Source organism: Malus sylvestris, chromosome 10 (genome assembly GCF_916048215.2).
Source record: "Malus sylvestris chromosome 10, drMalSylv7.2, whole genome shotgun sequence".
NCBI classification, from domain to species: domain Eukaryota; kingdom Viridiplantae; phylum Streptophyta; class Magnoliopsida; order Rosales; family Rosaceae; genus Malus; species Malus sylvestris.
This window is the reverse complement of record NC_062269.1, coordinates 9603572-9675660: the sequence shown is the minus strand read 5'-3', so window position 1 is coordinate 9675660 and position 72089 is coordinate 9603572. Positions and strand designations below refer to the sequence as shown.

At 36.5% G+C, this 72089-nt stretch overlaps 2 protein-coding genes, 2 long non-coding RNA genes and 1 pseudogene across 5 annotated transcripts; 4 read left to right on the top strand and 1 right to left on the bottom strand.

Moving 5' to 3' along the window:
- Positions 1-121: 121 nt before the first annotated feature.
- On the bottom strand, positions 122-1286 carry LOC126584165 (uncharacterized). Its single transcript, XM_050248634.1, has one exon. The coding sequence runs from the start codon at positions 968-970 to the stop codon at positions 287-289; it is 684 nt and encodes a 227-aa protein (XP_050104591.1). The 5' UTR covers positions 971-1286; the 3' UTR covers positions 122-286.
- Positions 1287-6261: 4975 nt separating this feature from the next.
- Positions 6262-8157, top strand: LOC126584150 (uncharacterized). Of its 2 annotated transcripts, XR_007610003.1 has the most exons (4): positions 6262-6558; positions 6960-7126; positions 7547-7705; positions 7922-8157. It is a non-coding gene; the product is annotated as an uncharacterized LOC126584150 (long non-coding RNA). The 2 variants fall into 2 exon arrangements; XR_007610002.1 differs by lacking the exon at positions 7922-8157 and having other exon boundaries at positions 6263-6558; positions 7547-7822.
- A 10710-nt stretch (positions 8158-18867) lies between these two features.
- LOC126584199 (40S ribosomal protein S25-2-like) lies at positions 18868-20327 on the top strand (annotated as a pseudogene).
- Positions 20328-50285: 29958 nt separating this feature from the next.
- Positions 50286-58176, top strand: LOC126584149 (TMV resistance protein N-like). The gene is made up of 7 exons (XM_050248619.1): positions 50286-50817; positions 52298-53405; positions 53544-53825; positions 53992-54951; positions 55071-55689; positions 57039-57809; positions 57923-58176. The coding sequence occupies exons 1-6, from the start codon at positions 50327-50329 to the stop codon at positions 57419-57421; spliced, it is 3843 nt and encodes a 1280-aa protein (XP_050104576.1). The 5' UTR covers positions 50286-50326; the 3' UTR covers positions 57422-57809; positions 57923-58176.
- Positions 58177-62613: 4437 nt separating this feature from the next.
- LOC126584151 (uncharacterized) lies at positions 62614-63362 on the top strand. Its single transcript, XR_007610004.1, has 2 exons — positions 62614-62893; positions 63016-63362. It is a non-coding gene; the product is annotated as an uncharacterized LOC126584151 (long non-coding RNA).
- The last annotated feature ends 8727 nt before the right edge of the window (positions 63363-72089 follow it).

Sequence of the window (72089 nt, the reverse complement as noted above, 5' to 3'; positions counted from 1 at the left end):
CTTCCTTCAACATACATGAATGTAGTGAGTTGTCGAATCCAAATCCGAGCCACGAAACATGAGCAGAGAAAATTGTTGTTTTAAAAGTTTGACAAAATTACTAAATCAGTGGCATAATTGCTTCTGCTAAAAACGGAGAATAATTAGAGTGAAATATGAACAGAACTACAGTAGATTTACATTGCATGCTTTATATAGCAATGTCCTAATACATATAGAAACACCCCACAATCCCCCAAAGAGAAAAAAAAAAGAAACATAAACAGAGATTTCCCCATATTTCACCCTAGTTTACAGAGAAATCTTCTTGCAGTCGAAACTTCTGCTGCCTTGCAATGAACGACTCAACCTTGCTCCGAAACTCCTCGTTACTCATGCCGTCTTCAGGGTACACGCTCCCTGCCGGCTTCCCACCAGGCTGAACGTTTTTCTTGAACTTCTCCGTCTCTGATCGTTTCAATAAGCGCCGCGAGCTCTTGCAAATCTCATGTTCTAAATTCTCTGACTGACTCCTTGTGAAGTTCTTGACTTCCAAATTTTGAGGAGCTTTCTCAGAAAGTATGCTATCCTTAGGTGTGTTTTTTATGGCCTGGTACTCAATCACCTCGCCACGAAGTTTCTGATTTTTTTCGCTGTTCTGAACAAACTCTTCATAAAGATCATCGCCCGAGCTGCCTGTGCTCGAGTCTTTAGCTGAATATCTGCCCGACTTGGCGAAGAGAACGATAACTATTACATTTCCAATGACAAACACGAAGCGAGGACTTACCATGAAGCCGGATATGTCCTTGAAGTAAGAGCCAGAGTTCTTGACAGCATGAGGGAGTTGGACAGAAAACCTGGAAAGCAGGAGCAGAACAGCAAGCACCTCAATCAACCGAAACAAGTTTGCAAGTTTTCGAAGCTGGCGGTATTTCAAGATTGCGTTCGCCTTCTCAGTTTTGATGTCATAAAAATTGACTGAATCCATTTTTTGTTAGTGAGGTTGTGTGAGAGAAATCAATGAAAAATCCGGAAAAGGGTTTCGAAGATTTTGCGTTTCTCACTCGAAAAGGATTCGGGTTTTGATAGAGGATTCGTAACCCACCATGTCCCTGACGAGAGCCAGTAGGAGCACTACTATCAGAGTAGTAGATTTTATAAGGATTTTGATCACCGGAAGCATGAAAGCAGTGGATTCAGAGTTGTTTTAGAGAGAGAGAGAGAGAGAGAGAGAGAGAGAGAGGGAGGGGAAATATAGGGTTGTGTGAGATGGGATTTTTTGTTGTTGAACACTTTACATGGTGCAGGCTTTGTATTTATAAGGCCATGGGAAGATATAAGATTTTTTTTTTATGAATTCTTAGGAGACTAGCCTTTTCTTTTTCTTATATTCCCCCATTCATTCTTTTCTTTTTCTTATATTCCCATTCATTTTTGCTTTATTTTAAATCTGCAACTGCAAGTTGAGGGTTTATCCAAGGCTCCATTATACTAAGGCCATCATCCTGCTGCATGATTTTCCGGAATATGGTACACTTGACTAGGATTTAGATATAAAAGAGCATGGACAAAAACATTAGGAATAAATTAGACAAATATATGACAAGATTTTTCTTTCTTTTTCTCCAATTGATTTAACTGAATTGAACTCTCGACCTTGGCCCCTAAACCCTAAATTAAATTCTTTTTTGCTAAGGTAAATGTTAAGTTGTTCACAATTAACATAAAGTCACTTAGTACTATGATCTAGTGGTATTCCTCTTTACTTGTAAGTGAGAGTTCTAAAGACGAGTTTGAACAACATTATTGCTAGTCTATTGTGAGGCTAAGCCCTCCCCTCCCCTTTAGTGTATATAATATTATTTGTTAAAAAAAAAACATAAAAAAATAGCATGCAGCGGAATTGGAGTTTAGTTAGTTATGCACCCGACATTCTAAGTTTGATTCCTCCTTCCCCTCCTGTATCGCTTGCAATACAAACAAACATGAAAATACCAACTGCATATTGGCAAAATTCTTTCTAGTGGCGGAAGACGTTCCATGTTCGTTTCTTTCTTCTTATGACATTTTTCTTGTATATCTTTTGAGTAATCTTAATTGCAAAGACCTTGTTAGTATCATACTAGCACATTCTTGTGAACTCTGATTAGGTATTATTGTGCTTTGAACTAAAAGTTACTAAAAGAAAAAGTGAGAAAATAATTTAGAAAAAAAGTTTAGAAATTATTGGTTTCTTGACTTCCACAGTCCATCTAATGGAGTTCCCCAGGTGGCAAACTCAGATACAAATCCATATCCCTGTCATCTAGATTCCAGGCTCAATTTCTTACTCACTAAGAATGTGCCAAGTAAGACCTAACTTTCTCTTGCTTTAGTTCATTTCTTTTTTTCTTCAAATAACTTTTTTTAATTGCCACATTACCTTTTCTTCTTTTAGTTTGGCTTTCAGTTGCTTCCGTGACCTAATTGACCCACCAAAAATAATGGCCCTCTCTTTTACTTGTGGACCACGAGGCTGTGTGGCACGTTATGAATCACAATGTTGGTTGTTTTACACCTTCCTCCTCAATCGTGGTATTTGTCCAAAAAGATTATCTCTTTGTAAATCACATGATATGAAATAAGTTTAAGAGTAGTAAGGAAATTCTAATGAATGTGTTCTTCTGCTTAAGAAGGTGCAAAGGTGGTTTAGAGTTATACAAATAAGGAATATAGTCTTGGACTAGAAAGATCAACACACGCTAATGATAATTTTTGTTGTTGTCAAAATTAGCTCAAGCCAACTAGTATACAAACAAAGCTCGCAGTAAGTTGGTGAATAATAACGAGTCAATTAATACAGAAAGATTAATTCACGCTAATGATAATCTATAGTCGAGTGACGTAAGCACTACTACAAATTTGACGTGAGCACTACTACAAAATAAGGAATGTATCTTCGGGAGACGAACATTTTTGTTAGGGTTCTACCGCACCGCATGCCAATTTTTTTTTTGGTTTTTAATCAGTTTTTATTTTTTATAACTTGAAAAAAATAGTTATCAAATGGGGACTTAAGAATTGAAATTAATATAGAAAATAGGTTTTTATATTAATACCTTACAAAATGTTGAATGCACCACACATTAAAATTTAATATTAAATGACTTATTTACTCCACTATGCAATGACAATTTTGACCTTATTAGGTTTAAAAAAAAGTAAAGATTTATAAATACACCCCAAATCACTTTTAGCGTATTATTTATCTTCTCAACTATCAAACATGTTGATTAATAAAAATTGTTTTTGATGAATGGAACACGAAATCGATGTTTCAGGAGCTTCACATGAGGTAAGACTTCATAGTTTTCATTGTTTTAGTGATTTCGATGACATCGATAATTATTTAGCCCCAGTTTGGGGTTGAGGTGATTTTAAAAAAAGCTCCTATGAAAAAAAGCTTGGAGTGTTTTTGGTGTTTGGTAAACTTAAAAAAAAGGGCTTATTTTAAAAGCTGCTGTGAGAATAAGCTGAAATCAAAGGAAAAAGCTGAAGCTGCAATTTGTAGCTTTGGAAAACTGGCTTTTTTTCAAAGCACACAGACCTATAGTGCTCCTTTAATGAAAAAACCCACTATCAGACTGCTTTTTTTTTCCAAAAGCACTTTTACAAAAAAGTTTACCAAACACTCTGCTGATTTATTTCACAGCCGCTTATTCTCACAACACAGCCGCTTATTCTCACAGCAGCTTTTTTTCAAAGCATAGCAATACCAAACCAGCCCTTAATCTTGCGTTTGCTGCATTATTTAAACTTCTATATTCATATTTATCTTTTAGTGTTCATATGGTTAGATTCAACCCCTGAAAATTAAAAATGAGTGTTATAAGATTTGAGAAATGTGGGGTGTAAAGAAAATGTGGGGTGTATGTACAAAATATAAGATGTATATTGAAAATATGGGGTGTGGGGGTATTATGGGAAAGTAAGTGGGGTGTATTAAGATAATTTTTAAGTGAAAAAACAAATATGGGGTGTATTAAGTTTGTGGGGTTTATTCAACAATTTGTGGGGTGTTAATATAATTAGCCTAGAAAATTTCTCTTATAAAAATGTTATCATTTGTTGCAAAATATTGGTTAGAATTTAGATCAAACATAGGACATCTATTACGACCCGTCAAGTTGGATATCTATTACAGTTACTTTTCTTAAAACATAGGACATTTTCATTCGAAGCACAGTGCACATAGAACTATAGAACTATAGAAGCACAGTGCACATAGCCCATGAACGTTACGGAATTATACGTAATTAGAGATTTTGGTGGACAACGACCATATACCCCATGACTCGAAAGTAGTGTAAGCGACTTTTATTAGGCTTTAGCAAAATAGAACTCGCATTACTTAATGATACCAATAAATCTAGTTTGTTCAAACACTTAATTGATTTAATTATCAACAAAATGTACTTTTGTTTAAAGACCAACGTTTAAAAATTTTGTTTGTGTTTTTTTTTTGTTTGGAACAAAAATTTTGCAAGCAAACAACAGATTATAATTGTTAATACTTGATTTTATTACATGATATTCTACACTAAGGAGAGGGAAATTTGGAACTCATAATGTAGTTGGTTAAAGAGATGGATTCTAACCATTAAGACAATCCGCCACTTACTACTAGCACACAATTTTAAGAGCACAGAAACTCTAAAGAATAAAATATTATTTACAGGGGCTTAAGACAATTAAGGACGCAGTGTGTGTGTGTTTCGCTACTCAACGTTTAAAAAATAATCAGGGGGCGGTGAGATCTTTCCCTTGTGGTGTCATTGCGGGTTTAAGGGAATTCATAGGCGTGTTTGTTGTCGTTTGTCTTTGCATGTACTTAGGTGATAGTATTGTGTTTACCTTATGTGCGTGGAGGGTGTTGGTAAGGTTTAGGCCATGTAAGCTTATTTAAATTGTTGGTTAGGTATGGATATTTTGTGGCCGAAGAATTGTACTTCTGAGGAGTTTGTTATGTGCTAATTTGGTAAAGGACTATAGGGACCTTTTCCTGATGACTCAGAGCAGGGCTTCTTTGTCAAAGTACTGTCGTCCCTTGCAAGTTCATCAGAAGGTAAAGCACGCTTTTGTTCTTATGAGCATTATCTTTTATTAGGTTAGATGTGAGTGAAGTTTTGTATTATCTTTGTGTTGTGCATTTGTAATCTTGAAATTGTATTCCATGTTGATGATGTTCCTCGGTTTATTTATTAATGAAATTCTCATGTTTCAAAAAGACGTAGTCCATATGAATAAGACCAAATCGTTTGCAAATCATCATGTGCTAACCATTGGGTTGCTTTTAATCAGTTTTGTCCTTAGTTATTAAAAAGAAAAATGTTACAGAGATCATATTTTTGTACTGTACTATAATGGTGTATCATCTTATATTGCAAGGGGTGTTTACATGCCGTGTTAATCAATTAGTTTATTTGATCGGATGTTAATTGTTCATCATATGCCACATCCTATGGTATAAAAATGTAGCATTACTCTTTTAGAAAACTTGGTTACACGTTTTACGGGAAAAAATAGTATTGTTAGAGGCTATATAGTCAAACTCTTTTAGAAAATTTTTAGTCGTATACCCACATTAGTTAGAGCAAATATGTTAAAAATGTGTGTATATATAAATTTGATAAAAGATGTGGGTCTTTACGGGAGAATATTTTTGCTTATCACCCTCAAGTGATGGTGATACTCAATGATACATAAATTTTGAAATTTAAAATAAATACTGTACTGAGCATTACCATTGCTTGAGGGTAGTGAGAAAAAATTCACTCTAATACAACACAACATCATATTTACCACAACATTTCTATCATAGGCTTTAAGAGCTCGTGGTAGAAAGGAATCAATTATCACGGTCAAAGTCGGTCTGTGGTAGATATGATTAATTAATCACGATCATATTCGCGCCCGTTGTTAAAATTGAGTAAGTTACAATAGGTATGTAAAATGTAATGCCCATGATTGAAAACAAAAATCACCACGTGTGGTGCTTGCGGTGATTAACTAAAACCACCTCACCGCCCTTTTAAATTTCAGCACGTATTTGGCCCGTGGTTGATGTTTTTGATGTTTTATTTATTTATTTTTGTTAGCGCCTTGATAATATTTGGGGATATTAAAATTATTTACTTCCCCCGTGCACGCCACAGTTGAGTGGTTTAAAATTTTTCCCAATTGAGAGATAAGGTCGTGAAAATTGAAAACCGTAAATATCCATCGTTTCCTTATTCACTTTCAATCCTCTTGTTTCTCCATCTCCCGTCTCTTTTACTCAAAGCCCGTACCTTAATTAGAGCTGAGTGGTTTTTATTTTTTTATTTTTTTATTTTTTATTTTTTTTGCTGTTTGGAGTTTGAGCAATTATTTAAGTACATCATAATTTGACTTGCATTACTTGTTTTTATTGGAATTTTGATTGCAGGTTATGGTAGTTAATGGGAAGTTTTCAGGCCCTCTTATCAATGCTACTACAAACAACAATATTGTTGTTAATGTACATAATGAATTGAACGAGAATCTCCTAATAACTTGGTAAGGCTTTTGTATAAATATCATTATATTTCATGAATGAGACGTTTTGAGATGTTTATGCAGGTTGTGTGAAATTGATTCTTATCACATTTGTTGTTTGACTACTAAGAATTATTGTTGATACTTGCGTTCGGTTTAGTAAGCATTTCAGATTTTTAGTTGTTCGTAGAGCTCCAACCTTACCTGAATTAGACATATTTGTCACCGTGATTTGAGATAGTTGTGGTTGAAATCGTGTTGTGACATATCGGCAACTTATTGATTTTGATGTCTACACATTTCTGTTTCATAATTTGATCTTATGGGCATGGGGTTTCTTCCTATGCTTTGGTTTTACACAAAATTTTCTGGTTAAACTTGTTGTACATGGTTGGTGATTCTGCAAATTTTCTCTTTTGTAGTGCAAGTTTTGTGAGTGGGGTGCAATGATTATGATGCACCCAGATCGTGGTAATCCACTAACCCATGCAATAAGTAAAGCCAAGCAATTCGCCCCATTGATGATGTTCGAGTGCAGGGTTATTAGCCTGTGATCTTTGTATTTGATGGTGGCTGGAAAGCTAAGTATGTAAGTTTCTCTTCCTCACGTGCAACTTTTAATCATACAGCATTCGAATGAACATTTCTCATTGTACTTGACCCTAGAAAAGTCCTTTCGTTGGACCTATGAGCCGAATAACCTTAATAAATAATATATGTGTGAAATTTCCCAACTTCAGTGAGCATTAAGGATTCCTTTCCTGTTTTATATTCTGGTAGTTCGTTTGAAAGCTTATTTTGTTGTTGTGGTTTGTTTGTGTTTTGATCCTTATTAGATTCTAGTAGTGTTAGATATCATGTTATGAGAACAACACATTCGAGATGTGGGAACTGCAGATAATTGAGATACTTTTTTTTACCCCGTCTCTTGGAATAACATTTAACTGTCACCAAATTTAATTGTATTGCATTTTATGTAAACTTAAACTAGTGTTCATTTCGTTTGTAGTTGAATGGCGCAAACTTTGAGAACATTGACTTGTGTCTGAGGATTTTGCTGAATATGATGAGAAGGGAGAGTACCCGGTTATGATTTCTAATCTTTAGGCTGCTTTTGTGGTGAGGTCTTAGATTTTTTGCCACATGAAATGCACATGGGTATATAAAGGTTGGTATGAGAAGCTAATTGTTCGTTTGTGAATAAGATAGACTATTTCTTGTACTGTGAACAGAAAAACCTATGTAATTAATAGACGGTGGATGTTCTAGAAAAATTTAGAATTCATCTTTTGTACGTTATTCGATTTTGTATATCTATTCACTTTTCCTAGTTAGGAGCACAAGACTTTTTTTCCTTTTGATACATATGCTTATGCCTATACAGATATAGAAAGCCAAGAACTGTTGCGACTCAAGCATTAGGGTTAGTATTTAACTCTCAAAGTCCTTTCATTGGAGGTGTTTGAAGAAACGTGAAGTCTTCAACTAACAATGTTCTTGTTATTGGAAGCTTGGTTTTGTTGTTAGCTTTAGTGCTTGTAATATTTGAATTTGTGATTTTTTATGTAGTTGTTAGATTATGGTGAATCTGTAATTTTGTTGGTTATTCTGTTCTAAAATATATAAGTACATATATATATATTTGTTAAATAGTTTTTTTTTATTTTGGAAAATAATTTATAACTGGCATTCGTTGTGGTCAATTAGTAATCAACAACGGCCATAGCACATGGTGTTAGATACCAATCTACCACGGGTACAATCCGTGGTTATATTGCATTTGACAACTAGTATAACCCGTAGTAGAAACTGAAATTTTTTATCACATCCAAAATACTAACAGGCACAATATCTGTAATGGATTGCAATTGATCACGGGCATTCACCATGATAGATGTGCTCTTTTTCTAATAATGTGGTGGGCCTTTTTTTTTTTTTTGTCATATAATGTGGCGGGCTATGAGTGGTGTGAGAAGGAGTGAGACACAAAATGAGAACGGTGAACCTAACGAAATCAAGGGAATGGGATAGATGATGATTTTTGTGTTTTGACCCATAGGGACACGCGGTCCAGTCCGGACACAACAGAATTTCTCTTTTATCGGGTGCGGTTTTAACTTCAGACGGGCTAGGTCTTTGGGCTCCATTTTCTTTATAGGTTACATTATTCAATTCTCTGCGTGTTGAGTGTGTGTGTTTGTGTAATTGTGTGTGTGAAGAGAGAGAGAGAGAGAGAGAGAGAGAGAGATGCCTTTCGAATCTTAAAAATAATGTCGAGTCCTGTTGGAAAAATTGGTCCTCCTATCCAATCCATACCACAATATATAATGTTGGAATCAGTTGCTGATTCAATTAGAAGCTTTTGTTGTTAGTGGTAATGCCACTTTTCTTGCTGGTAAAGACTTTGGAGAAGAGATAAGGCTGCGACAAACAAAAGCCACCCAGTTTAACTAATTATTGTTAAATAAAAAACTAAGTCCCTTTATTAGTGTCGATGGAACGCCAAATCTTCTTTTCAAATTGTTAATTTCTTACATGTTTCTTTATCATTTTAATCAGCTGAGATCCGATTGCCTGGAGTTTAACTGATTGGCTAATTTTATAAATGCGGTGAAATAGTTGACTCAAAAAAGTACAGAACCGATGTTATTTTGTCGAAATTGTCTTGACATTTAATGTTATTAGACTATCAATTCACTCAAATATTTATACATAACTAGGAATCCATAATGACTCATAACATAACATTGAGAATAAAGTTATCCAAAATAGTCCATGAGATTGGCAAAATTCCACACTTTGGTCTCTAAGATATAAAATCGATATAAGCATTTTATGAGATTGTTTCTTCAATTTAATGGTGAAAAATGGAGATTTTTCACAAAATGACCAAAATGATTGACAGTAGACAATATCAGGAATCACTTATATCAATTTAAAATCTCATGAACAAAAATGAGGAGTTATGACAATCTCAAGAACCATCTTAATTGAAAATTAATCCATAATTTATGGAACAAAGCTACAGTTATTCGTAATTCAAAAACCAATGCGAATATATTTTCTAACATCAAAATCAGTTGGAAAGAAAAGGTTCTCTTGATTTTTTATTTGAAAAGCTAAAGACCACACAATTCTTCTCCGCCTTGATCGAGCATTTCATATTTGCTATCCATTATTTCCTATGCATACCACAAAACGCACACGTTGGATTTGAATTAGTCAACTTTATATTTATTTGTCATTTTGTGGGCAGAAATTAGATGAAGGCATGTTAAGTCTTGACATATCTTCGCATGAGAGGAAACACAATCGTTAACAACTATCCACTTTAAACATGTTCAGTGCAAAATCATCATGTCTTGGATCGACGGTTTGATAACCATTTTATTTTCAGTTTTTGTTTCGACCTTTTTTAAATCATTGAAACTTGTTTAGTAAGTACTTTCATTTAGAATATTGGGTCGTGTTCCTCATGACCTGATTACACATTCTGGAGAAGTTATTCCAAGATGATTCACGCATGGCCTGTTGGTAACTATCCATCTTCAAAGCTGAGCATACTCTCTGAAGCGTAGTTAGGGGTAAATGTGGGACCATGATTTTCTGGAACCATAGCACGTGGCAACTTGGGAGGCAAGGTTGACTGGAATGCATGTAGCCCATGAAGTGTAAGCCAACAACCTTACTCTGACAGGCTAGGCTTAAGCCCATTGAAGATACACTTGTCTCCCAAGTAAGAAAACTCTAATTCAAATCAAATTAGGATATCTTGAGGATTAGTCAACATAATCATAAATCCTAGAAGGATTGAATATCTTATCCGAGATTCTCTCCTAGATAGTCTCCCGATTTAATTGGGATTATTCTCTCCACAAGGATTCTCAAGATCTTTATAAATACTCTAGCTTGGGTATTTATCTGTAGACTTATCTTTTGATTCTGAGACGACTCTTCACCTTTTTGGACTCTTCATTCGTTCCAATGTACACATATTCTCCCTACGCTTAACATAGGCTCATCCTACATATTTGCCTTTGCTTGCGCTTAGACACATCCATAGATAACTCATCTCCTTGACACCCCACCATAGACTATTTGTGGATGCAAATTTCTTCCTCCTTCGTCTTGGACAAAATTGCACCTACAAAAGAATTAACACCTTAGGGTCAAGGCCAAGAGCCTCACGCGCCCACGATGAATGGGGGGGGCTTTGGCCGAAGAATCTCTGATGCCGAAGTTAGAATTTAGAGAGAAAAAATGTTTAGAGAATTTTTGGAATTTTGCAAGAGTGTGAGAGCTTCCCTTTGGAGAAAATGTGAGGCTTTTTATAGGAGCGTGGCCGGCCTCCTTGGGTGAGAGAGGACCGGCCACCTAGCTTTGTTTGTGGGCTCATTTGTTTCAAATTGGGAGTTATGAAATAATTAGCTAATTAATCAAAATAACTCCCTAATTAACTTAGCTAATTATTATCATAGAAAGGAAAGATGTGGTAGAAAATGTAGAAGGCATGGTTGATTTCTTTGGGGGTGAAGGATGACCGGCCTTATTGTACGTTTTGGGTAAAATGAATGACTTAATTGACAATTAAGGGATTAATTAGACAATTAACCCATTAATTAGCTAATTATCATGATTTTAGAAGGAACGTTTTAGGAGTTATGGAATGAATAAATTATTTAACTAATTGATTAGCTAAATAATGAAGTAGAAAATATATGGAATGAGATAGGTTTTGGGAATTACCTTGTGGATAGGATTTGATGAAATAGGTTTTAAATTGTTACCTATTTTGGGCACTTTTGACTTCGTTGAAGGCTGCTCGTGCGTAGGAATCCCGTTATGCCTCGTGAGTATTTTTAGGGGTGTGATATCCACAACATTCTTACTTAGAACTGCATCTATGGTTTGATTTTCCTTCTCGGAGATATATAGGCAATCCAATATGGATTCAACCACACCACCCAATTAATCTTATTCTCCCCTCGCCGTATATCATGGACAATACCGACCTGATCTCCGTATGTAGATGTGTGCGAATTTGTTTCCAACAACATGATTGAAGTTTTGTGTGGCGATATCTTGATCGAATTAACCACTTGATTGTTTTCTCTATTGCGGCTACCTTGGTAACTGATGGGCAAGGCATTCGTGGCGGTGGTGGCGCTCAGCTGTTGGAAGATAGATAGAGATTAAGGTTTCTGTTATGTTTGTTTGTTTCGGTTATATTTTTTGGTCGAAAGTTTGTTTCGGTTATTGGGTTCGGCTTATTTTGTACTTGGGTTTTCCCAATTTTTTTGGATTGCTTGCAATCCTTTGTGTTGGCCCGGTAATATATGCAGGCCCAATCACAACTCTTGTCTTTTCTTAATGCAATCAAATTATTTTTTACAACAAAAAAAACTTGCTAAATTATTAAAAAAATACGTGGACAATAAAATGGTACGGACTATGAAAGCCGCACCCAATAAATTAATATAATTTCAAAGCCTCATGGTGTAACGGGAGAGAAGTTAAACCCAAGTATTTTGGATCTTTAATTTCAGGCATGGGTTGGTCTGTCAACCCAAGGGACCCCAAATGGCCCAGAAACATGTAAATTTGTAATACGAGGGCAACGAAAGCGTTGCTCCCTAACCCCTCTATCTCATCCGCATTCACTCACACTCCCCCGCCCCAAACCTTCATCTATCTCCTTCTCCCTCCCTCTCGCCGTAAACCGATCCAGTGGTACGGACCAACTCCACAACCAAGTTTAACTTGCACGTTGATCTCCACCTGTTTGTAAAATGCCTCTAAGACCATCTCCAACCATGTGATAAAACTTAAAATATAAGCTTTACACCCCCCCCCCCCAACTAAAAAAAAAAAAAAAACCATCTTCAACCATGGGCTACAATAAATTCTGGGGATATGCAGGCTAGAGTCTCCTAGGATTTAAGTTTGGCTTAGATTATTTTGGATCCACCAAACTATCATATTTTAAACTTTTTGTTTTTGTTTTTTTTATTTATAATCTAACGACAATGATCAAATAAGGTCAAATCTAATGGTAAACAAAAGGTTTGACGGCACAAAATTAAATCTAACGTCTAATATAATTTAAGAAAATTATTTAAATTAAATTTAACTTCAAATTTTATAAATACCTATGTATTTGTATGACTTTTAATTACTTATCAGAATTTAAATATTTTTAGATTAAAATGTTCAAAAAAATAAATTAGGATAATCTACATAAATTTTATTTTAATAAGAAGTTACCGAAAACAAAAAAGTTAGGCTAAAATCATTATTTAATAATCTCAGGCTTGTTGCAGTCCTATTGGATTAGGAATGTAATTTGTGTAAATCCTAGTGTATCTAGGAGTATCTTGTATATTCCCTTTAGTAGTTAAATTCCTATTAGAGTTGTAATCCTAATAGGGTAAGGATATAACCTTCCCTATTACTATAAATAAAGGCACAATGAGGTGATACAGCACACACCTTAGAATTACATCTCTCTTTGTTACCGCTGGCCTCTCTCCCTCTCTGTCCTTTATACAATTCAGTCAAATAAGCTTACAACATGTTATCAGCACACTCTTGCCAGAAGCTCAGGAACTGAAGGATCATGGATGAGGCTTTCTTCTACAAAATCAAAGGCTTCCAATTATTTTCTACCAATCAGGTTCTTCTAATATAAATTAAGATATTTGAAAAAACCTTGAAGCATGAAAACATTCCCCATGATGCATGAACCCCTACATTTATATTTCCTTTCAATTATATATATTGTATATATGTTCATATATTTTGTCAATATATACTTGTTAATGCGAGACGCAATTATGCTACGTGGAATTTGTGTGTCAAAGCATCAAAATTAATTTAAAAGCAATTAGGGATTTTAACCATAGAATTCGAAAAAGAAAAAAAATTATAAAAACTTGGGATTTTTTTTGCAGCACCGCAGCTGCACCACTGTGGCACCATCGCTAAACCATCGTGTTGTCCTACAGCCCAACCGTGTGGGGAACGGTGTCATTTTCGACACCCTGGACCAAGCATAACAACCTTTTGGGCTTGCTGCCATTAACTCGCAACCAGGCTTCGACATGGGTTGAATTGCACATGGGCTTGAAACCCTAGTCCATACCTAAGCCCATTCCAGCACAGCCCGAAGCTATGCTGAGCTTATCCCTGATCGGGCATGAAGCCCCGACCCACGCCAGCATGCTAGAAGCTTGCTGGGCTTTGCCTTTGCCACAACTCACAACTTTATAAGCCAGCCCATGTGGTTGGGCTTGTCCTTCCAGCCCAACAATCTAAAAACCAGCTTCAGCTGGGCTTCCTTGCACCACTAGCAAGCCAGCCTTGGGCTGGGCTTGCCCCGTGTACTGGTTTCGGCCCACATCCTCAACAGCCTTGTTGTTGGGCTTCCTAGACGCTCGGCCCGTGGCCTACAGCCACCCGAGGCCATATGCTTCTTTAGGGCTTTGCCCTACTCACAGTACTCAAGCCCAATGCTATTGGGCTATGGTTTTTCGAATCCAATGTTATTTTTTTGGCATTCTCTATAATTTTAACCCTAATGTCATAATTATTTTTGCTTCTACGATCAACCTAGAACGGTCTCAATCTATTGACTTAATTAAAGTGACCAACAGTCCATTAATCTGACAATTAATCCAAAATTATTGGCTTGAAGCTCACTTTTTGGCAATTAACAATTCAATAAATTATTTCGTTTCTTTGAACTGTTGACTAACTTTCGTAGTCCCAAAGCACTCACACTTGGGTTTCTGAAGCAATCCATAAATCCACTACACTTTATTGTATATTGTATTTTGTGTTCTTGCAGGTACCCCTATATATGAACTAAACGTTCATAACTAAATCGAACATGTAGTTTTGAATTTAGTGCATTTGAAACCCGAAGTTTTCATTCAAAACTTACCACATGAAACCTGTAGCTTTCATGCTTAAATTAAACCAATACATGCCTACATAACCTGAATGTTCTACGATATATGTTTATGGCTTTCCATATGACTAACCATGTTTTGTTGTACCCTCTGTTTAGGGACATGTCGAACTTGAACAAACTCGATTTCACTGCTTTGGAAGTCTCTGGAAGAAACTACCTGAAATGGGTTCAAGACATGAAGCTCCATCTTACTATAAAAAGTCTTAAGAGCTACTATCGAGGAACCTATCGACGATGAACCCGTTGACGAAGCTCAGAAAGCTACTGCTATGAACTTCATCCGTAGGCACATCCATGATGCACTGTAGACTGAGTACCTCACAAAGGAGGATCCACATATCATCTGGCTCGCTCTAGCCAATCGCTTCAATCACTTGAAAGACATTTACTTGCCTGAAGCAAGACACGACTGGCAGCATTTACGTTTCCAATACTTTAAGTCTATGAATGAATACAACTCTGAAGTTTGTAGAATCTGATCACTACTTATGTTTGTAAAATCCGATCACTATTTAAGTTTTGTAATGAAGACTTAATCGAACAGGATCTCTTAGAGAATACCTATTCGACCTTCAATGCCACCAATATTATCCTGCAGCAACAATATAGGGCACAGAAGTTCACCAAATTTTTGGATTTGATATTTGTTTTACTTTTCGTTGAAAAGCAGAACCAGCGTTTGATGAAGAATTATCAAGCTTGACCCATTGGTTCGAATGCTCTGCCTGAAGCACATGCAACCCATTTTAGCAGCCACAACTGACGAAAACCCCATTGTGGCCGTGGAAAAGGGTGGCAAGCCCCACCACGGGACAAAGGTCAACAAAACAGAGGCTTACCCAAAGGAGGAAATTTGACCCAGAAGCGCCAAACCTTGCCCCTAAGGCCCCAAACTTCAAGAACAAGGGAAAAGCTACCGTTCAATCGATTTCCATTGAACTGGACATGTGCTATCGCTGTGGATCAAAGGATCATTGGTCATGCATATGCCGAGCTACCCCCGAGGCTATTGCCAAGTATCATTCCGGTCGTGAGACTAACTTTGTGCATGTGGAACTTCCTGAAGATAATACTACAACTCTGGAGGTTTCAAATTTTAAGGAGGCATACGCTCCTATGGAAGATTAAAGTTTTATTTTTTCAAGACATGTTAGGGTGTTTTACACCCCTAGTGGCCTAACCCACTAGGAGTGGCCTAACCCCCCTAAATTTCTAGGTTTATGGTTTAATTTTCGGACAATTTTTCTAAGTATTTGGAATTATTTGTTTGGTTTTGGTTTGTTTTGAATTATGGTTAATTATTTTATGGATATTATTTCTCGAATTAATTAATGGAATGAATGGAATTATATTTATGCATGTGACCGATTCAATTAATTTATTTCTAGGTATGACTAGTGGGGAAGTTAGTTGTCTAGCTAATAGTGCCACCACGCATACCATATTACGTGAGAAACACTATTTTACTAACTTCGTACATAAAAATGCACCTCTGACAACCCTCTCAGGCCCATCCAACCTGATAGAAGCATACGGAAAAGCCCGTATAATGTTGTCCAATGGTATTGAATTAACCATTAAAGAGGCACTTTATTCTCCACGTTCCGGAAGAATGTTGTTGAGTTTTAGAGATATTCGAGATTATCAATATCATGTTGAAACCACTGAAGAAAATGGTTATGAATTTCTTTGTATCACTTCTTACGAATATGGTAATAAGTGTATTCACGAGAAGTTGGAACGTTTCCTAAGTGGGCTGTACATAACAACCATTCAATCTGTTGAGACCCACCATATGGCAGGCCCTATGGCCGAGTTCCAGACCACTTTGCTGCTTTGGCATGATCGAATGGGACACCTCGGATGAGATATGATGCACCGTATCCTCAAAGCATCACATGAGCATCACTTAAAATCTTATCCTAGCCATCTGCTTTGCAAAGCATGTTCTCTGGGGAAGTTGAACATTCAACCCTCACTTACAAAGATTATTCATTACCCTCCTAAGTTTCTTTAGAGGATTCAAGGGGATATTTTTGGACCTATCCAACTAACATGCGGACCATTTATATACTTCATAGTGTTGGTTTATGTATCGATGTGATGGTCACATGTCTGCTTATTATCCACACTCAATGCAACATAAATGATTAAGCTTAAGGCTCACCACCCTGATTATCCGATTAAGTTGATTCGACTGGATAATGTTGGAGACCTTACGTCATAGACTTTTGACGATTATTGCATGTTTATTGGGATTGAAGTTGAACATTCTATACCCCATGTTCACACCCAAAATAGCCTGGCATAAGTTTTCATAGAGTGCCTTCAAACAATAGCTCGGACTTTGGTTATGCGAACTAATTTACCCATATTTACTTGGGGCCATGCAATATTGCACATAGCTATGTTGGTTCGCCTGAGGCCCACCGCTACCCAACCTCATTCACTTTTACAGTTGGTTACTGTATACGAGCCTGGCGTCTCGTATTTACATGTGCTTGGGTGCGCAGTCTATGTTCCAATAGCGCAGCCACTATGTACCAAAATGGTTTTCAGAGAAAAATGGTTATGATTCGCCATCCATTATTTGCTATCTAAAGCCATTGACATGAGATCTCTTTACCGTACGTTTTGTGGATTGTCACTTTGATAAGACAATCTTCCAGTCGTTAGAGGGAGATGAGATAAGTAATGTTCCTGTAAAACGCAATGAATTATCGTGGATTACTCCCACTATGTCTCATATAGATCCCCGCACCCCTAAGTTTGAAATTGAAGTGTGACGTATTCTAGATCTTCAGAGCATCGCTTAAAACATGCCAAATGCTTTTACTAATTTAACAAAGGTGATGAGATCACATGTCCCCGCTGTAAACGCACCTGCAAGTATGAACGTACTTAACATAGGCCGTAACACCACCTTGGAAAGTTAGACAGTCCCCAAAGGTAAGGCGGTCGCGCCTCTCACACTACACAGCACATTGGCGACTAGCCAATCACTTCCTCCTACCCTGAAGCATGACAGGCCCCATAGTTCAAAGGATTCACAACCCCAGAAGATGAAAACGACATAAACTAGTAACCCTAGTCTGAATCCGACCATTACTTACTTATATGTTCCAACGCACGAGGTTATTTTAGATTACGATGATGTTTTAGATGAGACATACCGACCTCCCGAGAATCGTGAGATTTCGGTTCATTACGTAGTATTGGATGAGGTTTGGAATCGGAATGAGATGATTGTCGATGATGCATTCGCGTATAACATTGCTTCCGACATCATGCTTAGTGATGACATTGAACCACATTTCGTTGATGAATGTCGATGTAGAACAGATTGGTCAAACTAGAAACAAGCAATCCAGGTTAAACTCGATTTGCTTGTGAAACATAAGGTTTTTGGGCCCGTAGCTCCTACTCCACCACAAGTGAAGCCCGTGGGTTACAAGTGGGTTTTCGTGAGGAAGTGTAATGAGAAGAATGAAATACTGCAATACAAAGCACGCCTTGTAGTGCAAGGTTTCTCTCAGGGCCTGGGATTGATTACGAGGAGACGTATGCCTTTGTAATGGATGTCATAATGTTTCGCTACCTTATTAGTTTGGTAGTTTCCAAAAAATAGAATATGTAGCTTATGGACGTGGTAACCGCGTATCTCTATGGGGATCTAGATACAAAAATGAATATGAAAGTTCCAGAAAGACTTCCATTGACTGGTTCAATAAATATAGACCACAAAACACTTTCTCGATTAGATTGAGGAGATCACTCTATGGATTGAAACAATCCAAGCGGATGTGGTATAACCATCTGAGTGAGTATTTGACAAGTTAGGGTTATGTGAACTACGAATTATGCCCATGTGTGTTCATTAAGAAGTCACATTCTAGATTTGTGATCATTGCAGTTTATGTCGACGACATGAACCTCATCGGAACTCCTGCAGAGCTTGAGGAAATTACTGTTCACTTGAAATCACAATTTGAAATGAAAGATCTTGGGAAAACTTGATATTGTCTCTGCTTGGAGATCAAGCTTTGTTTAGATGGAATCCTAGGACATCAATCAAATTACACCCAGAAGGTGTTGCGACGTTTTAATGAGGATAGAGCGAAGCCTTTGAGTACTTATGTGGTCGTTTAGACTCTAGATGCTAAATGAGATGCCTTCCATCCTAAGGAAGATGAGGAAGAGATTTTGGAGCTTGAAGTTCCATACCTAAGTGCAATTGGTGCTCCATTGTACTTGACTCAATGCACTAGACCCGACATTTTTTGGCTAGATACAGCAATGCGCTTACACGCAGACACTGGAATGGTGTTAAAGACATTTTTTGCTACCTCAAGGGTACGATGGATTTGGGCTTGTTCTACACCCACAAATCCTCGAGAGGAGCCGCCGCCCGACTCGGTCCTCGGGTTGATTCTTGCCTCGTTGGTTATCTGTCTGACCCACATAGGGCATGTTCTCAAACAAGGTATGTCTGTACCGTTAAGGACACCGCTATATCTTGGAGGTCTACCAAGCAAACGTTAGTTGCGACTTCTTTGAACCATGCTGAGATTCTTACCCTACATGAAGCATTGCGTGAGTGCTTTTGGTTAAGAGCAGTCATGGAACATATTTGAAGCATTAGTGGTCTTACTTCCATCGTTGACCTTCCTATGACGATCTTTGAAGACAATGCAGCATGTATCGAGCAGTTAAATAAGGGGTACGTCAAAGGAGACAACACAAAGCACATGTCACCGAAGTTCTTTTATTCTTACTAATAACAACAACATCAGAACATTGACGTCAAACAAATCCATTCCCAAGAAAACTGGGCCGATATCTTCACCAAGTCTTTGCCCAAGTCTACTTTTTTGAAGCTTGTCTAAGGAATCGGTATGCGTAAATTGTCTGAGTTGAAATGTTTGTAGTTCTCTTATTTGGAAGTTATGTCTAACTCATGGGGAGTATCCAGAAGCATACTCACTTGATCTTAATGTACTCTTTTTCCTACGATTAAGAGCATTTTTCCCATTGGGTTTTTGCTACCTAACAAGGTTTTAATGAGGTACCCATCCTGGGATGATTATACTCCTTTTAGTTCACTACTTTCGTCCTGTTTGACGTTTATTTTAGACATTATGCATACTTCTCAATTTTCTCCTTAGTCTATGGGTTTTCCCCTGCCTTGGGTTTTACCATAGCTAGGTTTTGTGAGTTTTACTACCAATGCATATTTTCTTTTAAAGTTGAGACTCGTATTCACCCGTTGTGCCGACGACTTCATCAATCGTTCTACTTTATCTACTGAAGATCTGATGTGATGTTTTATTTGAGTATTTACACACTCAAGGGGGGGTGTTGTAGTCCTATTGGATTGGAAAAACAGTTTCGAGCTTATGGCTTAAAATTTTCTGGCTTAAATTTTTAAGTTTTATCCTTAAGGGTTGAAAATGGTCTAACAATTCGAGTTTTTTAAATTTCAGGCACCAAAGAAGGACAAGGCACTGCTGCCCTTATTGAAGCCGACGAAGTCCGGAGGAGAAAAACAGAAGAAGAAGAAGAATAAGAAGAAGTAGAGCAAAGGGAAGCAAAATGAGAAGGTTAACAACATGGTGCTTTTCGACCAGGGCACCTACGACAAGCTACTCACGAAGCTCTCACGTACAAGCTCTTCACGCCTTCCATTCTATCCGACCGCCTCAAGATCAACAGGTCGCTCGCGAGGAAGGCAATTAGGGAGTTGATGGCTTGAGGGTTGATTCAGATGGTTTCGGCTCACGCCAGCCAGCAGATTTACACTATAGCCACCAACACCTAAGTCCATTTTGCATTTTCATGTCTAATTATGTAGTATTGTGTTTATGACTCTGCAAGCTTGGATTTTTTTTTGGCTATTGATATGCCTCTTACGCTATTTAGCAACGTTTCGAATTTACAATCTTCAGTTTTGCTTATGAGAACCAAGAAAATTTCTGATGAAATTGCTTTCTACTTACATATATGCATCTTAGATTTCGGTTTTTGTTTATTGTCCATGATACGATCTAAGGCATTTTCTTCATTAGTGGGGTTTGTCACATAACTACGTAGACTATTATCCCGATTTCATGTAAATGGTGATGTTGTCTAGAATTTATTGTATAGGCTTGAAACAAAATCAATTTTGTTTAAAGATGAATTGCATCACAAATGTTGTATGCTTAACTAATGATGGTTATCCTAATGCGTGTTAATAGATTTTCTTTAGGTTGTGTGTTGCATTGTTCCGTGGTGAAACGACGTTTGGTGTTTGCCTCAAGTGTAATATGAATACTAAAACGAATTTGGTGATTATGGGAAAAGTGCTCCTAATCGTAGGAAAAAAGAGTACATTAAAGTCAAATGAGTAAACTTTTAGATAACCCTCTAAGTTTGACAAAACTTCTAAATGAGATTTATAAGCATTACATATGAATAGTTAGGCATACCAATTCCTTGGACAAGTTTCTGGAAGGTTGACTTCGGCGGTGATGTCGTTAAGAGGTCAACAAGGTTGTTTAAGATTGGATTGCTTAACTTCAATCTTATGATACTTTGGTGATGTAGATGTTGATGCAATATGTCTTGGCATTGATGTATCATATTTTGGTCGGGTTGATACATGCGGCATAATCTTCATGGATCGTTGTTGGAACTTAATGATGGATGAAAACTATATGTACTTCGAATAAGCTTAACAATAGTTCTCAAGCATGTCTCAGGTGTTGGAACAATTCGAAGATTTCGCAACTAAAGCCATTTCGTTGACCAAAGATATTGCGGTATCCCTAATGGTAAAGACATAACCATTTCGGGACGTGCCTTGTACAGGTTTGATACGTAACCTGTGTTAGCATAACAAACAAGACAAGCATCATTCCAAGGATCAGGGGTCGGATTTGCTCGGGATGCATTGGGATAAGCCCAAATTTGTAGTACCTTTTGGGTAACAAAAATATGTCTTTAATATCAATTCAATGGTTGTGTGTAGGCACAGTTCTACATCTTTACTAATAGATCAATAACGAATGAGATATCCTGTCTAATGCAATGAGCTAAGTATAACAAAGCGCAAAGTTAAGCTCAGATATGGAACTTCATATTCCATAACCAATTCAAGGTCTCATTTGCATATAGCTTATGGAAGATCATAGGTATACACAAAGGTCTTGTATGACGGTGTGGGTTTAAATCCCGTCGGTGACTAATCTAACAAAATCTGTCATTTGACAAATAATAATAATAATAATAATAATAATAATAATAATAATAATAAATTAACTATTTTGCCTTTCACTTAATAATAACAATTTTTTTTTTTAAAAAAAGGGTTGTGTAAGAAAAACACAAATTTCAAGCATGTGGCCCTTTACCACAGTGATTGAGAGAGCAAATTCTAGGTTAGACATTGCTCTACATGATAATTATGTGGTTGCACATTTCCATTATGTACTTTCTATAGGAGCCATTTTTACTTTATTTGCAGGATTTCACTATTGGGTGGGTAAAATCTTTGGTCGGACACGGTGTGGGTTCAAACCCTGTTAGTTCCCTTAATCTAACATCTAATCTAACAAATTTATTGTTTGACAAAAAAAAAAAAACATAAATTTCAACAACTTTGAAAGACATCACACAATTACAACATTAATGGGTAAATTACACAAAACTTCTCAATTATGGGTCGAATCACAATTTCATACCTCATATTTTAAAAATTACAACGACATACCTCATCTTACGAATTTGCTGTAATGTCAGACCTCTTTTAGTTTTTCTGTCAATTTACTCTTTTTATAGGCATCCCAATTTCCAAAGTTCTCTGCTTTGAAAATAATAGATTTGAAATTGGTTTCTGATTTTGAAAATGAAAAATTGGTTTCTGATTAAATGGGGTTTACCATTGATTGTTATAATATGCATTTCAATCTGGGGAATTTCAAGCGTGGATTTTTGCCCAAATTTTCTTGAACGGAATCAGTTTTATTGGTTTAAGATCCCGACCTGAATTCTGCCTCCTTTTGCTGTTGTCAAATTTTTTATTCTTCCTCTGCCTATCCTCGCCTTCCACAAGCCTCGAGAAGGTCCTTGATATACCTGAACCTCGTAAACGGATTCAGATTGCAAGCGAGGGTTTATGGGATGGTGCTCAAGAAGGTCTTTGACGGAATTGACGTCGGTAAAAAACTTGTCCGCGACTGCTTGCTTGAGAAGAAGAAGGTGCCTTTTTTTATTATTTTAACTTGGGCGGATTGATGATGACTCGGTGGTGGAGATGAAAGAGGAGAGGGCGGCAGTGGGGGGGATGCGGGGAGGGGGTGGGGATGGGGGAGTGCAGAGACGGGTGGGCTTGGGAAGAAGATGAGGGGGATAGGTTTCTAAGGGTGGGTCCCACATTGAAAAAAATTATCTAAATAATTTAATTTTTAATTTTTAATATTTAATTAATTTTTTAATCTAGTTGAGTTAGGGAATGGGCCTCGCCTTAAGCCACCTAAGCATTTAATAGAGAAGTTGACAAAAAAATTGATGGAGGTATGACATTGCAACAAATTAGTAAAATGAGGTATGACATTGTAATTTTTAAAACATAAGGTATGAGATTGTAGTTTGACCCATATTTGAGGTAGTTTTGTCTAATTTACCCAGCATTAATAATGAGTGCTACTAAGCCCAACTCCTTATCTTATTTTCCCATCCACATTTTATAGACAATATTAATAACATGTTTATCCTTCTAGAAAAAGACTTTCAAATCCCTACCCATTTCTCTCCACCACTGTCTCTTTCTTCCCCGTTGTTCCCTCTTCTCGGCTTCTCTACCATCTCTCTCTTCCATTTCATCTCTCTCCATCCAGGAGAAAGATCCATTTTTTTCCGGCGGCAGAAGAAGTTCAAGAATCCACTGATAGGTAGCATTTCTTATTGTTTGTTTCTATGATTTCTAGGGCTCTAATTCCAAATATGTTAATCAATTTGTAGTGTTTCCCAATAAATTTTGAACTTTTTAATGTTTTAATGCAATTTTGAATTGCATCTTTAATTTGATAGCTTCCAGCTCATTTGAATCAAATCCCAACTTTAGGATTTTTTTTACTTTTTCTGATTTTTTTTACTTTCACTTTTTGGATTTAATTCTTTTGATTCGAACGAAATTAGTTGAATTGAGGAAGTAGATCTCTTGCTCTCTGCAACTCTCCAACAAAACCAATGACTATGAATTTCAAGGTTGTAAATTTCACCAGATAAATTTCTGGGGTTGTTCAGTTTGTATTTTTAGAGATTTGCAATCTTGACTTTGGTGTAAAGTTAGTTCAAGGAAAGGGAACATAACATTGTAGGTGTAGTGGTATAAAGATTATTTTGGGAGTAATAGTTGGTGGGAAAATAAGATTTAAAATTTAAAATTTTTTATGGTGGGTGAGATAATAACGTGCGTGAGAAAATAGGACAATGAAGTGAATTTAACAACACTCTTAATAATTCAGTGGGTGTTGTGACATATGTTCTAATACATATTGTGATTGTGTAAATCCTAAGTAGAGATAGATTAGGAATCCTTTGAGATCTAGAAGATATTTCCTAATAGACCTTGTATTACTTGGAGAGCAAGTTTCTCTCTTATTACTATAAATAAAGGCACAAGGATTGGAGAATTAACACACAATTCCTCAAGTCTATTCTCCACTCTCTTTCTCTCCATGCCACACCACTCAGTTAAATATAAGCCACAACACGTTATCAGCACGGTCATCCGCTGCGCTAAGGAATCTGACGTGGTTATTCTTCAATCAGGGGAGTATTACGTTTCAATTATTGTTAATTGATTAATTTTGGCTTTGTTGAATTCGTATACTTTTATTGATTCAATTTACAATTTTTTTTCTTGAACGTGATACAAGCTTTGGAGATGGAAAGCCGAAATTGAAGAAATAATTTTCCGCATCAAACCAGTTCATTAATATCATCACGCAATCAGGTTCTTCCAAAACAACATTTTTTATTTCGTTATTTTTGTAGCCCTGATAGCATAAACATTTACCATAATGCATGACCCAACTTTACGTTTTTCAAATTTTAGATTCTACATAAATTGTGTATGCATTATACTCATAATTTTAAATTATGTGAATTAATATTGCTATGAATTATATTGAATATACATGAATTGAATGATATATTGTTATATATGCATAAAATTGAATTTAAAAAAATTAATTAAAAACTAGAGATCGAGAACTCAACTGAGCGAGCTGCAGGCTTTGAACCGCGCCGCCATGCGAGCCATTGAGCTGTGATGCACCAGAGCACAGCTATGTTGTGTTGGGAACCCAAGAAAACGACACCGTTTGGGCATCATCCCCAACCTAGAAAACCTAGCCTCCCCGTAAACCGAGACCACATCTTTGCTGCTCTTTTTCTAGACATCATGACCTGCAGTCGTGTCCCCTTTGGGGTTTGCATTGTTGCCTTCGACGACGTCCTTTGAATTTCCCGTTGAAATTCATTGAAACTAAGGGTTTCTCGAACCGAATCCTCTTGGTTCTACCCTTTCCCGGCGTCGAGGATCCTCCTCCGTTATTGCGACTGGTTCTTCGATGAACCACCATGCATCGCAACTCATTCCCGATGTTTCCTAACCAAGACACCGTCGCCAGAAATGACGGCTCTGGTTTTCTTCACAGTTGACCCACCCAACACTACTGGGATTCTTGATTGGATCAAACCCATGACCCTTTATGCCTATAGTAAGCCTTGTACTCACGGTCCGCTACCGCTCGCGCTCAGCCCACACTATACCAACCCAATTGTGCTCTAGTGTTCCCGTGTCCCGCGCTGCAGCGGAACCTAGCCCGCGTGGCTGTTGTGGATTCCCTGCATTGCACCACACTAGATCCAACCTCTATACTGGTGCATCCGTGTACACGATGCACATGATTTTGCCCTTTTTTGGGCCTTCACCATCTGGGCCTGAATTGGCAGCCCATCTGTGCACATGGGCTTATTGCCCTTGGCTGGGCTCGCCTCATGTCCAGTCTAGATTTGGGTTTGGACCCCACGACAACAATTTTTAAGTGCACCCGTGGGTTTTGGTCCACTGTTTTGGGCCCCGAATTTTAAATGCCTATTCTTTTTTAGGTCTTATGGATTTTTATAACTTTTTTTGCTTAACCTTTAATTTTGGCCCGAAGTCTAAATAATTAATTCAATTATAATCATAGGCCCCAAAGATCTATATGTATATATTTGTTGCATATTTTTGTCTTGTATATATTGTGTTTGTTTGCAGGTATTATGAACTTGAAGTTCATATTTCCAAACCCAAAATTTCAAAAAAGTGCCATAGAAACCTAAAGTTTCTTAATGTGCAACACTCATGTTGAGACCCGAAGTTCTCCATACTTTAATCCGTTTAAACCAAACCATGTCTTAGACCCTGAATATTCTAACTTTGATGTTTATGAAAATTTTATTTCCTAAAACACCAATCACATTCTTGTTTTCGCCATTCAGTGTATTGTCGAACCGTAACAAGTTCGATTTCACTGATTTGGAAGTTTCAAACAAGAAACTACTTTATGTGGATACAAGACATGACACCTTGCTTGACTACGACTAGTTGTGAAATCATTGTAGCTAGTTATGGTGTGGAAGAGCTGAATAAGCCTCTGCCATGATTTTCATTCGAAGACTTATGCTTGAAGCATATCAAATAGAAATACCTCACTACCAAGGACTCCATGGTTCTTTGACTCGTTATGGACCGTTTCAAATCATGCTAAGATGAATTCTTACCTGAAGCAAACTTGATTGAAACTTTTACGTCCATGAATCGTACAATTTTGAACTTTATATCCGTTTGAATTTTGACTGGGAGAAAATCTTTCTACCACACTTGTGAGAGAAAGGTACCACAATAATTTGGCTAGGAGGTACTGAATGGTATAGGCCCAGTTTCGACTATAGTCTATTGAATGGTGGTGCCATGCTTCGGTAGGGATGCACCGATATGCATGCTCTACTTTGGCAGAGGTGCACCGACCGACATGCTTTGCTTTTGGCAGAGTTGCACCGAACTGTATTGCTCTGCTTCAGCAGAGGCCTACCGAATAGACCTCTCCAGCTCCAGCTTCGGAGGGAAAAGGTTCCCCCAATATTTTCATTTTCCGCTTGCAACTGTCACTTCAATTATCTATACGGAGGGAAAAGGTACCCCTAATATTTTCATTTTCCGCTCGCAACTGCTGCCTCAATTATCTACATGGCGTGCTCAGATAATGCCACGTGGAAATATGTTAGGAATATTTAATTTTAGTGAATAAAAAATAATAAAAAATAAAAAATTTTAAAATTTCAAAAAATTATGGAAATGCTCGGGATCACACTTTCTACGTCATGGTCATGGTCATATGGCAGTGTGGATTTTCAGAACTATCAAAGTAGTCATGAATAGTGTTTTCACTAGATTGGTCATAAATTTGTAAAAAGTAAAATATTTTTTTCATAAATGGAAAAAATGTGAAAAAATAGAAACGCTCGTATTGACAATGAAGGATGAAAGTCCAAACCCTGTACCGATGATGCAAAATCTATAACTACCAATACTAACTGTCAGATTGTTGTTTATGTTTACACCTTGATTGATCATCACCATTAGCATTTTGTAGGTAATTTTTTTTCCAAAGTTTCACCTTTTGGCTAAATGCGAGAAATGAACAGTTTGGATTGTTGACCTCTCGTTCGAAATTTTATAGGTTGGTCAAATATTGCTTGATGTTTTAAACATTTTAGAAACTTTGTAAACATCGAGCAATATTTTAGCAAACTACAACTTTCCAAATGCAATGTCAACAAATCATTCATCTTTTGCATTCTAGTAAAAGATGAAACTTTGAAAATGAAATTACCCAAAACATGAAAAAACAATCTGATGGTTAGTATTGGCTATTATTGATTCTGCATTATGGGTAAAGGGTTTGGGCTTCCGTCCTACAAGGAAGTTGTAGCCTTTGTCCATACGAGTGTTTCTATTATTTTTTCCATTTATAAAAAATTATTTCATTTTTTAACAAATTATGGCCAATCCAGTGAAAATGCTATTCACGACTGTTTCGATCGTTCATAAAATCCACATCTCCATATGACCATGACCATGACATAGAGAATGTGATCTTGAGTGTCTCTATATTTTTTTTTGGATTTTAAATATTTACACTATTTATTATTTTATTATTCACTAAAATTCAATATTCTTAACATTATCTGAGCACGCACGTGGATAATTGAGTGGCAGTTAAGGTGGAGGGCAGTGTTTTTTTGGGGGGGGGGGGTGGGTATGTTTATGAAGAGGATAAATCTCACCCACCCACACGGTAAATCTGGTGGTGGAGGGGAGCTTTTACTTCATCCTTTAGTGTTGGCTGAAACATCCAATCATACCCTACCATGTGTCCAAACCAGGTGGTTTCTTCTTAGGGGGTTTCTTTTCTGGGTTTTGGTGTCATAACATATCATAAACCATCATCACATGCGTAATAAAGTTTACAGCTATAGATTTAACACCCACTTTGGCAAATGAAGGGGTGGGAATAACTGCAGGAACTTCTACACTTGGCATGCAAAGTATAGGTGAGGAGGTTATGCCCTTTATGTGCCATGTTTGGGCAGCCACTATTAAATACGAAGATATTGCAGTTCTCCTAGGCACATTGGGGGCAATGATCTTTCATTTCCCCTAGACGCCTTGGGGGCATGATGTTTACATGCACAGATGACTTCATTATGCACATATAATTGCTATATTGGTCATCATTATTTGGCTGTTGGTTATGTTATGCACGCCACCATAATACTTTATTTAAGGGTGATTTTAACTTTGCATGGCATAATCTCCTTGCTATCTCATTATTTAAACCCGAAGTTGTAAACTCCCTCTTAGTCTTTCTCTTTTCTAATGGCTGCCAACTTACTAGTTCCTGGAATTTTCTCCTATTGTAGGAGATCAATCTCCTTACCCAATCTTTCATCATGGGCAAACCCATTCTCGGTCCCTAACTGTGGATAACCCATATTTGTTGTGGAAAAAGACAACTGTAAGTTCACCTTGGAGAGGGGTGTCACAAAGGTTGTCACCAACAAGGTCTTCACCATGAATGTCACTCATATGAAGTCTAGGGTGTTTATGGACAAAATGCTTAGGAAAGCTGAAGATGCGAAGGTCATCCATAGGGAACTCGCTCTTTAATGCAATGGCTTTCAGGGTTTTAATAGAAATCGACGTTTGTCTGCCGCTCAAGCAAGTGCTAGTCGTGAATGGGGATGATGAGTTGCCAACTTTCCTGAGTTGCGAAAAGTTGTTTGAGGTATGTTTCTATTATGGGAGAAGAGCAGTTGAGAAATGTGGATGTGATAAGGAAGATTTGGAAGTAAGTTGGTTCCTCGTTAATTAGATGTTCGAAGATGAGCCGAACGTACTACGTAAAAGATGACTGTCTCACATTGGCAGATGCAGAAGATGATATCATTCTTTGCTTCCATCAACCATCAAGTATTAAGGAAGATGGTCCAAGGGATGAGTCAAGAGTGGGTCCAGAGGGTGAGGACGAAGAAAGGATGACTGCGCTGGCTGCGGTTCGTGTAATAAAAAGAAAAAAAGATGCGATGGCTAAGGTGCAGGGAGTAGTAAGATGGTCGCCGACAACTGATAGCGGAGTTGAAGAGATTACAAGTGCAGATAGTTTAATTTCAAGTTTTAATTATGTTGTCGTACTTTATGGTTTAATTTCATGTTTAAGACTTTTTAATTTATTTTGTAATTATTGTACTTTATGGTTTAATTTCATGTTTAAGACGATTTAATTTATGTTTTATCTTTTAACTAGTAAATGTATTTTGCAATTCGTAGGTTCTTTAATTCTAGTTCCGCATTTGTGAAATTTCATTTCAATGTTGAGAATTTAACAATCGATGCTCGAACTTGTTAGCTTTAATTCATATATTTTATTATTTTACCTCTATATGTCCTTATTTGGTCACATGAAGTATTTGTGAATGAGACTTTCATAATCCTCATTTGTTGAACATGTTAACGAAAATAAATGTCATTTACGTATTACTCGTAGCAATGACTGGAAATGTAATGTCATAAACATTATGGTAGGTTTCATAAATGTTCATTCAACGATAGGGTTTATTTCATAACTTGTCACGTACATTCAACAAGTACCAATTTGGAAAGATATTAAGAAATAAAATAAACTATCACATTCATTTAGCATAATAGTTGGTTTCATAAATTCTCACAAACGTTCATTCAACACATAAAATTGTAAGGGGTGCCACTTAAGTCATCCAAAACAAATAACAAGTCATCACGCAGTTGTCCAATAGACTAAATTCATCCCACAAAATTACAAACTCGTGAGCTAATGGAAAAGATTTCCAACATAAGATATAAACAATAAATCATTTTGTTTATGGATTAACATTGTTCATCACATTATCACCCTACACTAAAACTGCACTAAAATTCTTAATTTAACTGACTCTGCACATTGTGAACCCCTTGCAACATGTCAATTGTCATCCTAAGTCGAAATGCAAGGATGTTGGATGGAATAATTACATCCAAAGGAAGGCCAGCAGACAATAACTCAATCACTTTTAAGGGAAAATATTGCAATTCTCTAGTGCAATACAACAATTCAATCACTTTTAAGGTGAAAATACCGCAATCCCCTTGTGCAATACAACAATTCAACAAGTTTTAGAAACAATTAAATAATTAACTCAATAACAAATCAATGAAATTTCAAGTCATTCGATCTCTTGTTGTGGGGACCTTGGACTTACGTTGATTGGCTAAGATCCCTTCTTCACCTCACTTGACAGGCTAAGGATGACATCTATCAAGACGTGAGTGATGGGAGCCAGTTTTACAGTCGTTTTCTGGGTGGGCGTCTTCATTGAGTCATACATAGATATTCTTCCATCTTTAAGAGTTAACTTTACCACCACCTAGTGGTGATCAAAGTTGAGAGGCATGCACACCCTATCTACATCTTCCACTCATGATGCACCAAATGCCACCTTTTTTCCTGTCACTGTTCTATATAGCACCGGCTTAAACTGTTTGGACACAACCCCTTTCCATTCTCTACTTTTCAATTTAGCATTCCTCTCATCATAGCTTTGTTTACAATATGACTATCCATAAGTGTAAAAAAAAAAAAAAAAAAAAAATTGTACAACACTTCATCGAACAGAAAACACACTCAACATCACAATTGCCAAACTTTTCAATATTAGGAGAAATTAAGTGGGATACATTACCAGAAACCAGTTTGTTGTGTTGGTGGTCTTCACTTTCCGAATCTTCCAAGCCTTGTCCTTATGCTTCCACAGGAGATAAAGTTGCAAGTGAATGTGATATAATATACAAAATTTAATTCAACTTTCACACCAATGTAATCACAACACATTTATATCACTGCATAACACATAGGGTTTAGTCACTTACGTCTATTAATAGCCGCCCTTACTGGTTTAGAAGTTGCCTCCTCAAATTGGTGTCTCTAACTGTTATGAAATCCAACTGGGCAACCAGACTAACAATATAAATCATCGTATTCGTTTCATCAGGGTTTTTTTTTTTTTTTTTTTTCAAGATTACATAAAATCATAACTTTAATGAGTAACTTACTTCTTGTCTTTCTCCTTCAATTTATTGAAATGATGGAAATATTGCATCACCTCAACCACACATTTTTGCATCCATGGCTTTAATTAACGTTTCTCTTTGCACAACATCCTCCTTGCAATGATTGGCATGGATTTTTTGGCACTTTGTGACGTCAAAGATCAAAAGGGTACGACGAACCACTTTCATCTTATTTTTCTATCCCGTTTTGGTTCACATAGACTTTGACATTGCCCTTGTGCACAGGACATTCTTATTGGTTCCCATAAGCTGGCACTCAAGTGTGTATATTACTACCTCATCGTCTTCATCTTAAAACTTGATATCTTCATACTTCTCCAGTGCCTGTTCTCCAACTAAACCAACTATCCATACATATAAGGGGTTGGCCCAATCAACAGTCCCTACAAATTTATTCCAACCCACTACCTCCACAGCTCCCATTACTTCGTTCCCTCTCGATCCCTTGCCTTCCCCCCTTTGACTACATTCTTTAATTCCTCATCCTGATTCCTCTCCTCACCTATTGGTTTTTCCTCCCCTCCCTCAAAACCATTTTTTATCAACTCCTTTATCACCACCATCTTCTTATTCTTCCTCTCAATCCCTCGCCTTCCCCCGTTTAACTTTATCGCTTAATTTCTCCTCCTGATTCCCCTTCTCACCCATTGGTTTTTTCTCCCCTCCCTCAAAATCATTGTCTCAGCCATCTCACCACCGCAATTTGCATATATTCGTTATTGCACTACCACAAAACAAGCATGGGACACTCCGAATTCTACATAAAGGTGAAAAATAAGTGAGGGATCTTAAACTCTAAATGACTCATTCAAAGTTTGAAGATTTAAGAATGTTAGAGTCTTCTTCGAAAAACCTTGAGGATCTTGCCTAAGATATTTCAAGCAAAGAAGGCTGCTATACAAGAATTTCAAGACTTGAATGAGATTAAGCTTGGAAAGTTAGTTGGCAAACTCATCATCTATGAGATGAAGCTGGACATGGATGAATGTGAGTCCAAGAAGAGAAAAGAGGTTGCTTTTCAAAGTGTTGACAAATCTCAAGCAATGAATGAATCATGTGATCAATCTCCCAATGATGATCTTACCTTATTTGTTCAACAATTCTGAAGGATTCTCAAGAACAAAGGAAAAGATGTTAAAAAGGTTAGAGAGTTATCAAGCAATCCATTTGGCCAACATAATGAAAGGTTCTATTTTGGAGGGAATCAAGGGAGGTTTGTTGATAGGAGGGATAACTCTTCTTCAAGTGTACCTGGACCGTGTTTCAAATGTGGTGGAAAAGGACATCATGTTGTTAAGTGTGCAAATAACAAAATGTGCAGTAAAAAATGTGACAAAGCCATGATAGCCACATGGAGTGATAGTGAGATGGAGATTCTATTTATTTTGACAAGTCATCAGAAGATGAAGAAAAGTAGTTGCCTTTGTTGCATCTGTAAAAGAAGCCTAACTAGTGACAATGATGAGCTTTGAATGGTTCTGAAGAAGATTTGCATCATAATGTGTTTGACATGTATGACTCTTTATTTGATGAGACTTGTGTTTTAAAATTGGAAAATACTGAGCTGTTTGAGAAGGTGTTTGAGTTGTAAGAAGAACTTGATTCTCTCTATCTAGTTAGGATAGAGTTGAATGAGAAACTTATTTTTCTTAAAGCTCAACTTTGTGGTATGAGTGAAATGGCTCCTATCTGTATTGATGAAGATGAAAGAGATGATCTTATTGCCTCTCTTAAAGCTCAGGTTCAGGAATTAATGATATCTTAAGAAAGACTATTACAACAAGTTCATGAGTTGAATGCCAACAATGAAATGCTTCTTAAGGCCAACTTGAAGCTATCGTCTGAGTTGAATGAGGCTATGTACAAAGTGGATTATTTGACTCTTGATACTGAAAGATCTAACAAAGGTTTATGTGTTGGAAGTCGGTGCTAAGAATGCTCCTAATTTAGTGAAAAGTGGTTCATGTTCAATAAGCGTAAACTCTCAAATTATGGAGGAATGTTTGCCTATGACTTCTATGGTCAGTACCTCTTCAAGTACAATATCTATTCCTACTAGTTATCACTGTGGTGAACTTGGCCATATTAGACCTAGATGCAGAAAATTGTACTCATAAAGGACGAATGACTTGAAAAGTAAAGTTAATCGACTAGCCGTGGAAGTCAACAAAATGGCTCAATTGGTTGATTTTTTTTTTCTGGCTTTGGCAATGTCAAGTCATGTCTGAGTCATTTTTGAAGGATTTATGATAAATTTTGGTAGCTCAATGTGCCCCTTATGTCCCTAAACCAGATGTTTGGTACCTTGATAGTGGGTGCTCTTATCATATGATTGGTGACAAAGAGGCCTTCATGTCACTTGCACCTACTAACGACAATATTATTGAGTTTGGTGGAGGATGTATGGCCCACATTACTTGAAAGTGTGTTGTTTAGATTCCTAACCTTCCCCAACTTGAAAATGTCTGTTATATGGTTGGGTTAACAACAAACCTTCTTAGCATCAGTTAACGATGTGGTGGAGTTGCTAATGAAGTATGTTTCTCAAAGAGATATTGCATAATCGTTGGTAAATACAGAAAGAACATGCTGGTTGTTCCAAGATCAAAGGGTGATTGCTACTCTCTTGTTATTCCTAAAGGCGGTGGGCATACAAATTGGAATAAAAAAAACCAATAAATCATGGGTTCGAAGGGGGCAGCCACGTCTCTTATTCTCTTAATGTTATTTATGTGGATCATGCAACTTGGAAAACACTCTATAATGTCTCACATGAATCACTTGCTCTGGAATCTCCAAAACTCCTTATCTGGTTGAAATGAACTCAAGTACTTCGTACATGGGTGATATTTTGTGGATTAAATGTGAATAATATTTCCAGTGTGATGTTAAAGATTCTCCTCAGTATGGCTGATAGTCTATGAAACTTTGACATCAATTTTACCACTTATGGTCAACATAGTCAATTTGCCAAAAAGGAAATCTCAATCACTCATCCCTACAAGTGTGTTCTCAAGTGCAATGTCATGTTCATTAAATCATTCTCAATTATAAGAAAAAGTTCAAAAGTGTTTTGTAGTGCTTCAAATACATCTTGCACCGACCATATCAAATGACTTGGATTTCTTACTTCTATATGCCATCTTAAATTTTCATTTGGCTTTGGCTTTCCATTGCACCTAGTTTTGTGTTTTACTCTTTTGCTCAATTTATGTTCCAAGTATTGTTTCTTGAACTTAATGGATTATTAAAAGTTCAGTTAGCCTTCAAATTAACTGTGAGTCTAGTGGAATGAAGTTTTGGTTTAAAGATGGCCATCTCCAATCTCATTCCCATACCTTGACACATCATGGTTGCAGTATGAACTTGTGTTATTCTGTTATTTACTATCCATTATGACTTTGAAAACTTGTGTCTATAGTACTGCATATCATATTTTCTTTCAAGTCTTTAATTGAGTTTAGCTCTTTTGTTTGGAAACATAGATATTGGAGTTGTTTTCATCTATGTTCTCTGTGATAAATGTCTAATTAGTTGTAGCTTAATGGTGCCTAGATTGTGCTCATCTTTTGTGTTATTTATTGGTTTGAGTGTGGTTTTCTTTGGGATTCATTGCTTAAGGCAGCAAAATTGTTCTCAAAATGGGAGTTTGCTTTGTTCTGTCCATTCGTTAGAACTCATTAGAAAAGTGATTATCATTAAGGGTATTTCCATCTTTGCACTTTATGTTTTAACCTTCCAAATCTCAATCGTTGGTAACATCTCTACGGTTTAAATTGTTTCACATTATCCTAGGCATCTATCCTCTCAAGCCCTACTAGGTTTTTAGTTTCACCTTCATTGGTGCTGTTGGTTTTAGTTCGTGTACCTTATCTTCTATCAAACTCCGATCAATTTCGCCAAGAAACTTTTACCAATCATGTCCTTGAGTCGGCTATCACTCCATCACACCAGTTCTCAATTTTGCTAGAAAACTCGCTGTCAAACTGCGAGAGAAGATGAGGACAAAACCTCCAATGGTTTTCCAACCACTTGTGCCAAGAAGTTCTTTGAAATCATGGTAGTGTGGCAAGTGGTCTCTGAATGAAGAATTGTCTGGGATGATCTTCCTATTGCAGATGCAATCCTCTTTGATGATCTCATAGAGAGATACAAACTTTATAAGGTAAACTCTCATCCTCTCATGTTCAATCTTACCATTTCAAGAATTCTACGCACATGTGTCCTTTAAGTTCTTAGATTCTAGAAGAGATGTGTATGTCCAAGGAGTTTTAGTTCATTTTGATGCTTCTGTCATTTGTTTAGTTCTTGGTCATCAACCATCTTCGGCTTCTGATATGTCTAGTTTTAATTTACTCACATGCCAATATGACATGAATGCCTATCATCGTGAAGCTTACATTGATCCCTCCATCCCATTATAGATTCTTAGGTTCTTCAAACAATGGGAATCCTACTCTAGAATCTACAAAAATTTTGCTTGTCATCTTAACCTTGTTTGATGTTCTTTTTGGTTACCTGATTTTTAAATCAATCCTTTCCAAAACCAAGAGTCCTGGAAAACAACAAAGGGGTTCCATTCTTCATCCATATCTCATTACACTCTTGTGTTAGCATGTTGGTGTCCCCACTCGTCTTAGTGATGTGTGTCTGCGATCTACCAATGATTTAAGCAAAGGCTTCATGAACCTGAGTGACGTGATACGTGCCGTTGTTCATGGTGAAACTTGCCTTCCTCTACCACAAAATGTCTCACAAGAAAGAAAAATTGCCTTCTTAGAATCTAAGCTGAAGTCACTCCAAAAATAGTTTGTTGAGTTTAAATCTTATGTGAGTCAAACTGCCTCCTCATCTTATGTTAGTCACACCACTCCTGCACAAGGTTCTAAAAAACGCTAAGCGCTAGTCGGGCGACGGGCTGGAGCCTAGCGCCTAGGCGGGCGCCTAGGCGGATTTAGATAAATTTCATGTATATCTTGTAAATAAGTGCATATTGACACTTACAAAAAATTATACTTGTATGAAATCCATGGATAAGATAATAAAAGAATGATAAAATGCCAAAGTATCCAACAAGTCCAAATTTTAAAAACAAATTAAGCATGTCTGTCATATAACCATAGTGAGGAGTATTGTCGGATGACACATGTACAATAAGTTGACAATTTAAAACCACATAAAATGCAAAATAGGATGAAAATAAGGAAATATAGTAATGTAGATAGAATAATTAAATTTAATATATAATTATTGAGTAAGGTTAATTAAGGGGATAAGTAGATAATATGGTAATTTATCATTCTTTTAAAGTAGGTTAATTAAATTTAATATATAATTATTGAGTAATATGTTTTTTTTAAAAGAAGAACATACATATATATGTGAGTATTTTAAGTAGATAATATGGTAATTTAAAATAGAATACAACAAAACATTATTTATATATCCTCATAAAACATTATTTTAAGTAGATAAGTAAATAAAAAATAGGCAACTCAGTGGTGGGTGGTTGAAAACCAATCAATTACTCTATGTAACCCGCCACCCCACGTTTCTCACATAATCCAAGGTGGAGTCCGGTCCTATTACCGCCTTTGACCCCTTGGAAAGTGGAAACCTTCATTTTAAATTTATTTTGTTTCTTCTTCTTCCTGCAGAACTCAAACTTTCGTTTCTCCTTCTCCATCGCACAACCAGGCTGAAATCCAGAAGGCTTAAAACCAATCAATTGCTCTCTCTCTCTCTCTCTCTCTCTCTCTCTCTCTCTTCATGCTTTCTCTTCCCTCGTCCATGCACAGACTGCAAGTTGCAGAAATTTTGCATAAGGCTTTGCTGATATGATAAAAATCAAGAGTTGCAGATTCGATGAAGAGCTGCAGCGAGATTCAAAACGCCTAGGGTGCCGCCTAGCACCGCTTAGACCGCCTAGAGCGCCCAGTTAGTGCCTAGGAAGCCGCCTACATCTTCCTCGCCTTAACCGAATGTTTTGGCCTAAATCGGATCGGAGCTCCACCGCCCAACGCCTAGACGCCACCTAGGCTGATTTTTAGAACATTGCTCCTGCATTGTCATTGAGTCATTCTTTCCCAAATCCACCTCATTTGTACATGAGTCTTCTCTACATCCTTTTAAATTGACTCTTAAACATTTAGTGATTTCTTCAACCCCCACAGTTGCTCCTCAACCTCCAATTGCACCATCTCCACCGTCCTATTACACTGCCATCTCCTATGCTCATTCTCAGGATGTTGCTGCAAAGATGACTACAATCTATGTTGCCAAAGGAAAATGGGCTGCTTTTCATGAAATACTAAACCTAGCCAAACATGTGAGGTTTACATACTCCGATGATGAGGAGGATGAAGTTGAAAAAGATCTTGAAGAAGACCTTACTAAACCGAGGCTATTGGTTCGCCACTTCACTGGAATGCATTAACTCAATCTGAGGAGTTCTATATTTTGGGAGAGTGAGCTTATGAGGGAGTGTAGTTTGTGAGTGTAGGTTTTTAGGAGAGCACATGTTATGGGGAGTTCAATTTCTTTTGTTAAGTTATTAGACATTTGTGCTTAAAGCTGTAATTTGAAACTATATTTTTTTTTTATTTTGGTATATGTGGTTGTGCTACTCTTGGTTGTGTTGTCAAATGGGTGATTTGAACTGATTACATTGACATGCTCTTATGCTTTTATTATTTTGGTATCGAGAATTGTATCTTGTGCTTAAACTTCATTGTTGTTATGCCTTTGTTGTTGGTTATATACTTCGTTTGTGGTTGGACATTTCTTTTATGAGCTTAATTGAAATATCATTTATTTTGTTTAGTTGAACTGGCACATCATTCATTTTAGATCATTTGTCTTTGCCATGTCAAAATGGGGGAGAAAAATAAAATTTGAAAATTTGTGTTGTGTTGCAATCATGTACAATGCTAAACAATTTACTTCTTTGCAATTACTTTAACCATGATAATTTTTCACTTGTTCTTGTCAAGAGTACTTCTTTGCAAGATTCGTTCTTTGGGTCTTCTTGAGTGAATTTGAGTGAATTTAGTTATAGGGTTTGGGTTATGTTGTCAAGGAAAGCCAAATGGGGAGATTGTGAATTCTAGTTTTATTGTTTGGCTTCCCTTGTCAAATATTTTAAATTGTACCACACATACTCCAGTTAGATTTAGGGTTGAAATGCTACTTTTAGGATCATGTTGTTGGAAATATCATTTCAAGAGCTTAAGTTCTCTCATCAAAGGTTTGTTCATTCATATGCATTTCATGCCATTATATCTAGTAAATTTTGTCTAGTGGTTCTGTCTCGTCAAAACTTCTCGTTGCTTTCACTGGGCACACACTTTAAGACAACCCACATGGGTCATCTGATAGATTTTTCTCGAAAATGGTTTTTCAGTCTAAGATGTTTCCAGATTGCTTTAGCTCATAACACGTGGCGTTTCTTGTCCCCTTTCTTGTCTGAGACAATGCCCACTATAAAAGCTTAATCTAGGGTTTCATTTTCACTTGGCTAGGAGATTTATATTTTCTGATAAGGGTTGTTTTCAGCTTGGACCTACCTCTTTGTTCTTACTTGAAAGCGCTAACCACAAATTCACACTCATGCACTAAATACCCACATCATTGCATATTAGGGTAGCATTATTTTTTGTGATTTTGATCTTTGTTTTAGGACAAGTTTTTCTAAGTTTCAAAATCTTTGAACTGTCTTCTTTTTGGATTCACGTCAGTTTCATCTTTCAAGTGTTTGACTGATGAAATTGACTAGACATCGAATCCAAATTTGCATCAACTTTATCATAACATCATTTGCATAAGTTGATTTGATTTCGGTGCACAAGGTAAAGAGCTCAGGAGGAGCTGCCACTTCGTGAAGACCAAAGGAATCCATCTCGTGAAAGGTAAGGTCTCACAAAGGTACAAGCTGCTCTATAGATTAGGATCTAGAAATTGACCTTGTGTGGTTACTTTGTAAGAAGCGTGTTTTCACTAATGGATTGGACTCAATGGAGAGTCCCCTATTTTTTAGCCTAGAGGTTGGTTTTTATCGGTTTTCTAGTTTACTTATCTTACTCTTTGCTTGTGATATATGTTCATCATTATTTGCAAATAGATAAGTCTATGCAACTATAAGATTGTCAAAGTTAAAATGAGCACTGAACTGGATCTTAGTTATCTAGGAACACTTTAGTAAACTGAGCTTTAAATTGACTTCTTCCGTTGTGAGTAGACTAACATATCTGATCTTAGTTGACGAGTGTCGCTAACTAGTCAGACAAACACGTATATAGTTTTTAAATTGTAGGTTAATCTACCTGATACCAATTTCATAAATATATAAGGCCAAAGGGTGAGGACACGATTCTAATTTAGTTGTGTATCAGATGCATGAAACATTTTTATTGTTAGATTTGTATGGTTGTATCTTTACAGTTTTAGTCTGACCTTTCAAATACGTACTCATACATTGAATTATTATAATAAAATCCTATTTTTTTTATAACAAAAAAAAAAAACCCTAATTTTTAGATCGCACACAACTAGGCTTGGGGAAACTTCATCCTTCATTTTTATATTATATATTTTGTTTACGGACACGCATGCGAGGTATTTTAATAATGAGGGTTTTAACGAAACACTATATGATACTATTCACTACACTTTTATTTGTCATTTTTCATTAAAACTAAAGTTTTTTTGGACTTTTCTTTAGTTTTCCTTTTAATTTATTAGTGTTACCTATGTGAACGGAAGACTAATATACGACAGAGAGGCAACGACGCTTTCATATCGGTAATATATTTAAGGTAATTATTAAGGAAACTAAATTTTTTAAAATTAAATTTATTAAACTAAATGATGTGGATGTTGATGATTAGATTATTACTTATGTTAAAAGGATATCCCGGATTGATTAGGTCAACCATTGTAAATTGTTCATTAGTGATTTATTTCCTTATTTAACTCTAGTTAGCTTTGATTATAGGCAACTAACTAGGATCGTGATATACACTGTGTGTATAAGAATGTAATCTTGTTTCTGTGAATAATAAGAAATCAATTACAACATATCTAGTTTCTTAAGATGGTATCAGAGCGAAAGAACTGGGAAATACATCAAAGAAGAAATACAAACCCTAGCAACCATAGCCATGGGCGACAAACCAGAAAAGTCGACCTCTTCAGGCATGACTTTGTATCAAAAGTGGGAAAACCCTAATCATCGACTCTATCTTCATCACTCGGATCAACCTGGTGCAGTGCATGTGCCGCAGCCGCTTGTGGAAGACAACTATGGTACATGGGTCCAATCCATGACCATGGCTTTGATGGTCAAAAACAAGTTAGGCCTCGTCAATGGGACGATCGAGAAACCAAACGATGACCAGATTGAAGAATTTCAACAATGGAACTGATGCAACAACCTGGTGAAAACATGGTTGCTTAGCTCCATGTCCAAAGAGATCTCGGGAAGTGTCATACACGGCAGATGTGGCTCGACCTACAAGAAAGATTTTCTCATGTGAACATTGTTCAACTTTTCCATATAGAGAACGAAATTCATGACTGTGTGCAAAAAAGTATGACAGTAAGCTCTTATTTTACTAAACTTAAGAGTCTTTGGGATGAACATGATGCATTGGTTTCGATCCCTGCATGTCGTTGTGAAACAAAGAGAGAGATAACGTCGTATGTTGAAACTCAGAAAACGATGAAGTTTCTCATGGGTTTAAATGATTTGTATGCCATAGTTCGTAGCAGCACCTTGTTGTTAGAACCACTGCCTACTGTCAACAAAGCCTATACACTTGTTCTTCGACATGAGAAACAAGCTGAAGTCTCGAATGGGAAACATATTGTCCAACCAGAAGTGGCTGTGTTTGCTGTGAAGGGTGTTGGCTGCGACACTGAATTAGACGATGGAGGGCCGCGCTGTGGAAAGTGCAATAAGACAAATCATGTTACAAAGAACTGTCGTGCTCACCTTAAATGCACTCTTTGTGACTAGAAAGGTCACACCTTTAACTTTTGTCGCAAGAGAAAAGCAGCCGCTGAAATTGAGTCAAACCGTTCCTTCTCTTCGAAAGGGAATCAGGTTACATCTCATAACAAAAATGAGGTAATGTCTAGCTTTCCTTTCTCTCAGGAAGATTGCAAGCAAATTCTCAACATGTTGAACAAAAACAAGCCTTCCTTTACCAACCAAGTCAGTAATTCCTCACATGTAGAAGAACTTTCAGGTAAAGCTTTCTCCTTTACATATAATGGCAAGCAAAATGTCTGGATCCTAGACAGCGATACCACATACCACATTGTTTGTAGTCCTGATCTTCTCACCCATTCCAGGGAAGTTGCAAACCATATAGTTGAATTACCAAATGGTTCCCTTGCCCAGGTTACCTATATTGGACAAATAATTTTCTCACCCCACTTCATGCTTATCAATGTCTTATGTGTACCTCTTTTTAAGCTCAACTTAATATCCATAAGCAAGTTAGCATATGACTCATTCTATATCACCATATTTCTAAACCATTTTTGTATCATACAGGACCTACGCTCGGGGAAGATGATTGGGACGGGCAGTGAATGGAAGGGGCTATACTACCTTGATCCACCTAAGAAAGGTACATGCAATCACGTTCAAGTTGCTTCTCCACATTGTTGGCATCAACGTCTCGGACATCCCTCTCCCACAGCTTCTTCGCTATTTCCCTTTTTCACTAATAAACATTGTGCTTCCAATAACTGTTTGATTTATCCATTAGCCAAACAAACCAGATTACCTTTCTCATTAAGCTCCATTTATAGTCAATCTTGTTTTGAGTTAATACATATTGATATTTGGGGTGGTTACCAAGTTGCGTCTCTTTCAGGAGCCAAATACTTTCTTACTATAGTAGATGACCATAGTAGGAGCACATGGGTTTATTTAATGAAGCATAAGTCAGATACACGAACCCTCTTAGTCCAATTCATTCATATGGTCGAAACTCAATTCAATGCTAAAGTCAAAATCGTGCGAAGTGATAATGGTCCTGAATTTAAACTTGCAAGTTTTTACGCCTCCAAAGGCATCATCCATCAATCTAGTTGTGTTAACACACCTCAACAAAACGGTGTTGGTGAATGCAAACATCGGCATTTACTCAATATGGCTAGAGCGTTGCTTTTCCAAGCTTATCTTCCTAAATGTTTCTGGGGAGATGCCATTCTTGCTGCGACATATCTCATCAATAGGACACCAACCCTTCTCCTCCAAGGGAAAACACCATATGAAAAATTGTTCCACAAGACACCAAACTATTCTCACTTATGTGTCTTTGGTTGTCTGTGCTTTGCTTCCACTCATGCCCAACGACCTTCCAAATTTGATCCCCGTGCAAGTCGTTGTCTCTTCCTTGGTTACCCTTATGGTAAAAAAGGTTATCGACTCTTTGATCTCAACCTTAAGAAGATCTTTGTTTCACGGGATGTTGTGTTATTTGAGGATCAATTCCCTTACCAGAATCATGAACTTTCCGTTGTGCCACCACCATCCTCTTCACAACCCATTTCCATTTTTCCATTAACCATTGATCCCTCTCCTCCATTTTCCCCTTCAGACTCTTCCTCATAGGCATTTCCTTCTCTTTCTCCTTGTCCTCCTAACCTACCGGAGCCTACTTCACCATCTCCTACTACCACCACTATTCCTCCCTCTCCAACCCTACTCCACCCTCCAACTTCACCCTCTCAAACACCTCATGCTACTCCTGCCTCCCCTGATCTCCGTCGAGGCACGCGACCAATCAAACCATCCACGTTTTTGCAGGACTTTCACATTGAGGCAGTCCTTCCTTCACGTGCGGCTCCCACATCCTTCACGAGCATGGTCACATCCCCAGGTACTTCTCGTTCCCTTTCTTATTATTTGTCCCATGGTCATTTGTCCTCTCACCATAAAGCCTTCACCATTGCTCTCACCCTCCTCAAAGAACCTACTAGTTTTCAAAAGGTTGTTCAGGATCCCATGTAGCATGAAATTGCTGCTCTTCAAGCCAACCACACTTGGACTCTCATGCCTTTACCACTCCACAAACGTCCCATTGGCTGCAAATGGGTCTATAAAGTCAAGCTCAAACATGATGGCAGTCTCAAATGGTACAAGGCACGCCTTGTTGCGAAAGGATACAGTCAAATCGAGGGTGTTGATTATCGAGAAACTTTTACCCCGGTTGCCAAACTGACCACGGTTCGTGTTCTTCTCAGCATTGCTTCGATACAAGGGTGGCACTTGCACCAACTTGACGTGAATAGTGCGTTCTTGCATGGTGATTTATATGAAGATGTCTATATGTCCTTGTCGCCTAGATTTGGACGAAATTGGGAGACTCGTGTATGCAAATTAAATAAATCCATTTATGGCTTAAAGAAAGCCTCGAGGCAATGGTTCATTAAGCTCTCCACTGCTCTCAAGGCTGCTGGATTCCATCAATCACGGTCTGACTACTCGTTATTCGTCCGAAGCCGTCAAGGTAGTTTCATAGCCTTATTGGTTTATGTTGATGACGTGATACTTGCAGGGAATAATTTGCAAGAGATAGAAGACACCAAGCAATTCCTTTCCTCACGATTCAAACTAAAAGACTTGGGGCAGCTTAAATACTTCTTGGGGATAGAAGTTGCAAGATCAAAAAAGGGAATCACTCTATGTCAACGCAAATATGCGTTGGAAATATTAGAAGACACGGGGTTTCTTGGTGCCAAACCCTTACGAGTTCCTTTGGAACAAAATTTATCTCTCACACAAGCAGATAGGGAATTACTAAGTGATCCGTCTTCATATAGGCGACTCGTTGGCAGATTAATCTATTTGACCATCACAAGACCTGACCTAACTTATGCAGTTCATGTATTAAGTTAGTTCATGGATAAGCCACGACAACCACATCTTGAAGCAGCACACAAAGTTCTAAGGTACATCAAGCAAGCTCCTGGAAAGGGAATATTTCTTCCTTCCACAAGGTCATTATAACTACAAGCATTTTGTGACGCTGATTGGGCTCGATGTAAGGACACCAGAAGATCGATAACTGGTTATTGCATCTTACTTGGTCAAGCGCCAATTTCTTGGAAGACAAAGAAACAAAGCACTTTGTCTCGTTCCAGTGCAGAAGCAGAATATCGTTCCATGGCAACTACGTGTTATGAAGTCACATGGTTGAAGAACATCTTGACAGATTTGCAAGTAGAACATGCACAACCTGTTACGCTATTCTGTGACAACCAAGCGGCTTTGCACATCTCCTCAAACCCTGTATTTCATGAACAAACAAAGCACATAGAGATAGACTGCCATGTAGTGCGTGAAAAGATTCAAGGAGGGATGATACGAACAACCTATGTACGAACAACGGACCAGCCAGCTGACATGTTTACCAAGGCACTGGGTTCAGTCCAATTTGAAGTCTTACTTACCAAGTTGGGTGTTATCAATATACACTCCAACTTGAGGGAGAGTGTTAAAGAGGATATCCCGGATTGATTAGGTCAACCATTGTAAATTGTTCATTAGTGATTTATTTCCTTATTTAGCTCTAGTTAGCCTTGATTATAAGCAACTAACTAGGATCGTGATATACACTGTGTGTATAAGAATGTAATCTTGTTTATGTGAATAATAAGAAATCAATTACAACATATCTAGTTTCTTACGAACTTACGTGTTGATTAACTCATTTATTTTCTATAGGTCTCTCAATCATTACCAACGTATTTATGTTGTTGCATCGGAGCAGTAAGCCAGCAATTAAAAAAGTCAACAAGTGGAAATTAAGGTTAAGTTATTATTGGCTGAAAGAATACCAAATTTTATGAACTAAGGAAATACCTGGATCATTCTTATGGGAACTGGGAGAAGTCATTCACTGTTTGATAGGTGCATAAATCTTTATTTGTGTTTTTAATGACTGAATTCAACATATCAACGGTGAAATGAAAATATATAGTGAATTTCTTTTTTATAAATCTCAGCATAAAGTATTTTACAAACTTTTAATAAAAAATGGAACAGTAAGTCATTAGTGAAGGGTCAATCGTGGTTATCAAATTTAGCAGGATGAATTGTCATCTCTAAGTCTAACTCATACATCAGTTTGTTTAGAAACTTCATTTTTATTACTCTAGGGATGCACATGCGAGGTTTTTTTTTTTTTTTTTGGTCAATGGTTTATTATTGACTAAAAGGATACTATTTTATGAATTAGAAAAATACTTGAAAGGTAATACTACAGGATCATCTTCTTGAACCACATTCTGCAAATTCGCTTTTGAAATGAAGTTGCCACATTGAAAGGCAATAGGTAAGAAAATACTTAGTATAAATCACTTATGAAATGAAGTTGATATGAAAGTTCTTCCCCTTCAACTTAACCACATTCACATTGAAAGGTATGTAGTAGGTAGGAAGAAAAGAACGAGGATTGATATAATAATAGAGGGCCTTGTCCATACCACACTGCATATTCAATTCTTTGAGTGGCTTTTTTCTTTAGCTTCTCTGGCTTTAATTCTCCTATGGTCAATCAAAGGAGTTTTTTGAACTCAGGGGAGTATCCTGAAGTGTACTCTCATGACCTTAATGTACTTTAAATTTTCGTTACGATTAGCGGCACTTTTTTCCCATTGGGTTTTTGGTAACCTGATGAGGTTTTGATGAGACACCTGGCTAGTCATCATACCTTTGTGAGCTTTAACGATCCTCCTGAATATGTGAAACATCAACACCCAGTATTAACTCAATTTTTTCTCCTTAAGTCTACTACATTATCGTAGCAAGATTTTTGTGAGATTTTCCTTTTGATATGCGCCCCTACTATGAGACTCATGTTAGCAATTATTGTATCTGCCGAGAGTTGACGACAACAACTACCATCCCTTAATCATGAAAGACCTAATTGTCACATCCCGACCTCGCCTCCGCTGTAGCACAATATTGTCAGCTTTGGACCCCGATCACGCCCTCACACTTTTTTGTTTCTGGGAACTCACATGAGAACTTCCCAATGGGTCACCCATCCTAGGATTGCTCTCACGCGTTCTCGCTTAACTTCAAAGTTCTTATGGAAGCCGAAGTCAGTGAGCTCCCCAAATGCCTCGTGCTATAGGGAGGTGAGCATGTACATATAAGGCATAGAGGGTCCTCATCCCTAGGAGATGTGGGATCTAACAATCCACCCCCCTTAGGGGCCCGACGTCCTCGTCGGCACACTTTCGGCCAGGGAGTGGCTTTGATACCAATATTGTCCGCCTTGGGCCCCTCCTCCGCCATAGCACAATATTGTCCGCCTTGGCCCCCGACCACGCCCTCATGGTTTTTATTTTTAGGAACTCACTCGAGAACTTCCCAGTGGGTCACCCATCCTAGGATTACTCTCGCGCGATCTCGCTTAACTTCGGAGTTCCTATGGAATTCGAAGCCAGTGAGCTCTCAAAAGGCCTCGTGCTATAAGGAGGTGAGCGTGTATGTATAGGCATAGAGGATCCTCACCCCTAGGCGATGTGGGATCTAACATTGATGCAACTACTTCTTAATTGTACACGCTCAAGGGCGAGTGTTGTGAACATAATTATTAATTAGGAATGCGATTGTGTAAACTTAAAGTAGAATCCGATTATGATTTGACGACCAAATCCTCATAGCTTTGTATGACTTGCAAGGCAATAAAACTCATCATGATTAATATAAGTACAGATACAATGCCAAAGGATGATAACACAATTCTAATTTAGTGAAATGTTTTTACCTACTAACGCTATCAGTTGTGCAAAAAAAAAAAAAAATTAGCAAAAATTCTACAATACACTTGTGTATGAGGTGCATGAAACTTTTGAATTGTTTTGTATGGATAAATTTTGACAGTCTCAGTCTAACTTTTCAAATACAAGTACCTCATACGTGGTAGCTAGTATTATAGTAAAACCCTAATTTAGATTGCAAACAACTAATCTTTTGGGAAACTTCATTCTTCACTTTTATATATAATTTTCTTTATGGACGCGCATGCGAGGATTTTTTAATAGTATTACGTACCTATGGGAAAGGAAGACTAACTGTAATATAAGACAGGTATCCAACGACGCTTTCATGTGTGTAATATATATGTTGTTGCAGCGGGTGCCGTAAGCCAGCAATTAAAAAAGTCAACAAGTGGAAATTAAGGTTAAGTTATTATTGGCTGAAAGAATACTAAATTTTATGAACTAAGGAAAATACCTGGATCATTCTTATGGGAATTGGGAGTAGTCATTCACAGTTTGATGGGTGCATAAATCTTTTTTATTGTGTTTCTAATGAGTTAATTCAACATATAAACTGTGCAGTAAAAATAAATAGGGCATTCCTTTTTTTATGAATTTCCACATAATGTTAATATTTTACAAACTTTTAACAAAAAAAGGAAACCAAAGAACGGTAAGACGTTAATCGTGGTTACCGAGTGTAATGAGTTGAATTGTTATCTCTAAGTGTATGTTATACACCAGTTTCTTAGGAAACTTCATTTTTATTAATTTAGGGACGCGCATGCAAGGGTTTTTTTTTTTTTGGGGTCAATGGTTTATTACTATTGTTACTAACTATAATATAAGACAGAAGCAACAATGTGTTGTTATCTGATTAAAAGAACAATTAAGTTAGTGAACCACATCCATGCTGATCCACCGGATGTCGTAAGCCAACAATTAAAGAACTCAGCGAGTGGAAATTAAGGTTAATTGGCTGAAGGAATACGATTTTATGAAGAAAGAAAATACTTAGAAAGGTAATGCTAGAGATACCATCTTCTTGAATCACATTCTGCAAATTTACTTTTGAGATGAAGTTGCCACATTGAAAGGTAGTAGGTAGAAAATGCTTGGTAAAAATCACTTTTGAAATGTAGTTGCCACATTGAAAGGTAATATGTACATAGGAAAATGCCTGGTAGAAATCACTTTTGAAATGCAGTTACCACGAAACTTCCTCTCGTTCACCTTGACTACATTCACATTGAAAGGTGCCTAGTAGGTACTAAGAAAAGCATGAGGACTGATATAACAATAGAGAGCCATTGTCCATACCATACTGCATCTTCCAACTCTTTGAGTGGCTCTTTTCTTTAGCTTGTCTGCCTTCAGTTCTCCTATGGTCAATCAAAGGAGTTTTTCGAACCTAGGGAGAGTATCTTGAAGTATGACCTTAACGTACTCTTTTACCTATCATGAGGATAACTTTTTTTTTTTCATTGGGTTTTTGGTAACCTGGTGAGGCTTTGATGAGACACCTAAGCTAGTCATACCCTTGTGAGCTTTATTGATCCTCCTGAAGATGTGTGAAACATCGACATCATGCGCTAACTCACTTTTTTCCCCTTAAGTCTATTGGATTATCGTAGCAAGGTTTTTGTGAGATTTTCTTTTTGATATGAGCCCTTACTATGAGACTCGTGTTAGCAATTATTGTATCAACCGAGAACTGATGACAACAACTACCATCCTCTAATCATGAAAGACCTGATGCTACTACTTCATAAGTTGTACACACTCAAGGGTGAGTGTTGTGATAGAATTATTAAGGGGTTTTTAAACATTAGTCATTGCAAAAGATTAAGATTCATAATTAAAAAAAAAACTGGTGTTTTTAATTACATATCCAATTTAATCCTTTAAAGTGTACTTTTATTAAAATTTATATTCTATTTTTGTTATTTAATGTCTCCATATTAAAAAATTTAATTTTATTAATATGCAAATATTAGTTCTTTCAATTATATATGAACATAAAGGAGAAAATATTAAAAGAAATTAGTGACACGTAAATATGTAAATACATAAGTGTACAAAAATGATTGTACCGAAATGTTTGTACTGACATATATATAATGAACCTAACTGTATGTACCGAAATATATTATATTGAATTAATGTACCGAAATGTACATACCGAAATATATTAAATTGCATTAATGTACCTATATATTTGCGTCAATGGATATACCGAAATATATGAAATGAATTAATGTACCTAAATGAAGATTATACAAAATTGTATATTCCTATATTATATATATATATATATATATATATATATATATTAGTTTACCTAAATGTACACATCAAAATATATTATGATGAATGAAATGAAAATGAAATGTAATTAATACATTAAAAATAGGAAGAAAAAAAAAGAAAGAATTAAAACATCAAAATATAATTAATAAATGAGATGATTAAATGTATCAGGGACTAAAATTAGATTTTAATCTTACACAAGTTTATAGTCTAAAACTCATCTTTTTCTAAGGATTAAAATGAAGTTTTCTAAATTATTAATTAGGAATGTGATTGTTTAAATTTAAAGTAGAATCCGATTAACGACCAAATCCTCATAGGTTTGTATTACTTTCAAGGCAAGAAAACTCATCATGGTTTGTATAAGTAAAGATACAAGGCCAAAGGGTGAGGACACAATTCTAATTCAGTTTTTTATCCACTAACGCTATTGTTTGTCAATTTAGCAAAAATTCTACATTACACTTGTGTATGAGATGCATGAAAAGATTTGTATGGCTTGATTTTGGCAGTTTCAATCTAACATTTCAAATACTGGTACATCTCATATGTGGAAGTATTATACAAAAACCCTAATTTTTAGATCGCAAACAACTAGGCCTTGGGAAACTTCATTCTTCATTTTTATATTGTGTATTTGGTTTACGGACGCGCATGCGAGTTTTTTTTATTAGTGTTCCTATGTGAACGGAAGACTAACTGTAATATAAGACAGAAGCAACGATGCTTTCATTGTGTCATATATATGTTGTTGCATCGCATGCCTTAGGCCAGCAATTAAAATACCCAACAAGTGGAAATGTAGTCGGAAGGTTTCTCTCCTTCAACTTTGACCACATTCACATTGGAAGGTACGTAGTAGGTATGAAGAAAACCATGAGGACTTAAACAACAAGAGAGAGTCCATTGTCCATACCATACTGCACATTCCATTTCTCTGAGAGGCTCTTTTCTTTAGTTTACCTGGCTATAATTGTCCTATGGCCAATCAACTTGTCGCTTCTTCTTCCTTGCCTCCTTCATGGAGATATGATGTGTTTTTGAGTTTTAGGGGAGAGGATACACGCACCAGTTTTACAGATCATTTATACAAAGCTTTGGTTGATAAGGGAATCAACACCTTCATTGATCGTCAACTTACAAGAGGAGAAGAAATATCACTAGCACTCCTCCAAGCAATTGAAGAGTCAAGAATTTCTCTTGTCATATTCTCTAAAACCTATGCATCTTCAAGGTGGTGCTTGGACGAGCTCGTCAAGATTCTTCAATGTAGAGAATCAAAGCAACAAATAGTTTTGCCAGTCTTTTACAAGATTGAACCGTCTCATGTACGAAATCAAACGAGTAGTTTCGGTGACGCGTTTACAAAACTTGAGGGCAAATCCAAGGGCAACAAGGAGAAGGTGCTCATGTGGAGGAAAGCTCTTAGAGAAGTAGCAAATTTGTCAGGACATCCTGTCAAGGAGGAAGAGTACGTACATTTTCCCCCTTACTGTATGATATAGTTAATTTCCTACAATAATGTCATCAATTTAGTTTTGTGTTTCATTTTACTCTTTAGATCTTTAGCAAGCGACACATACTGGACTTTAGTAATTACTAGTGCATTTTGGATAGAAAAAGAGAAAAATTTCAAGTACACTTTTTGTTAATATCCTGTAATATTTTTCTCTATTTGTTTTTAATGCACAAAAAAATAAAAATTTAGTAAAAAGTCAATAAAAGCTTTATTAATGAACCATATATCAATGGTCATTTTTTGTTTTGGATCTAATCAATGAAATATTCTTACTATTTAGGTATAAGTCACGAGGAATGTTACATGGGTTTCAAACCCATATAAATAGTTATAAAAAAAAAATTTTGCCCCAATTAAATCATAAAAAGGTTTATGATATTCACTGTAAAAAATCCATCTCGTTTATGCACATGAAGATGAATCCAAACACTCTCTATTCCGTCTCGAACTGAGATTCTCTCCGAACCCTACCATCAGAAGCCTAGGAATCCTTCAATCCTCACCATTCACACAAAATCGAACGCTCAGCATTAATTTAACTTTTTTTCACCGGAAATGTGCACCACTCTATCCCTCTCATCCTTTCTTCTTCCCTCCCCTCTCTCTTCAACTCTATCTCTCATCTCATTCTTCTCTTCTCCATCTCTCTTTATTAATAAAATTCGTTGATTGAAGCCTTTGCAATTGGTTTAGCCAATGAAGCTTTAGTGCTAGTGATGGAGGACTGGAGCTTTAGTATCTTTAAAAAAAACAAAATAAAATCATTGATCATAAATTTGGTAGAGAGGGCGATGGAGAAGAGAGGAATGGAAACGGACACTGTAACGCAACGTCTAAATAGAAATGTGAAAAACTGAACAGTAAACGGACACTGCATTGCGGTGTCTAAACCCAAATTTAAAAATAATGTAAAAAACAGAAGAACCAGGAAACGGACACTGCATTGCAGTGTCTAAATCAAAATATAAAACCACAGAACCAAGAAATGGGCACTGCATGACAGTGTCTGAATCCAAATGTAAAAATCAAGAGTTGCCCGAAGTATGAAGCGCATGAGGTGTGTAAGTGATGGAAAAAAGGGAACCAAGTAATGGACATTAAAACACAATGCCTAAATCCAAGTGAAAAAAAAATAGAATCAGGAATCAGCCATTGCAACGCAGTGTTTGAATCCGTATTAACCTATTCCAAAATATTAAAAAAAATATGAGAAAGGGTTTGTCAGTTGAAGTGGGTGGCAGCTGTTGTGGCAAATTTTGTATCTTGTTTCTTTTAAACGCATTTAAATATCATAATAGGTAATTGGCCAATTTATAGTTATCATATATATTTTTTATTTATTGTTAATATTGTAACTTTTTATTGATTTTATACAAAATCACCTTAAAAAAATTGTCACTGATTAAATGTGTTTTTTCTTTTGAACTGCTAGCTATGAAGCTACAATAATCAGCAACATTGTTAAGGAGATCTTCGTCCGAGTACTTGATGGCACATATTTGAATGTGGCCAAACACCCAGTTGGAATACAATCTTGCGTACAAGGGGTGAAAAAGCTTTTAGGTGTTGATGGAAATAGTCGTCGTGTGGTTGGGATTTGGGGGACATCCGGAATAGGCAAGACAACAATTGCAAAAGCTGTTTATAATGCAATTGCGCACAAGTTTGAAGGTAGTTGTTTCCTGGCAGATATTCGAGAAACATCAATGCAACACGGAGGCCTAGTCCGACTACAAAACACTATTCTAAGTGAGCTTAATCATGGTTCAAAGTGGAAAGTTGTCAATACTCATCGAGGAAACAGCCTTATAGAGAATTTGTTGAGGCGAAAGAAGATTCTCTTAATTCTTGATGATGTGGATGAATTGGAGCAATTAAACAACTTGGCTGAAGTCAATTGGTTCGGCGAGGGTAGCAGAGTGATCATAACCACAAAAGATAAAGGATTGCTGGAATCTTATGGAGTCGAGTTGATCTACGAGGTCCAAAAGCTAAAGGACGAAAAAGCTCTTGAGCTTTTAAGTTTGAATGCTTTCGGAAGTAATGAACCTCCAGACAATTATTTCGAACTCACACAACGTGCAATAGCCTATGCTCAAGGCCTTCCGTTAGCTCTTAATCTTATAGGTTCTCATTTGCGTAAGAAAAGTATAGATCGTTGGCAAGCTATATTGGATAGTTATGATTCTTATGAAGGAGAACCTTATAGAGATATTCAAAGAGTACTTCGGAAAAGTTATGATGCCTGGGATGATGTCGTGCAACAAGTTTTCCTAGACATTGCATGCTTCTTCAAGGGTAAAGATAAAGACTATGTGTTACAAATATTAAAAAGTTCGAAGCTCAATCTACCTCAAGATTGTATTGAAGTACTTGCTGAGAATGCCATCATAACTATTGAATATAATAGGATTTTGATGCATGACTTGTTAGAAAAAATGGGTAAGCGTATAGTTCGTGAAGAATCACCCATTGAACCAGGAAAACGTAGCAGGTTGTGGTTTCATGAAGATGTCTATCATGTTCTAACTGAAAACAAAGTAAGTATAATATATTTTCTTACATTTGATTTGGCATGATATTGAAAGAATAATCAAGAACTTAAAACAGACCTTGTGTTTTGTTTGTTAATTAAACAACATGGTTTGGTAACAATATTTCACTTTTTTCCATCTTAGGGTACAAAGAAAATTAGAGGCATTGTGGTGGAGCTGCCCAAACCTGGTGTGATACCCTTGAATGCAAAAAGCTTCTTGCAGATGGTAAATCTTGAAATTTTTATAAACCGTAATGCATGCTTTTCTGGACGTGTTGATTATCTACCCAACGATTTGAGGTGGATTGAATTAGGTGGACGTGACCATCAGGTTAAGTTCAATTTGCAATCCAATTATCATCCAAGGCATCTTGTCATGTTTGATATGCCATATAGTGGCATCAAACAATTGATCGGATTTAAGGTACATACTTTAAATTATTTTGAAATATTATTTATTTGCACATATATTTTATTTAAAAAAAGAAGAAAAAAAAACTCAAGCGTTTAATTATATTCTTTTAAAAGCATGAATTTTTTTTTGGTTTGATTTTGGTCTCACAGATTTTGGTTTGATTTTGGTCTCACAGAATTTGGCAAAGCTTACATCTATGAATTTAAGAAGTTGCGAGTTCTTGGAAAAACTCCCCGACTTATCCGGAAGCCCAAACATAAAGCACTTGGATTTACGGGATTGTAAAAGTTTGGTTGAGGTTGACGATTCTGTTGGATTCCTCTGTAAACTTGTTGAATTGAATCTTAGTGGGTGCTCTAATCTTACGAGGTTTGTAACAAGACTTGGATTGAGATCCCTTAAAAGACTTTATCTCGATGGTTGCACAAGGCTTGAGAATTTCCCGGAAATAGAGGAGGACGAGATGGGATCTTTAATGGACTTGGATATAGGAAAAAGTGGCATAAAAGAATTGCCTTCATCAATTGCATATCTTACTCGGCTTCAAACATTGAGTGCAGAAGGTTGTGAGAACCTTACAGGTGCATCATTACATCATATTTATGGGTTGCAACGTCTCAATGAGGTTTATTTCGGCGACTGCCCAAAACTCGTGACATTTGGGAATGAGGTGAAGTTTGATGAAGTTGCATCTTGCAGTACCGAATATCAACTGATACCAACTGACTTAGATACTACATGTGACAACCGAATCAAATTCTCCCTTCCTAACCTAGACTATCTTGATTTTGATGGATGCAATTTATCAGAAATGGATTTCCTTGTGCCTCTTGATTGCTGGTCCACATTAACAAGACTTACAGTACTTAATCTGTCGAGAAACAATTTTGTTAGTCTTCCAGATTGCATCAGCAAAGTTGCCAACTTGGAGAAACTTTACTTGAGTGGTTGCAAGAGGCTTCGAGAAATTCCACAAGTCCTTCCCCCAAAACTAAATTATTTATGTCTGAATGATTGCACATCATTGGAGAAAATTCCAAAATTGCCCCCGATGCTTAAGCTTCTGCGGTTGATTAATTGCTTTAGACTAAGTGGTGATGAGGTGGCAAAGTTGGAGAACAATTTGTTGAATCAGGTAACTCTCTCTCTTCTTAATTTCTCTTGAAATTGAAATTAACTTTGTTGATACTTGAGTGAGCGATTAGATCAAAGAATGTTTGTAAATAGTTTATCTATACATGATTTTATTTGCAGGAATCTCGTCGGCGCTCTGAATTGAAAGTCATTCTTCCAGGCAATGAAGTTCCAAAGTGGTTTAGCTTTACCTCTGACCATCTTACAACCACTGAACATCGATCAAAAAATGAATTTCGTTTTGAAATTCCTCTATATTTACTAGGGGACACGTTATTAGGATTGGCTCTATATGTTATTATTGATGCAACGACTCCTCCTGATCCTAATGCTGATATTCTCATAAACGGAATACAAAGGTGTGAAAAATATTTATGGTATGTCAGAGACATGGAGGCAACTCATGTGTGGCTTGGGTTAGTGGATTTCGACATGCGCCAGCAGCAGGGACCTTTTTGTGAAGTTATATTTCATTTCCCCGAATCTGCACGCATTAAAAGTTGCGGGGTGCACTGCCTATCATACGAATGGCTTCACTTGTCTTCCAGACCAACAAGTAGTCTGGGGAAAAGGACTCATCCACATAGATCCTCAGATATCATCGATGATGCATATGAACAGCAACAGCAATGGCTTTACTTATCTCCGGAGAAGCAGAGGCATAAATGTGATATTGAGGAGGAGCAAGAGCGACCATCCACTTCAATCGATCGACAGTGTGTAAGGTCTTCAAAGGAATGTGAGTTATAATAAAACCATGATATCGAATATGTTATGAGGACTAATTTTACTTGTATTAATAATGTACTCACAAGTATTTTAATTATGATAAAATACATAAGAGGGAAATTATTAGAACTAAAGATAATGGGATAAGAGTTGATTACAAACTCTCAAAACTGCAAACACAACTGCTACCACGATAGGAGGAGTAGTTGTGATCTCACGTAAATAAAACTGCAGTATGGTCTCTCTTCTCAGACATGAGGTTTATATGCACCAGCCCTATGGAGAGTTAAACCATTCTGAGTCCTAGAGAAGAGAAGATCACTGTAAAGGTTTTGCCACAACAACTCTACAATCTATTAATTAGAGTTTGTGTTGGTTGCCTGGATCTCATGGCTAATCTTGCAAGTAAGTCTTGCATCCTTTATTTGTATATTAATACTACATGTTGACAACGATATTATATATAAATGTAGTCTAGTGATCTGGTTGATCAAGTTCTTTAAGTATCAAAATGCCAACATGTGGTATCAGAGCTCAGTCAATCTAGACATTTGATCAAGTTCTTTAAGTATCAAAATGCCAACATGTGGTATTAGAGCTCAGTCAATCTAAACATTAGACTCATTCAGTTGTCTACATGACTAACTATGTTTTGGTTTTCCACTGATATAATGATATATTTCATTCTGATCCATCAACAATAATTGTTAACGGATTGGTTGCTCAGTATGCATGTTCGATTTCTGCAAACTCTTGGTATTTATTTTATTTTACTCTTTACAACCACTGAAATGATAACTTTCATTCTATAAAGATCCTTTCTCATAGGATACATTCTGAGTTCGTATCAGATGAGGGAGAAATGGAATGGTTCATTATGTTTATAAAAAACTCTTATATAATTTAGCATGTTATATTGCAAAAATATTTCATTGTTAAGTGGATCATCAAAATAACTTGTAAGGATCACCAAAGTGGTTTAATTGCTCTCATGATTCTGTAAGATTCAATAATGTATAACAATATGTGACTTATATGCTCTAACAAGTAGAAAAATTTCCAAAGAAACTATTTACTAGGATTGGCTATAAGTTATTGTATAGTAAGTTATGAAACTGGCGATATATATATATATACACACACACACATTCATTCTTGCCCAAAGGTATTGAACTTATACATATTCTAGTGTTTATAATTAGCTATGCAAGATTTGAGATTCATAATCATGATTATATGGACAGTTTCTTGCTCAAAAATGTAACTGGTTCCATAGTTTTTGGGTGGCAAAGAATAATAAGTTCCTTTTCTTTGTCACAAAATCATGATTCTTGTAATCAAATGATGTTTTGATTGCAGGGTTCAACATGCTCAATCTCATGAACATTGAAAAGTTGAATGGGAATAATTTTAAGTCATGGAAGCAGCAAATTGACATGCATCTTGGTATGTTGGAATTCAACATTGCATTCACTCAGACTCAACCAACTGCTTTAACTGAGACAAGCACTGCTGCAGAGAAAGAAACATTTTCCAAATGGGAGAAGGCTAATCAGATGTCTTTGCTGATCATGCAAAATTCGATGGAGAAACACATCACAGGTGGCATTCAAAATTATGACTTGGCAAAGCAATATATGGCCAAGATTGAAAAAAAGTATAAGAGAACTGATAAGACTGAAATTGGGGTATATCCTTCAGATTTGATCAATGCCAAATTTGATGGTACTGGGAGTGTCTGAGAACATTTGCTTAAGCTTGTCAATCTGTCTAACAAGCTTAATGCAACGAATGCAACTATTGTAGGCAAATTCCTTGTTCGTTTGGCTTTGTAATCTCTACCCAATGAATATGAACAAATCAAAGTGAGCTATAATACTCAAAAAGAAACATGGGATATCAATGAGTTTATCTCCATTTGCTGTCAAGAGGAGGAGAGAATGAAGAACAGTAAGCATGAAATTGTGAATCTGGTGCAATACGGGAAATGAAAGGGGAAAGTTTTTGGAACAAGCAAAACTGCAGCACTTAGGATTGGCAAAGCTGCAACTAAGTCAGGTTCTCCTTATCTTGGTTCCAAGAAACATGCTTCCAATTGTGCTGGATTTAAAGATTGGCTTATTAAGAAAGGTATTGCAGTCATAAATGTTTTTGTTACAATTGAATCAAACATGGTTTTTATTACTCAACACTCATGGTGGTTTGACACTGGCTGTTTTATGCATATAACTAATTCACTACAGGGATTTCAAAATCGGAAGAGCCAAAGTAAGGAGCATTACAATGTCTATGTTGGAAATGGAAACAAAGTCACACTTGAATCAATTGGTCAAGTCATGTTAAAGCTTTCTTCTGGTTATGTTTTAGTGTTGAACAATGTGCTTTATCTACCTTCTATGAGAAGGAATTTACTTTCTGCAACTAAGTTTGTAAAAGATGGTTTTTCTTTCATTGCTGATGACAATTATATTCGTTTTTATTCAAAGAATCAATATGATAATTTGCTTGGTTTTGCATCACTTAATGGAGATCTTTGGCAAGTGCAATGCACCTATTTTTATGAGTGTCTCAATGTTGATACTTCTACTCCTAAGAGATTGATAACTAATTATGGTTCTTCTTTCTTCTATGCTATGGCATAGAAGATTAGGACATATCTCCAAAGAGAGGATGATGAGACTAATGAAAATAGGTGTGCTGCCAACCTTAAACTTCAATGATTTTGAGACTTGTATTGATTGTTTGAAGGGAAAAACTATTATTTCAAATAAAAAGACCAGTTCAACCAGAAGTAAAAACCTTTTAGAGATAATTCACACTGATATTTGTGGTCCATTTCCAACAAGGACAATTTGTGGCAACACTTACTTTTTACTCTTCATTGATGACTTTTCTAGGTATACTTATCTTTATTTGATTTTTGAAAAATCTCAAGTGCTCAATTGTTTTAAAATTTATAAACTAGAAGTGGAAAAAAAAACTAGGAAAACAAATTATAGTAACATTAGATAAGGGAGGTGAGTATTTTGGAAGGTATACAGAAATGGGACAACAAAAGGGACCCTTCGCTTTATTCTTGCAGCAAGAGGGGATTGTAGCACAGTATGCTACACCAGAAACACCATCTCAAAATGTTGCTGCAAAAGAAGGAACTGCACTCTTAAATACATGGTCAAAAGCATGCTTTCACAGTCACAACTTCCAGAGTTTTATGGGGGGAAGCCATTAAAACATCAAACTATTTACTTAATCGAGTACCAAGTAAGGCAGTTTCTTCTACACCTTTTGAACTTTGAACAGGAAGAAAGCCAAGCATTGCACACCTGCATATTTGGGGATGTAAGTGTGAAGCACGACTGTATAATCCACATCAAAAGAAACTGGATATGAGAACAACTAGCTGTTATTTTGTTGGATATCTAGAGAGATCCAAGAGGTTTCGTTTTTACTATCCTAATTCTCACACCAGGTTGGTTGAAACAAATATTGCAAAGTTTGTTGAAAAGTATCAATCACTGCATTCTCATTCCAAAAATAGTTATGTATTTGAGGAAATGGATGTAATGCAAATGAATGCTGACAATGGTGCTATAGTTTTGACTTTGCCTCTAATTGTTGTATCCAGTAGTTCACTCACACAAGCTTAAAGAAAGCTTTTTGCACTCGCTGATCAACATATTCCTTCATTAAGTTATGCACCAGTTTCAGTTACTCAAGAACCTGCATACCACCACCACTTTCAATACCAACTGAGCATGCAGGACCATCCAATATTGCAGCATCATCTATTAATGCAACACTGAGGAAATCATAAAGAACTAGAAGGTCCGCATTGTTTAGTGATTATGTGACTTAAGTTAATGAGGTTGAGTATGATTTTGGAGATGAGGTTGATCCAACTAGCTATATAAAGGCCAAATTGCACAAGGTTCTTTATGGTATGCTGCCATGTAGGATGAATTGTGCTTGATGGAAAAGAATGGAGTTTGGACCCTAGTTGAAGGATGCACATATATGAAGCCTGTAGGAAATAAGTGGGTTTTCAAGACCAAACAAGATTCCGATGGTAATGTTGAGAAACTTGAAGCCAAATTAGTGGCAAAAGGTTTCACACAAAAAAAGTGTTTAGACTACACAGAAACATTTTCTCCAGTATCTACAAAAGACTCTTTTTGAATCATCATTGCCCTTGTGGCTCGTTTTGATCTTCACTTACATCAAATGGATGTGAAGACTACCTTCTTAAATGGCAGTCTTGATGAAATAATTTACATGAAACAGCCCCAAGGATTCGTTGAAAGGGGGAAGGAAGATTTTGTATGCAAGCTTAATAAGGCTATATATAGACTTAAACAAGATTCTAAACAATGGTATAAGAAATTTGATGAGGTAGTGGTTTCATTTGGCTTAAATGAGAACAAAATCGACAATTGCATCTATTTGAAGGTGGTGAAATCAGGTTTCATTTTTATGGTACTATATGTTGATGACATAAATGTGCACTTATTGAATGAAAGCAAAAACATGTTGTCTAGCAGCTTTGACATAAAGGATTTGGGTGCAGTGCACTTTGTCTTAGGCATTGAAATTGTGAGAAATATATCAAAAGGAACTATTGGTCTTTCGCAAAAGAATTATATTGATAAAGTGCTTAATAGGTTCAACATATCAGGTTGTAGCAGTGGTGATGTATCTATTTCAATGGGTGACAAGCTTTCTTTAGCTCAGTGTCCAGTTACAGATTTGGACTTTGAAACTATGAAAAGTAAACCTTATGCTTCACTTGTGGGAAGTGTGATGTATGCACAAGTGTGCACTAGACCAGACTTGGCTTTTGCATTAAGTGTTCTTGGAAGATTTCAATCGAATCCTGGTGTGGCACACTAGAATGCAAGAAAGAAAATTTTGAGATACCTCAAAAAGACCAGAGATTATGTTTTGGGGTTTCATCAAGTATAAAATCTGGAAGTTGTGTGATACACTGATGCTGATTAAGTTGGCTGAGTGGATGATAGGATGTCAACAAGTGGCTATGTTTTCATTATGTGTGGATGAGCAATCCCATGGAGAAGCAAGAAACAAGCAATAAGAGTTGTATCCACAATGAAATCAGAATACATTGGCTGCTTTGAGGCAATGACACCAAGCAACTGGCTAAGGAACTTGATCCGAGAAATACAGGTGGTTAAAGAATTGAAAGGCCTTTAAAGATTTATTGTGACAATGCAACAGCTGTTTTCTTTTCCAAAAACAATAGAAGATCAGAAGCATCTAGACTAATGGACAATAAATATTAACTTGAAAGTTCAAGACAAAGTTAAAGATAGAGTCATTGAGATAGAACATCTTGGTACTTTTAACATGGTGGTAGACCCTTTGACAAAAGCAATACATGTTACAGCGTTCCAAAGACATGTTACGAGCATGGGTTTGCGAACATGCCTTGATCATGTTTGATTGTGCGAGTAAGGTACGATATCCTTACTCACATTAATGAATTTATATTTATGCAGTAATGTTGTTTGGCGTAGTTTCAAACTTCATAACTGATGTGTACTGCATGCATTTTGTTATTTCAAGTTTTCATGAAAAGTTTTGGTGATGCAGAAAACATAACGAATACATAAATGTATTAAAGGAGACCAATCTTATGTGGGAGGATTACTGGTACCATTGAAGCTCCCTACTGAAGTTCCCTAAGTTACAATGTTAGCACTTACCTTAATCAGTTTGTAATTCTAAAGTACTTATACAATATTTTTATGTATAATGTTTTCTTGAGTTCAATTGACAAGCCAGTGATTGATTGTAAAAGTCATTATGATTAACATGAGTCAATGATCACCTTGGTTGTCTTAACATATATTTTGAATATGGTTTAATTATACTCATGTGGGAGAATGTAAGGTTTTCAAAGGAATGTGAGTTATAATAAAACCATGATATCGAATATGTTATGAGGACTAATTGGACTTATATTAATAATGGACTTACAAGTATTTTATCATGATAAAATACATAAGAGGTAAATTATTAGAACTAAAGATAATGGAGTAAGAGTTGGTTAAAAACTCTTAAAACTCCAAACACAACTGCTACCACGATAGGAGCAGTTGTGATCTCACGTAAATAAAACTGCAGTATGGTCTCTCTTCTTAGACATGAGGTTTATATGCACCAGCCCTATCAAGAGTGGAACCATTCTGAGTCCTAGAGAAGAGAAGATCATTGCAAAGGTTTTGCCACAACAACTCTACAATCTGTTCATTAGAGTTTGTGTTGGTTGCCTATATCTCATGGCTAATCCTGCAAGTAAGTCTTGCATCCTTTATTTGTATATTAATACTACATGTTGACAATGATATTATATATAAATGTAGTCTAGTGATCTGGTTGATCAAGTTCGTTAAGTATCAAAATGCCAACACAGTGATCTCCGATTTGTTAGGAATTTGAATACATTCATTTGCACTTTCCTAATCTTTTAAAGTAAGTTAAGCATTAACTTCTCCTTGGTCTACTATTTGTGTTTATCCTTCTGTTTTCTTGATATGCTGGTGTAGCCAGTAGTGGAGCCAAAGCGGGGGCATTGGCATCCCTTTGACACCAATAAGTTTGTAAATGTACTCTTTTGAAATAAAATTTGACCCCTATAACAGCAGCAAGAGATGAAATAAATAAGAAAATAAATAAGGATCTTTAATATATATTTTTTTAATTGATACAAAACTAAAGAGAAAAATTGAACATGCTAACTTCTCTTTGTCAAAGACATTTTTTTTTAAAGAAAAACTAATGAAAAAAGCTTAAAACTTTGAATGTTAATGAAAAACCATATAGAACTTTATTTAATGGTTAGGACAAACCCAACATTAAATTAATTCAATCAAAATGGCTCAAACAATGAATTTTCAAGTTTACCCGTACGGCATGCCCTTCCCCGTTTAACGTCTCTCTCTCCCTTTCTCGATCCTCCATCTTTTCTCTGCTATTGCTTTTATTTCCAACTCCTTCACTTCCTCCATTTTTGCAATCTCTCTCACTCTCTCTCTCTCTCTCTCTCTCTCTCTCTCTCTCTCTCTCTCCATCCAATCTCTTTTTCATTTTCAATTTGAATTCCACCGGTTCACAAATCAATTGAATCATCGAATCCGATAAGCACAGGCAAGCGGCTCAGTATCAAGCCTCTGGAGCTCAGTTTCTCCCGTCAAATAGTACGCTATCTTCTCGTTTCGGTTTCTTGTTTGAAAGATTTGCACATTTCTAATTTCCTTCCTGATTTCAATTCACGGTTTCTTTATTTTGTTATTGAATTTCTCCAATCAAATTAATGAAGAAGGTGAAGACTCTGGCAGTCGGAAGCTGGAGCTGCTAGGCTTGGAGGGCAAATGACAAACGAGGAGGTCAAGAGCTTGAACAAACGGTCAGAGCTGTTTCTTCATGCTTTTGCTTTTCAATTTGTTAGGTGCTTCATTTGGCACCTCCTATTTAATATGAGGGATGAGTTTTATTATCTAATTATCTCTTAATTACTTTTCTAGTACATATACATCTTAAATAGTTTATCGCAATCATCCAATTTGACCTCTTTTCATTGTTGACGTGGGATTCTATCTTTGTGAATGTTGATCTATCCCTAATGAGTTTTAACTCGATTAAATTATAATACTATATTTGATGTGATCTGGATGGAATGAGTGGGTTGGGGCTTGTGGTTTTCAAATTTCAATCCATGAGTTGGAGGACGAGTAAATGGTTTTCATATTTCATTACAGGAAGTTGTATTTGGGAATAGCATTGCATTGTTCTTATGAATTCTAATCTTGATTCTGAGCAAACAAGCTATCGTCAAATGTTTTTACATTTTTAGGATTGTTGGCAATTGCTTAGCTGAGCAGGTTGCATCAGCCTTTTCCTGGGCGACTCGCATTGCCTCACCTACATTTAGGTGCCTGATCATAGTTTTCTGAGACATTGGTTGACGTGTAGTTGTAGACCTTTCTTTTTTCCTTTTGTTGTGGTTTGGATTGGGGAATGGTGTTTGTCTAAGCATTTAATAGGTAACTAATATCCGATGGTTGACATGATAAGTGAAATTATTTTGGAGTTGAAATGGTAAGCTTGTGGATGAATGGTTGATATAATGGACAACGTAAAAAGTTTGATCCTTATCCTACCTTAACAAATATGTTCATTCTTATTAGTTCAAAGCATTCAACCCCTTCAGACTTTGGTCTTTGACCAGGAGGAATTTTGATCACAAATCTATTTGCCTTTGGTCACAGTGATAAGTTAGAAAAGTTATTTATCTTCTGGTTACTTGTTATCAGCTTTATATTGCCAACTTAGTATAGCTTAAACTCAAGAAAACGCTAAGCATGAAAAAAGGTACAATGTCACATCCCGACCCAAGGTCCACCACATCCCGGGCTCGACACCGCCGTAGTACGATATTGTCCGCTTTGGGGCCCAACCACGCCCTCAGGTTTTGTTTCTGGGAACTCACACGAGAACTTCCTAGTGGGTCACCCATCATGGAATTGCTCTCGCACGAACTCGCTTAACTTCGGAGTTTCGTTGGAACCCGAAGCTAGTGAGCTCCCAAAAGGCCTCATGCTAAGTAGAGATGGGAATATACATGTAAGGCTTACAGGATCCTCACCCCTGGGCGATGTGGGATGTTACAATCCACTCCCCTTAGGGGCCCGACATCCTTGTCGGCACACTTCTGGCCAGGGATTGGCTTTGTACCAAATTGTCACATCCCAGCCTGGGCCCCGACCACATCCCGGACTCGATTCCACTGTAGCACGATATTGTCCGCTTTGGGCCCCGACCACGCCCTCACGGTTTTGTTTTTGGGAACTCACACGAGAACTTCTCGGTGGGTCACCCATCATGGGATTGCTTTTGCGCGAACTCGCTTAACTTTGGAGTTCCGTTGGAACCCGAAGCTAGTGAGCTCCCAAAAAGCCTCGTGCTAGGTAGAGATAAGAATATACATGTAAGGCTTACAGGATCCTCACCCCTGGGCGATGTGGGATGTTACATACAATCTTTCTTAGCACTACGATAATTTTGCGTCCTATAATATTTAGAGTTTTAATTTTAAAACTGAGCTGAAATAATCCACACTATTTTTTAAATTATAGTAAGATGACACATACTATTTTTGAAAACTGAACCAAAATAACACACTATTTCTAGAAGGAAATAAAATAAACACTGTTTTTAAACTACAACAAAATAAAGTACACTATTTCTGAAAAATGAACAAAATAAACTCACACTATTTATGAAAATGAAAAAAAATAAACATTATTTCTAAAACTACAGCAAATTAACGAACATTATTCTTGAAACTAAACCAAATAACTCGTAATATTTCTAGAATTATAGCAAAATAACCCACACTATTTTTGGAACTACAACAAAACAACCCACTATTTATGAAACTAAACAAAAAGAACTCACACTATTTCTAGAACTACAGCAAAATTACACACTATTTCTGAAACGGAACCAAAATAACTCACACTATTTCTAAAACTAAACCAAAATAATTCACACTATTTATGAAACTACATCAAAATAACTCACATTAATTATGAAACTGAACTAAAATAACTCACACTATTTCTGGAACTACAACAAAAGTACAAACTATTTCTGAAATTGAACCAAAATAACCTATAATATTTTTAAAATTGAACCAAAATAACTCACATTATTTCTAAAACTACAGCAAAATTAAACACTATTTCTAAATTTAACCAAAATAACCCAAAAGTGAATAAAAAAATCCACACTATTTCTAAAATGAACAAAATAAACATTATTTATAGAAATACAGCAAAATAATGCACATTATTTAAGAAATAGTTATTGTACCCATGTTCTATTCTATAAATAGTAATTGTTCAGTTTATGAAATAGTGATAGTATATTTGTCCAGTTCTAGAAATAATTGTTCAATTTATGTAACTGTTCAGTTTACGAAATTTTAGTTCTCCAACCAAAAAAAAAAAAAAAAAGATTAATCCTCTCCTCATGCACTTCCTTTCCATGTAAATGCTTCTACAAAATTGATATTTTCAAATTTGGTCTTGCAAATGGTGTCATTACTTAGTTTTAGAAATAGTGGCAATGTTCAGTTCTAAAAATAGTGTTAATGTTAATAATGTTCAGTTACAAAAATAGTGAAGTATTAGTGTTGAGTCCTAGAAACAGTCAGTTTTCAATTTAAGAAATAATGATAGTACTAATATTCAGTTTCAGAAATAATGATATTATTTGTATTCAGTTTGAGAAATAGTGATAATAGTCAGTGTTAAGCTTAAGAAATAGTGATAAGAGTAGTGTTCAGTTTAAAAAATAGTGATACTACACATGTTCAATTCTAGAAATAGTATTTAGTTTAAAAATTAGTAATAACATCAGTACTAAATTTAAGAAATAGTGATAGTACATTTATTCAATTCGAAAAATAGTTAGTATTTAGCTTAACAAATAATGATAGTACAAGTTTTCAATTTAATAAATAGTCATTTTTCAGTTCTAGAAATAATCAGTATCTAGTTTAAGAAATAGTGATATTGTCACATCCCAACCCGGAGGTCCACCACATCCCGAGCCCACTCCACCACTGTAGCACGATATTGTCCGCTTTGGGCCCCGACTACGCCCTCACGGTTTTGTTTATGGGAACTCACACGAGAACTTCCCAGTGGGTCACCCATCATGGGATTGCTCTCGCGCGCTACTCGCTTAACTTCAGAGTTCCGATGGAACCCAAAGCCAGTAAGCTCCCAAAAGGCCTCATGCTAGGTAGGGATAGGAATATACATATAAGGATCGCTCCCCTGGGCAATATGGGATCTTACAATCCACCCCCCTTAGGGGTCCGACGTCCTCGTTGGCACATCACAGCCAGGGTTAGGCTCTAATACCAAATTGTCACATCTCGACCTGGGCCCCCACCACATCTCTAACTCTACTCTACCGTAGCACAATATTGTCCACTTTGGACCCCAACCAAGCCCTCACAGTTTTGTTTCTGTAAAACGAGAACTTCTCAGTGGGTCACCCATTTTGGGATTGCTTTCGCGCGAACTCGCTTAACTTCGAAGTTCCGATGGAACCCGAAGCTAGTGAACTCCCAAAAGGCCTCGTGCTAGGTAGGGATGGGAATATACATATAAGGATCACTCTCCTGGGCGATGTGGGATCTTACAGATAGTGTATGTGTTTAATTCTAAAAATAATCAGTGTTTAGCTTAAAAAATAGTCAGTATTCAGTTTAAGAAATAGTAATAATATTAGTGTTAAGTTTAAGAAATAGTGATAATACCCGTGTTTAGTATACAAAATAGTGAGTATTCAGTTTAAGTAATAGTGATAATACCAGTGCTTAGTTTATGAAATAGTGAATGTTTAGTTAAGAAATAGTGATAGTACCAGTGCTCAGTTTATGAAATAGTGAGTGTTCAGTTTAAGAAATAGTGTGCGAGCATTCAGTTTAAGAAATAGTGATAGTGCTAGTGTTCAGTTTAAGAAATCATAATAATATTAGTGTTCTATTTAAGAAATAGTAATGGTACCCCTATCCAATTCGAGAAATAGTTAGTGTTCAATGTTTATAATTGACAATTTTGTTTACTTGGGGAAATATTGTAGCTATTTGATCTTTCTTTTTCTACTTGAAGACGTAAAGTATCAAATTGTTAGTATGATATCAATGCATTTTTTTTGTTGATTTGTTTTCAGGTTGTTGCTGGGATAGAACAAAGCCACGAACAACGCTACCAGTAAAGGCATATAACAAGGAGAAGATGGTGGTATTGAAAACACCCTAGGCGGTGAAAATACCGAAGCTTTACGAACAAATCTACAAAACCATTGTTTTATCTGTCAAGAGTCGAGACCTTACTTGCAAATCTACAAAGACTCAAAAACTAGAAATGAAAGTGAGATAATTTCCAATGGAAATGGCTCCTGCATTATAGGAAAATGGGTTCTAAATGGTAAGCAAAACTAAGAGTGGAAATTAATCAGCAAAAGAATTTGAACCACCTAATTACAAATAAGTAATAAATTAATAAAATAATATTAAAAAAGAAAAAAAAAAATATATATATATATATATGTATGTGTGTGTGTAATAAAAGTAATTGGGGAAGCAATTGCTCCCATTTTCTTTAAGCGCGCAAAATGGTTTAAGGAGGTGGCCATTCTTCTTCACCCACGTTGAGTTTTACCTCCCTTTTAGGAGGAAGGGGGACGACAAGAAGAAGACAAGAAAAGAAAAGCAAAACTTGAAGAAAGAACAAACGGCCAAAAGAAAAAAAGAAAGAGAGAAAGAAATGGCTGTTAGGATATAATAGTGCCAAGTGTTACATGTATAGCTTACCATGTGTCTATGTATCATTGGTTAAGTCTTGAGTTAGTTATAGTTGTGTATTTATAAGACATGTCAATGTATTGTATTGGATTGGATTGAATAATGTGGTAATAATAATTCAGTTTACAAAACTCTCTCTCTACTTTCCCTCTCTACATTTCATAGCTCTTACATTTTCTTACAGTTATCATGGTATCTTCGCCGATCAAGGCTCGCGTCGTCGGTTGATGATCCTATTGCTTCCGCTCGTTTGATTCTTCGTGTTGTTTGATCGGAGTGTTGCCTTTGTTACTCTGTAGCAACGTCTAATCGTTGGAGTCGGTGGGAGGTGTTTGTCGGTGGTGATTGTCGATGAAGTCGGTGTCGTCGTCGTCAAAGTTCCTTAGAAACCCTAGTGTTTAGGGGATTTATCGCGGTGTTGAATCGTCAGAGTTTCGAAGGTGACATTCTTCTGATTGTTTCATGATTCTTCATCCCTTGCCTCTTGATTCTTGTTCGTCTAAACCCTAATTTTTTGGGAATTGTTGTTCACGATTCCTACTGTATTCTGTGTTTCTGTGATTTGCCTATTTGTGCCGTGCTTGATCTGTTTGTATCTTCACAATGGTTACCTCTGCTCAGTTAATGCTTACACAATCGCTTATTGCTTCTCTAATTTCAAGTGTGGGTAATATTGTTACTGTGAAGTTAGATGACTCAACTATGTGACTTGGAATTTTCAATTGGAGTTGTTGTTAGATGGTAATGGAATTCATGGTTTTGTTGATGGATCCATTATGTGTCCTACCAAATTTGTTGATTCTGAATCTGAGGGGGAGGTTGATAATCCAATGCCAGTAATCTCTGATGCATACAAGGTGTGGAAAATTCATGATAAAGCATTAATGACTCTTCTTACTACTACTCTGTGCACTGCTGCTTTATCTTGCATGATTGGATGTCAGAGTTCTCAAGAAATGTGTCTTAGTCTTAGAGAACGGTTTGCGAACATGACCAGGACTAGCATAGTTCAGATGAAAATTGATTTGCAAAATATACAGAAAGGATCTGAATCAATTGATAAGTATCTTCAAAGAATTAAGGATACTAGAGATCAACTTGTTGTTATTGAGGTCTTCATATCTGATGAGGATATTGTGATTGTGGTTTTTCGAAGCCTCCCTTCTGAGTATAACACCATCAAGTCTGTGATTCGTGGTCATGAAACTCTTATGCCCTTGAAAGAGTTGCGTTCACAGCTTCGAGCTGAGGAGTCCACTTTGCAAAAAGTTTCCAAGCAAGTTCCTTTGATGTCTGCAATGCTGGCTCAATCTTCCAAATCTGGCACACGGGTAGCTTTTCCGGTTCTTCACAGTTTCATGAATCCCAGTCACTTCAACAAATGCCTTTTCTAAATCAGTTCTCCCAACTGCCTGTGTCTGGACCATTTGCTTTTGTGTCTCAAACTGGTTCAGGGTCTTACAACAATTCCCGAGGAAACAATTGGAAGAACAAAGGCAAAGGCAAGAAGTTTTTATCCGGATTTCAACCTTCTCAATCTCAATTCTCAGGAGGTCCGTCATATCCTCAACAATTTCAGTCTGTTGTTCAACCTTCAAGACAACAAATGTTATCCTAAAAAATGCCTTGAATGATAAAATTGTCATTAACAATGTTACACTGAATACAAAGCAATGGCAACAACTATTGTCGAACTTGTGTGGCTACAACAATTACTCAAAGACTTACACATTGATACTTCTCTACCTCCTTTACTTCATTGTGATAACATCTCGGCTATGTCTTTGGCAACTAATCCTGTTTTGCATTCCAAAGCAAAACGCATAGAGATTGATTGTCACTTTGTGAGGGAGCGTGTTCAGCAAAGCACTATTTCTTTACAGTTTGTGGCTTCTGTGGACCAATATGCAGACATTCTCACCAAGGGTTTATGTTCGCCATTGTTTTCTGCTCATTGCTCCAATCTTATGCTTGGACAATCCCAGCATAAGATTGAGGGGGAATGTTAGGATATAATAGTGCCAGGTGTTACATGTATAGCTTACCATGTGTCTATGTATCATTGGTTAAGTCTTGAGTTAGTTATAGTTGTGTATTTATAAGACAAGTCAATGTATTGTATTGGATTGAATAGTGTGGTAATAATAATTCAGTTTACAAAACTCTCTCTCTACTTTCCCTCTCTAATTTCCCTCTCTACATTTCACAGCTCTTACATTTTCTTACAGTTATCACTGGCTGACATAATGGTATACTTGTAAATGAAGGAAAGTTTATTTCTAACAGAATTGGCCGACAGAATAACATTGCTGTTAGGTGCAAAGGTGGAAAGAAAAAATCATTTCGTTTTGGGCTTTTAGTTCAGCCTATGTGTGTTAAATGTTTGTGAGTCTAATATAGATTAGCTTTGTCCTTATGATTAAATATGAAGCCCTTTTGGTTAAATAATTGTATAGGGTGATTTTTTATTAAATTAAACTTAGTTTAAACCCTTTTCATTAAAGCTCCATTTTTTTAATTGACACAAAACTAAAGAGAAAAATTGAACGTTCTAACTTCTCTTTGTCAAACACGCACACGCACAAGGTCTTCTAATTCTCCTCTGTGACGACTCCACCACAGACGCCATATCCTCAAATCAAATTCCAAGTTTCTCCGTTGTTCAAGTTTAGTTAGACACCTCCACCGCAATTGGTTGTACTATCTGGGAATCCCAAATTTCCAATCATCGATAATTTTTCATATCTTCAATTTATTGTGGTTTGTAGGTTTTCACTCAATTCTAGTTTTGGACGGAGCAAAAGAAGGGATATGACGGAGAAAACAAAACTTACAATTAGAAGGTCTGAGTGCCATCGTCTCCATTTATAATAATGGGCATGAAAAAAGTTCTTAAATGTAGTATAATATAGTAAGACTTATGGTTAATTTGTGATTCTTTATTCCAAATTTCATTAGTTAATTCTATAATAGTTTGGTTGTATATGTTGAGAAAGGCATATTTGTTTTTATTGATAATGATGTTGTAATACGACGTTTTCAAATATGAGAACACGTCGTGAACAATTATAAATGAAATTATTGTCGATTTTTAAGGCTTTTTATATTAGCACCCCACAAAATGTTGAATGCACCTCACATTAAAATTTAATATTAAACGACTTATTTACCCCACTATACAATGACAATTTTGGGCTTATTAGGTTTTAAAAAAAATAAAAATTTCTAAATACACCCCAAATCACTTTTAGCGTATTATTTATCTTCTCAACTATCAAAACCCTCCCACCCTCCATTGTTGAACAAAACCCTAACCAATGAAACTACAAACAAGTTGATTGAGAAAAATTGTTTTTGACGAATGGAACACGAAATTGATGTTTCGGAAGCTTCACATGAGGTAAGACTTCATATTTTTCATTGTTTTTGTGATTTTGACAACATCGATAGTTATTTAATCTTGCAGTTGCTACGTTATTTAAACTTCTATATTCATATTTCTTTTAGGGATCACAAGGATCCCTGTGGCTATTCATCAGTTTCTTTGCTGCTAGGGTTTTGTTGTTTTTTGGGCTTTGTTTTTGTTTGAGAAACTCTATAATCTGGTTACTGGCATGAAATTAGTAATAGACTGAATAAGAGGTCTCCTAATAGATTATTTAAACTAAGGTTACTTGGTGTGAGAAATAAGTTAACACACAAATTAACCCTCTTGTTGACAATTGTAGTATGGATAAGTAGGGATCGTTCTTAAACCGGGGATTAGGAGGGATTGCTAAAACACTCTAAACTGACTCAAATCTGTGAAACAAAGTTTAAAAATACGAAACTAGACTCAAAGAATGCAAAACTAAACTCTAAAACACTAAAACGAACCAAAAGAATCAAAACAGCAACCAAACACTCAAAACTGCCTAAAAACCACTTTCTGGGCAGTTTTGAACACAAAGCATCAAATTGGACGAATTTGGGTTTTAACTTGTACCAAAATACTTAAAAACATAAACCAA

Coding starts and splice junctions, on each gene's coding strand:
- LOC126584165 (XM_050248634.1), bottom strand. CDS start 970: ATGGATTCAGTCAATTTTTATGACATCAAAACTGAGAAGGCGAACGCA.
- LOC126584149 (XM_050248619.1), top strand. CDS start 50,327: ATGGCCAATCAACTTGTCGCTTCTTCTTCCTTGCCTCCTTCATGGAGA. Junction 50,818..52,297: donor CATCCTGTCAAGGAGGAAGA/GTACGTACATTT, acceptor TTGAACTGCTAG/CTATGAAGCTACAATAATCA. Junction 53,406..53,543: donor ATGTTCTAACTGAAAACAAA/GTAAGTATAATA, acceptor TTTCCATCTTAG/GGTACAAAGAAAATTAGAGG.